The 60,948-nt window shown below is 48.3% G+C and overlaps 3 protein-coding genes across 4 annotated transcripts; all 3 read right to left on the minus strand.

The window, feature by feature from the left end:
- Positions 1 to 5,707: 5,707 nt before the first annotated feature.
- On the minus strand, positions 5,708 to 13,948 carry KRT2 (keratin 2). 2 transcript variants are annotated; one of them, XM_032348307.1, is made up of 10 exons: positions 13,536 to 13,948; positions 13,234 to 13,484; positions 12,059 to 12,273; positions 11,654 to 11,714; positions 10,314 to 10,409; positions 9,512 to 9,676; positions 9,084 to 9,209; positions 8,044 to 8,264; positions 6,715 to 6,749; positions 5,708 to 6,617 (listed from the first exon to the last, which is right to left on the minus strand). In XM_032348307.1, the coding sequence occupies exons 1-10, from the start codon at positions 13,861 to 13,863 to the stop codon at positions 6,151 to 6,153; spliced, it is 1,965 nt and encodes a 654-aa protein (XP_032204198.1). In that variant the 5' UTR covers positions 13,864 to 13,948; the 3' UTR covers positions 5,708 to 6,150. The 2 variants fall into 2 exon arrangements, with proteins under 2 accessions (XP_032204198.1, XP_032204196.1); XM_032348305.1 differs by having other exon boundaries at positions 13,234 to 13,948.
- A 19,194-nt stretch (positions 13,949 to 33,142) lies between these two features.
- Positions 33,143 to 38,738, minus strand: KRT1 (keratin 1). Its single transcript, XM_032348310.1, has 9 exons — positions 38,091 to 38,738; positions 36,853 to 37,067; positions 36,488 to 36,548; positions 35,978 to 36,073; positions 35,643 to 35,807; positions 35,385 to 35,510; positions 34,623 to 34,843; positions 34,090 to 34,124; positions 33,143 to 33,998 (listed from the first exon to the last, which is right to left on the minus strand). The coding sequence occupies exons 1-9, from the start codon at positions 38,670 to 38,672 to the stop codon at positions 33,640 to 33,642; spliced, it is 1,860 nt and encodes a 619-aa protein (XP_032204201.1). The 5' UTR covers positions 38,673 to 38,738; the 3' UTR covers positions 33,143 to 33,639.
- Positions 38,739 to 46,708: 7,970 nt separating this feature from the next.
- Positions 46,709 to 59,448, minus strand: KRT77 (keratin 77). The gene is made up of 9 exons (XM_032348312.1): positions 58,778 to 59,448; positions 54,110 to 54,324; positions 52,947 to 53,007; positions 52,340 to 52,435; positions 51,238 to 51,402; positions 49,693 to 49,818; positions 49,353 to 49,573; positions 48,903 to 48,937; positions 46,709 to 48,311 (listed from the first exon to the last, which is right to left on the minus strand). The coding sequence occupies exons 1-9, from the start codon at positions 59,348 to 59,350 to the stop codon at positions 47,998 to 48,000; spliced, it is 1,806 nt and encodes a 601-aa protein (XP_032204203.1). The 5' UTR covers positions 59,351 to 59,448; the 3' UTR covers positions 46,709 to 47,997.
- Positions 59,449 to 60,948: the final 1,500 nt, after the last annotated feature.

Here is a 60,948-nt window from a genome sequence, read left to right on the forward strand (position 1 = left end):
GGCAACACAAAGTGTGTGCGATTATAATACCAAAGCTCTCAGATAGTTTTCTGAAACCATTGGTATTCCAACATTTTTGGTTTCTACCAGAGTGGTACCGAAACTAAAAGCACCTCTTCTAGAGGCTTAAGACAGTGACACTGATGAATTAGAAACTGATCTGGAAAGAATGGTGATTCAGAGAGACCCATTCAATGGAGTTTTTTATATTGGTGGGAGTTGCTTCTGCTTCTCTACTACCCACCTCAAACCCTCCAAATATGTGTGTGAGTATATGTGTGTGTTCCCAAAATATATGTCCAAAAAAGAATAGAAAATAGTAAAATAAACTGTACCCATAAATGGAATATTATATAGGTAATTTAAATGATGGGTACAACTTTTATGCAAAAGAATTTTTTTCTGTTTTGTTGTTAACTGATAAAAGGAGAAATCAAAACTGAATAATCAGTACAACCACGAAGTCCAAGGCACAGAAAAAGAAGACCTAAAATAAGATTGGAGAGAGAGTCTGAGTGTAGCTATATATTTTTTAAAAGTGAGTAAAGCTAAAAACCTTAGAAAAATATGCTCAAAATATTATACATCTATATCAAAGTGTCAACAATAGCTATTTCATATAATGGTTGATTTTAAATTTTTTTACCTTTCTGTATTTCCAAACCTGAAATAATGAGTAGGGGTTGTTGTTGTTGTTTTTAAAGATTTTATTTATTTACTTGACAGATATCACAAGTAGGCAGAGAAGCAGGCAGAGAGAGAGGAAGGGAAGCAGGATCCCCACGGAGCAGAGAGACCGATGTGGCACTCGATCCCAGGACCCTGGGACCATGACCTGAAGGCAGAGGCTTTAACCCACTGAGCCACCCAGACACCCCAGGTGTAGTTTTTATAATACTATATAATAGGGCAATCAAATATAATAGGGCAATCAAACCCTACAATTCTCCAAACCTCTGCAGGGAAATGAAACCGCCCTTTCTTTAGAAAATGCTCAGGGAGACAAAGAACACTGGTCCCTTCTTTTAGTCACCCCATAATTGTGAGGGCAGCTCCCCAAGGGAATATTCTGGACTCAGTCTCCTCTCACCACCTGTCATCCAGGCCAGAAAAATGCAGGTTGCCACACTGACCCATGGCCCCAGCTCAGATGCTTCATGCTTCTCTGCACCCTGACCCCACAGGCCTGCCAGAAGTCACCTGGTACGCCTGAGCATTCACACATGCATTGGCAGGGCTCAGCGATCTTTCCTAGTTGGGCTCCTTCTTCAGACCCAGGCTGAGAAGCTGAGATGTTTCCCTCATTCTATAATCTTGTACCTACCTGCCTGCTCCTCCAGGCTTTATTAGCAGGCCCCACCCATTGTACAAACACCCCTAATCCAATCTAGGCAAAGAAGGAAAACAGAAGGGGGCATAGTGGAAATGATGTACACCCTTCATTCTTTGTTATGGCTCCATTACTTCCCAGTTTCTTGACCGTGGGATCTTCAGCCTCAGTTTTGTCATCTGTCAAATGGGGACATCTGTCCTTGCTACTTAACTTCAGTGTTATATAAACCACTCAAAAGAATGGAAGTAACTACTAATTTTCACCACTGGCATTTTAGTAAGTCCATGTCTTTCTGCAGCAGCAATAATAGTATCTGCAGCCCTAACATTCACTGTCTGATCACTGTATTCCAGAATGTGTGCCGTGCTTCACAAAGATAATCTCATTTAATCCTCATGGCAGCACTGTGAGGTAGATATCACCATTATTTTCAGTTTCTAGAAGTAGAGACTAAGGTTCAAAGGATTAAAGGCTTTGCCAAATACTTCAACTAGTGGAGAGGTAGAGGCCGGCTTTGACCAAGGCAGACTGATTCCAGAACTCAATACATAGATGTCTAATTGAATCAGATATTGAATGCATTAAACCTGCGGCGGCATGGATTCGGAGCCCTGCTTGGAGGTGGTGTACTTTGGCTACTAGACCAGCCTGGGCCCCCTGGGAGAGAGGCGGTCTGAGGTGGTGGGACTGGGCTTCCCGGATAGAGGCAAAATGTAACAGTCCTTTCTGTTTTGTCCTCTTCGAGGAAAGGCTGGGATTCTCATGAAAGTCATCACTATTTTGAAAATCATTTTCTTGAGCACCCCAGGCTCATTCAACCCTGGACCAATCTCTGTGGAAGGTCATGAGCTGGAGAAAGCATTCTCCCAGCCCTCAGGAAGTTTCCAGTCAAAATGGGCATAGAAAGAGCCAGCTGCAGTGGGTCCCAAAACTTTTTTTGCTCTGGCCTCTCCCTATGCACTTTGGAATATACCCTTCTCTGGACCTCCCTGACTGAAATCCCATCCCCCCTCCACCCTCACCAACTCGACAGCACACACAGGGCTCCTTCCACCTGAGCAGAAGAGATAGGTAGAGATAATCTCATTCTGTCTCCTTGGGAAGAGGAATGGCTAGTCTGATGTTGCACAGCAATTACCTCCAAGGTGAAGGTCAGCATTTTTTTTTAATTCTGATTGTTTTTATTAAATTTAAAGTAACAGTCTGTTTATCTTATCAGTGAAGATGTTCCAAAAGTAACTGAAGATAAACACTTTTAGCTTGTAAGATGAAAGCACATATATTGCTGAATGGGGACACCATGCAACAGTTGTATTATATAAGATCTGTTCTTTTGCTACTGTTTTTTTTTATTTTTTTATATAAATTATTTTTTAATTTATTTATTTTCAGCATAACAGTATCATTATTTTTTCACCACACCCAGTGCTCCATGCAATCCGTGCCCTCTATAAAACCCACTACCTGGTACCCCAACCTCCCACCCCCCTGCCACTTCAAACCCCTCAGATTGTTTTTCAGAGTCCATAGTCTCTCATGATTCACCTCCCCTTCCAATTTACCCCAACCCTCTTCTCTCTAACTCCCCATGTCCTCCATGCTTTTTGTTATGCTCCACAAATAAGTGAAACCATATGATAATTGACTCTCTCTGTTTGACTTATTTCACTCAGCATAATCTCTTCCAGTCCCGTCCATGTTGCTACAAAAGTTGGGTATTCGTCCTTTCTGATGGAGGTATAATACTCCATAGTGTATATGGACCACATCGTCCTTATCCATTCATCCGTTGAAGGGCATCTTGGTTCTTTCCACAGTTTGGCGACCGTGGCCATTGCTGCTATAAACATTGGGGTACAGATGGCCCTTCTTTTCACTACATCTGTATCTTTGGGGTAAATACCCAGGAGTGCAATGGCAGGGTCATAGGGAAGTTCTATTTTTAATTTCTTGAGGAATCTCCACACTGTTCTCCAAAGAGGCTGCACTAACTTGCATTCCCACCAACAGTGGAAGAGGGTTCCCCTTTCTCCACATCCTCTCCAACACATGAAGGTCAGCATTTAAATCTCCCAACTCCTGATGAAAGGTCTTCCCCTTGTCATAGCAAAGAAGAGCTTGAGTGTCCCCTTCAAGCAGACTTTCTGGAGGTGGGAAGCTGTCCAAGGACTCTCATCTGAGTTGAGAGAAAGAAACAGTGTGGTAAAGGGGTCAAGAGGAAAGAAGCTAATTTGAATTCATACAAGAACTCACAAGTAGAGAAAGGAGGGAACCACGGTACAGGGCTTCCCAAGTACTCTGCCACATCATCAGAATGTAAATATTTAGCCCAGTTCCTTATGGAAATAGAGCTCGTAAACCATTTTGCCTGTGCCCATCTCCCTTCTGAAGCCCAAAACCTGGCAAGTCAGTTACCAGATTTGGTGGAAGACGAGCAGAGGTAGGAGGTGTGTGACCCAGATTCTGGACTAGTTTCCCATGACACTTAGAGGGAAAGGAAAATCCAACTCCCAAAGCTGGTGCCTCACTCCACTACCTGCTTACAGCTATATTTCTTTCAGACTTCAGGCCTATGTCCCTCTGAGCTCATCTACAGTCTTGTTTTGCTGTTTTGGAGCCCAACATAAAAGTAACACAAGTCTGAGTAGATCCGAAGAGAAGGACTTCATCCCAGGTAGGGTAGAAGTGAGGAGTACAAACCATAGAAGGGGTCAAAGGCTCATACCACCAATAGTCTCCACAATTAAGATCGTTGAGAATAAAAGCTGCCACCTTACATGCCTCACCTTCTTTCCCCTCAGAATGTTATCAGTACAGATTACTGTTCCCAAAGGTTTAAGCAGTGTGTGATCTGGGGAGTGGAAGCCCGGTTTCTATGCCCACCCTGGACTTCATCTGTTTCCTTACCTATACTGGCAGCTCAGAATCACTGATGCCAAAGCTCCCTTCCAGCCCTAAATGTCTGGGAAATTAGCCCTGTTTAAGGCCATGTTCATGCCTGCATAGTAAATACACTGTAAAACAGCCAGACCCCTTGTCCTTTCCCTTCCCAGCTGACACCCTCACCTCCACAGACCTCCCCCACCTAACCAAGGCTGCGGCAGGCACAGCACCCTGGACTGATCAGCCTTAGGTACTGTCTGTCACCCTGTGGCCCGTAGCCTTCAGAGCTCTTTCTGTCCCACACCCTCAGACCTGGGGACAACTGGTCTGGGATCAGGTGAAACTATCTATTCCTTATTAATGTCTCCCTGATTTTCTTGAAGTCATCTCAATAGCCTCTAGTGATGCAGAGGGGTCTCACAGACTCAACTAAGGCCTCACCAAGATTTTGAAACTAAAGTAAGATGAAAGAGAAGAAAATCCCCTAGGATTTTTTTTTCTGGTTTTAAGCCACATCTGCTGCATTGAATACCACATACATATAGCTTGACCTGACCCAACCAAAGCTACCAACTCCCATTTGGGCAACTCTGGCCAGTTTAATCCCAACCTCAAGAGCCTAGCCCTTCCTCAGCTCCAGGAAGCTCCAGTGAGGTGACAGTCCTTTGTGGGAAAGAGGCTGAAATCATCCCAACCACAGGGGAAGTCTGCCCTGATTGGGATGTCCAGGGCTAGGGGGTCTTAGAGGGCAGTTGGATGTGAGACAAGAAAATGGTCCAGTATCTGTTGGATATGTTGGGGGATTTCTCTGATGGAAGTGGAGAAATGTTCTGTGAAAATAGTGGTTATTTTGGAGATTACTTTATAGTCCTTCCCCAGAGACTTCCCCAGATCCTCTTGTTCAGCCTTCATCGAGAACTCCTGCCAAGGACTTAGGGCTTTAAGGGTGTAGAGTGTTCATGACCTAGGTTGAGCTAAGGGAATTTTACATTGGAAGCTCAGAGCTGCAGACAGCCTAGATGGAACTCCAGGGGCTCAGCTGATTTGCCCTGAGAAGAAGGGACCTCAGGTCAGAGCTCTTGTCAGAAGACAGTTAGGTGGGGGGGGTTGATGGGTGGGGGTAGTTGTGGAAAAAGCTTGTTAAGAGTGGCTTTTTCAGGGAAAGAGAATTTTCCACAAATCCCATCCTCATCCTCCTGGCAATATCACAGTTCCCAGATCTGGAGAATACTTTATAAGAACATCACCCTCACACCCTGACTCCAGGGCTAGCCCCTCCTGTCTCTGTTCTTAAAGACTTCCAGAAAAAAATACCCTTGGCTTCTCCCAGCCACACTGCCTCAGGGCAACATGTCCCCACTCCAGGAAGCTTGTCTTTTATCATTTCCCAATCTCTCCATTTTCTGGTATCTTCAATCAGACAACAATGAGTAATAGCTCTTGGATACCCACTCCTGCCAAGGCTTGACATTAAACACACACCACATGTTATCCATTGCAAATGAGGTTTATTGTGCAGACACCAAGACCACAGAACTTCAGATGCAGAGCCAGCAAGGTGGGCTATATACACAGAAACATGTTTCTCTGGGGGCAGGGTCATGAGACAGGTACAGGCTTTGAGATGGGGCCCTCCACAGAATAGTCATCAGGAGAAGGACCACCAAGTGGGCAATGCAAGGAGGGGCCAGAAAAGGGGCCATGGCAGGAAGTCCAAGCCCAGGCAGTGCAGAGCCTTCCCTAGGGTTCAGACACTGTCACTGGCTCCAACTAATTGGTGTGGAGAGAAGATATTTCAAACATGGTATGTGGGCATCCCTTTCTTCCAGAATGCCCTCAGAGGTGGATCACAAGGTTTGACTTGCTGTCAATTGGATGTACAGAGACAGGCTTCTACATTCTAAAGAAGAAGAGTCAAGAGGGGAACTCCATCCTTATCTAAAAGAGAAGGTCACGCTGGAACCATAACCTTCACCTGAGCCAGAACCCCCCTTTTCAGAGCTGGAACCCCCTCTAGAGCCACCTCCAGAGCTGTATCCCCCTCCAGATCCAGAGCCTCCCCCAGAGCCGGCACCTCCTCTAGAGCTGCCTCCAGAGCCATATCCTCCTCCAGAGCTGTATTTTCCTCCACTGCCACCTCCAGAGCCAGAGCCTCCTCTGGAGCTGCCTCCAGAGCTGTATCCTCCTCCAGAGCCAGAGCCTCCTCTGGAGCCCCCACCAGAGCCATAGCCCACTCCACCGCCACCTCTGGAGCTTGAGCCTCTGCCTCCAGAGCTGTAACTTGAACTTCCAGAGCTGTAGCCTCCGCCTCCTCCAGAACCGGATCCTCTACCTCCAGAACCATAGCCTCCAAAGCCAGTCTTGGAGGCCACACTCGAAGATATGCTGCTGCTGGTCACAGCTGCAGAGAAAGATGGCGTCCCCATGGAAATTGTGACTGCCAACGCCTGTGTCCTCCCGACACACCCCACACAGGACAGGAAAACCCCACTACTTACACACAGTGACGTTGCTACTGAGGTCTCCAGACATCCTGTCAGGGAAAGAGAAAATTGCTCATGGCAGGGCCCTTAGGTTCCATGTACTTATTGTTCTAGAGCTTCTACCTGCAAGCAGGCACCTCGACCATTAGCCACCAGGACCTTCCAGAGCTGCTCTCTTTCGTGCTGCCAGACCACAGAGATGGGCAGGCCCCATGTTTGTCCACATGGCATAGCAGCCCAATGCATCTCAATTTTTTTCTTTTTTTTTTTTTAAGATTTTATTTATTTATTTGACAGAGAGAGAGAGATCACAAATAGCCAGAGGCAGGCAGAGAGAGATGGGAAAGCAGGCTCCCTGCTGAGCAGAGAGCCCGATGCGGGGCTTGATCCCAGGACCCTGAGATCATGACCTGAGCTGAAGGCAGAGGCTTAACCCACTGAGCCACCCAGGCGCCCCCGCATCTCAATTTTTGGCTCAGATGAATATGATCAAAAAGCAAATTCACTTCTGATGAACAACCCGTTTTTGTATTTAAATCCTTCAGAGGGATTCTGCTATTCCAAATCCAGGCCACACTAGAAATTTTGAAACAAGTCTGCACTGTGAGCATCTAATTCAGAAAGAACTGCAACCCTGTACAACCTCCCCTATTCTATCCTCCTGCCCCACCTCCTTGGCTGCATCCGAAATCTTTCCCACTTCTTCCTGCTGGCTGAGGGTAGGGGGCATGCCCTTGCTCCTTCCCTGTCATGCTGGCTTGCTGGTGGCCTGGGCTACCTTGTCCCCTTCTGGTTGCTTCAGCCAGATAAAATCACTGGGGATATTGCTAACACAGACAAAGGGCTCAGACAAGGTCTTCAGACAGGGGAAGGAAAGGTTCCCTTTTGGGAGTTTGTCACCCTGGAAATCTGCACAGAACCAGGCCTGGCACCGCTGCCAGGGAACAGCCAGCCAGTCATGCCTCAGCCAGTCAGAGCCTTCCAACGTGGTCTCCTGGCTCTGGGTCACGGGTGAAGGGAAAAGACACCATGAACCCTGCTTACCCATAAGCCAGTGTTTCCGGCTGTCTAGGACTGACCTGTTAACACCAAATTTTATTTTCTCTTTCAGGAGAGACCAAGATTAACTTATTGCTTAGTTTAATATGCTTGGACAGTCATTCCTGTACTGATAAATCTACAACTGTACACTAAATGCTTTGGGTCATGAATGGCTGTTTGAGGAACATAGTGAGGTTAGCTCTCAGCTGTCAGAAGGCCCTGCTCCACCCCCAGCTGTCCCTGCCTTAGTCTTCCTTCCTGGTTCTAGGTTCTAGGAGCTTCGGCCTTCCCAGCGCCCCTCACCTGCACTCCTCGCCCTCCAGCAGCTTGCGGTAGGTGGCGATCTCCACGTCCAAGGCCAGCTTGACGTTCATGAGCTCCTGGTAGTCGCGCAGCAGTCGGGCCAGGTCCTCCCGGGCCTGCTGCAGGGCGTCCTCCAGGTCAGAGAGCTTGCTCTGAGCGTCTTTGAGGGCGTGTTCTCCCTTCTGCTCAGCATCTGCGATGGCTTCTTGCACACTCTTACACTGGGAGAGAGGGAGAAAAGATTTCTGTTGGTTATGGAGAGTGGAATCTGCCTGGCAGGTGGGGAAGGGAAATGAACGTGTTCAGGACAAATGAATGTGTGGGAAGCCAGACTCACTGGCCCTGGAAGGGTTGGGTCCCCCTGGAGTTAATGCGAGTCACAAACAGTGATGCCAAGACCTGCTGTCATCTCCAGGGCATCATCTTCCAGTCACCTCTGACTAGACCCTTATGCTTTCCCCATAATGACTTTTGTCCTCATAACACAGGACATTATCCTAGTTTACAGCTGCAAATGGAAACCTCGGATATGGACCACTTCATAGAACTTCCGCTGTCCCTGGAGTCAACTCTCCATCCCACGTGATTTCTTCCAAGCTAAAGTCCATCCCCTGGCCATCTCCCTGCCACAGCCATTGCCCTCCCACCACGCCACTGCTGGTGCTTAGGGTTGGCACCCAGTGCGGAGACTCCAACCCTCTCCCTGTCCAGCCAGATGACCTTGTGCTTTATTTGTTATCACTCCCTTTCATTTGTGGAAGCGATCTGAAAGGTAACACTGTACTTTCCCTGCACCGATCCTTACTTTGGAATCTCTTAGCCCACCATAAAAATTGTTACAAGCCTTAAATTATGTTACACTCAAGATGTTTGGGATCCACATATGCTAGATTAGAATTTCTCAGGTTCTCCTCTCTCTTATTCTCTCTCACACACATACTCACACACTCCCACTCCCTACACACACACACACACAACCTCCCATCCACATGAGCCCGGCTCGACCCCCGGAGCCGCACAGCCCTGAGGGCTGTGCCTACCTGCTTCTTCACGTGAGCGATCTCCCCTTGCAACCTCTGGATCATGCGGTTCAGCTCACTGATCTCCATCTTAACCTCCTTCAGGCTGTCTCCGTGTTTCCCTGCGGTCACCTGGAGTTCTTCATACTGTATGGGAAGAGGAGGACAGTGGCAGCTTAGAGGAAGCCTAGCTTGAGCCCAGGAAAGTCTAATACAGGGTGGGTCAACCAAGCTGCCTTTGAGAGAGGTGGGGAGCTATCTCTTATCCCCAAAAGGACTCGGTGCCATTCTCAGTTGAGGGCAGTTGTGGTCCTGTGTTCACTCTTGCTTGGGAATGATGCCCAACTGCCGTTAGACAAAGGCACCCATCATCTCACGGATGCTCTCCAGCCAAGGTGAAACCCAGCATGTCAGACAGCTGTGGCTCTCTCTTCTCTCTGCATACTTACCTTGCTGTGGTACAGTGCCTCGGCCTCGGCCTTGCTCTTCTGGGCAATCTCCTCATACTGGCTCCGGACCTCAGAGATGATGCTGTCTAGGTCCAGGCTGCGGTTGTTGTCCATGGACAGAATGACATTGGTGTCGGTGATAGTCTGCTGCATCTGGGACAGCTCCTGCAACACAACAGGAGGTCTGGCCATGGCTTCCCTACCCACAGACAAAGGCTGTGAGGAGGCATCCACCTCCCTGGTATTAGGGAAATATAGATGCTCAGACTAAGTTGAGTGGGGTTCGATGGGTGGAATAAAAGTGAGACAGCCACCAATCCCAGGCCTCTGCCAAGGATGTCCAGAGAATTATGGGAGAGGAGCCTATTTCTGAGCCTCCTGCTGGATAACCTTCACCATTTAGACAGTTTTGTTAAGTTTGATGCCCCCAGAAAGAAACCTGTGAATGACAAATGTTTCAGAAGATATGTGTACACATGGGCATGGAGGAGTGGTCTGAAGTACATTAGACATAGGGATGGGAAAAAGATAGCGCTCTACCTAAGGGCAGCTGGACATTTGAGGAATGGAGTGGAGGGATGTTGTCCTGTGTTTCCTGAGCCTGCCTTCCTGTGACATCAGAGGAGATAATACCTCTCCTCCAAGAACTACACCCCAGAAACCCCATAGTGGCCTGGAATGGTGGCAAGTGGGAGTCAACCAGTCCATAAACCCCACCCATCCCACCTTTTCACTCATTGGGAAGGACTGCTTTGGTGGGAAGGGTGGGAAGCAAGGGTCTCTCCAGGAGCAGGCTCCTTACCGCATCAAAAAGGAATTTAATGAACTCGATCTCCTGGGTCAGCACGTCTGTCTTGGCCTGCAGCTCCACCTTGGTCATGTAGGTATTGTCCACATCCTACAAAAAACGTGAAGGGCCCTCTGGCGAAACTCACGCAAGGCTCAAGGTCTGAGCCCCACCCTCTCTTTGTCTCTCTCTTCCACCCAGTCCCTGTCAGCTGCTCTCCAACACCCCAGGCACACCAGGTGAGCCAGGTATCCACAATGTCATTTGGCACAGAGCCTACAATGCATCTCGACTAGGGGCCCCCATGCCCTCGTTCACTGCTCACACACTCCCATCGGAGCTCTGGCAGGACAAGCTTTGTCAACCATTCTCTCCCTCCTGCTTGAGACACTGTGCGTTCCCACTACGGGACCTCTGTGGCTTTTTTTTTTTTTTCCTAATTTTTTTAACTTTTTATAAACATATATTTTTATCCCCAGGGGTACAGGTCTGTGAATCACCAGGTTTACACACTTCACAGCACTCACCATAGCACATACCCTCCCCAATGTCCATAATCCCACCCCCTTCTCCCAAACCCCCTCCCCCCAGCAACCCTCAGTTTGTTTTGTGAGATTAAGAGTCACTTATGGTTTGTCTCCCTCCCAATCCCATCTTGTTTCATTTATTCTTCTCCTACCCACTTAAGCCCCCATGTTGCATCACCACTTTGGATCAAGAAGATGTGGTATATATACACAATGGAATACTATGCAGCCATCAAAAGAAATGAAATCTTGCCATTTGCGACAACATGGATGGAACTAGAGCGTATCATGCTTAGCGAAATAAGTCAAGCAGAGAAAGACAACTATCATATGATCTCCCTGATATGAGGAAGTGGTGATGCAACATGGGGGCCTCTGTGGCTTTTAACAGTCCTCAACTCTCCCATCCTGTCTGTCCATCCCACCTCTCCTGATCTTCTCTGGATTTTACACCAAAGCTTCTGCCTTCTAGCCTGAACTCGTCAGCACAACAGACAATATCTTTAGGCATTCTAAGGGAGGTCCATCCCTTCCTCAGCACTTTAGAAGAAAATTGAAGTGTTCTCTGTGTTTGCATCGTGCACAGCCCAATATAGGCTTGAAGGAGGTTATTGGTGGAAATGCTCTGGCAAATGTGCAGAACAGCTCCAGAAGCTTGAACTGTAGAGACACTTCTGTTTTCAAGAGAACGAGCGGTGGACATGTTTCACCTCTTTCCCCTGGTTACTGCTGTTTCCACTCAGAGATATTCCCCAGCCTGTCTGCCTGGACCTGGTGGGCCTCTGAAGCCCCCTCAGTCCCACCCAGCCATGACATTCTCTTGCTCACCTTTTTGAGGGTCACAAAATCATTCTCAGCAGCTGTGCGCTTGTTGATTTCATCCTCATACCTGTAGGGACCCGGGGACAAAGCTGTTAGATTAGTTCTACTTTATTTACTTTTTTCTTTTCCTTTTCCTACTGGACTCATCCCAAATCCTCCACTCCCTGAGTATGAAACACTCCTTCACTCTCCAAATGGTAACTGTGATGTCCCAAATAACGATGCATTTCTATAAATTAACTCCAAAACGTGTGAAGAAAACATGATCTCTAAAGTCCTCAATGTCTTCCTCACAAAGAATTGGCACACACAAATTATCACCGCAAACACAAGGGGGATATGAGTGGCCTCCTAGAGGAAAGAGCGGATGGCTACAATCGCTATTTACTCAGCATTTACTCGGCCACCTACTTCTTCTTAAAATCCTCAACAAGATCCTGCATGTTGTTCAGCTCTGAATCTTGGGATGTTCGTTCTGCAGAGAGCGTATCCACGTATTTCTTCAGCTTGGCAATGTATGCTTGAAAGATGGGCTCCAGGTTGGTGGTGCGGGTGCCCACATCCAGCTGCTGCAGCAGCTCCCACTTGGTCTGCAGCACCTGGTTCTGCTGCTCCAGGAACCGCACCTGCAGGGACCAGAGGAAGAGTGCAGGAGCTCTGGAATGCCCCTCCCACCAGCAGGCCTCATTTGCCGGAGACAGCCCTGACCCTGCTTCAGGACATAAGGAAGTTTACGTGACTTGGTGCTCACAAGATGGATGCTGGATCCAGCCCGAACTCCCTATCTCCGCAGACTCCTAATGTTACATCTGGTACTTTCCAATGCAGAGAACTCCTTTTCCTAGTACACCGCCCACTATCTTATTTGCAGCTGCTCCCAAGACTCCAGGCCATTTCCCTCTCCCATTCTGGTTGAATTCCCGGCAAGTCCCAGAAAGTCTTGGGCAAACCAAAAATAGGCGTCCACTGGCACTGCTCCTGAAGGTGCTAAGTGTGAGAGCACCACAGGGCAGGGCTCCTCGGGCTGAATTTTAAGAGCCTCATAAATTTCTTAGGCAAGTTCATCTGCCTTGAAACAGGATAAGATCCTGGAATGCTCAAAAGTGACACCCATAAAGATGTTACAGGTCACAAAACTGAGAATGCTTCTCTTGAAGGCAGGAATTTCATTCGTCCCCAAGCAGGTTCAGCTTTCCAGAACTTAAGAGAGTGATAACTTCCAGGGAAGGAAAGACTATCTCAGAAGATGTCTTGCCAACTTCTTCCAACACCTGCTGCCACTTGGCCTGACTCCTCAGTCCATTACTTGTCTAGATCAGTTTTCCCATGATTTTCAGAATTTTCCAACAATCTTACTTATTTAGGCTGAAACAATAAAGCCAAAGGCATCCATAATTCCTAACTGCAGACTATTTCAGAAGACGCAGCTCAGGAAGACAACATCTTTCCCATTTGGGAGATAAGCCATGCTAGCTGGACTACACCGAGGGCTCCTAAAAGAAATGAATCTCTGCTGTTTACTTTCCAGTGAGCAGTGGAAGTAGGGCATCCTGAGCATCAGACCGAGCCAGCTTCTCATGACTCACCTTGTCAATGAAAGAAGCAAATTTGTTGTTGAGCGTTTTGATCTGTTCCCGCTCCTGAGACTTGACATTCTGGATCTCTGGGTCAATTTTCACATTGAGAGGCTGCAGGAGGCTCTGGTTGATGGAGACTTCGTGGATGCCTCCACCAGGGAATCCTCCAGGCCCAACACCACCAGGACCCCCAAAACCTCCAAAGCCACCACCACCTCCAAAGCGTCCTCCGCCAAAGCCGCCTCCACCGAAGCCACTGCCTCCGCCAAAGCCGCCTCCACCGAAGCCGCTGCCACCACCAAAGCCGCTGCCGCCTCCGAAGCCGCCTCCACCGAAGCCAATGCCGCCTCCAAAGCCACCTCCTCTGCCACCAAATCCACCACCGGAGCCAAAGCTTCCACCTCCTCCAGCCACACTAATGGAGATGCTCTTGGTGCCTCCAAGACCAACAAGACTCCGACTGCCAAAGCCGCCGCCATAGCCCCCTCCGCCACCACCATGGCGGCTCAAGCAGGAGAAGCTAGAGGCCGATCTCCGGCTCCCACCGGAGACCACAGCTGAACCGCTGCTAAAACCCCGGAATCCTCCACCTCCTCCTCCTCCTCCTCTTCGAGATTTGCACGAGATCTGACAGCTCATGATGCCTCTGCCCAGCGAGGAAAATTGAGGTTTCCGAGATGAGTTAAGGCTGGAGACTATGCTCTGCTGTCGGGAGACTGTCAGGGTCCCCTTTTATACCTGCCGACTAGGTGTTGGTGTGCATGGGTGTGGACACACTTTATGCATGGGTTTGGTCTGCCTGGAAGCTACGCCTGGTTAGTGATTATCAAGCTAATAGCCATTAAAAATCTACTAATCAGCTCCATCCCAAAACTTGCTTTGACTGCAAACTTCTCCTGTTTATCTGGGCATCTGTCATGCAATTCGATTTTTGTGAAATCATCAAAAGAGGAGATCAGGACGTGGGTTTCTCAATCTGAAAAATAGACCTTCTGCAGAATGCTGTTCCCTCCTCTGGACCAACCCAAAGGAGGGCAACTACCACCGGGCCTGTGCCGGCTTGCCACCCGATGAGGCTGATGAAAGAGGTGACAGGTTTATTAACTTCATGGGGCCCCTCAGTAGCAGCTTCAGAGTCCTTGCTTCTCTCCCTCTACTCCAGGAAGAATGTCTACAAGTGCTTTCGTGGAGTACAAATGTCACGTGGGCAAGTATTCATACTCTTACAGAAAGAAGTTGGCTAGGATGCTTCAGAAGGGTTATCATTTTTCAAAGTATCTTAACTCCTTCCCCCCCTACTGCACCAGGAGAGCCCAAGAGCCAGTCACTAAAAAGAGGAGAATTTTCTTTCTTGCAACAAAAGTCTTTCCAGCTATCAACTCTCATTTTTCGACTTGAAAACCCAGAGGATGAGGGACTTAGGAAAAACTTCTCTATTCCCGGGTCTGTCTGACGCTGGGTACTCAAAAGAGGTTGCCATCAAAGGCTTTCCATAACTCTGAGGTCCAAGGGTATATTGATGTAACTAGTCACTAATCGTGGATTATCGGGTGATTCTGCTGAACATCCAGGAAGTCTGACTTCTCAAGATTACCAAGGATGGATGAGTATCAGAAAACACATTGGGTCACCAAATGCAGAGAGCTTCCACACCTAAACTCAATCACAGTCCTTCCTTTGCCTGTGTAGCCAGGCACATGCGTCCTGGACTGGAACTTAAGGTCAGATGGTCTAACTGTGAATTGCAGTTAGTGATTTCCTGGCTCTGTGACTTTAAATTCAATGTTGAGGCTCTGTACTCTTAGCTATAAAATGGGAAACTCACACTAAGTTGTCTGAAAACCATGACATGATACAAATGTTAGGTATCACTATTATTTTGGGTGAAACAAACTATCTCCTCCTTTCTGGTGCTAAGGGCATGCATTCCATGTAGGCCCGTGAGTTACAAAACCAGAATTTCTCAGGGCCCAGGAGAAAGAGAGCATAACATAACATAACATAAAAAACTTAAGTTTTGGGGGTGGGAGGTTGGGTGAGCCTGATGATGGGTATTATGGAGGGCACGTATTGCATAGAACACTGGGTGTAGTTCATAAACAATGCATTCTGGAACACTGAAAAGAAATTTTTTAAAAAATAAATTTTTTTTAAAAAGAGCATACAGCATGATACTTTATTAAAGATACATACATCACAAGACCAAAAAAACCATAAATTTTGAGTTTAAGTCTCAATTTCACTGTATTTTAGTTAAATGACCCTGGATCATTCAAAATGCTCTTTGAGCCTGAATTTCCTCATTTCCAAAAGCGAATGAGAAGAAGAATATGGCTAGTGCAAAAACAGAACAGAGCATATATGCATGTGCTAAATGCAGTTCCTAGTTAGTAGCAGAAACTCAGAAAGTGTCATTTTCCTTCTCATATCCCCTCCCCTCAATCTCCAATCCTGTGTCTTAACAACAAGGCCAGAGCAGGAATGAGGGTGAAGAACAGGGAGCTACCGGTTCATGTTACTTGCTTTGCAGTAAGAGAACGCTGAACGAAGCAAGCCCATATGCCACTTTGGTTTTTTTACCCTAATCTGGCTTATATAATCATAATCATGCCAATAAATCCTGAGGCTGAAAGATTTGGAGAGAACCTCAATCCAAAGTCAAATGTGTCCTTATCTGTGGCTATCTGAACAACGCCCTAATTGTCCATTACTCCACCATGACTGTGCCCAGGCCATGCCAGCCTCAGGAGTGTCTTAGTCCCTCTGTGAAGGAAAGGAATGGACATTTATCGAGCATCTATTATGCCCCAGGCTTGTGCCAGGCAGACAATCTGCATGTGTTCCTGCTCTGTGATTCTGCTTTTACTCCGAGTCTCCCTTCCCATTCTCTCTACTGGATACCTTCCCTTTCTAGACCTATTTCCAGTTTTTGAAAGTCAAGTTGAGAAAGGAGAGTCCTCCTCTTCCCTTGACTTTGATGTCATATACCATTTTACTTCCATACTTTTCATACCTTTTACATAATGTCCATGTGCGTAAATATTAGACAGCATTTTATTTCCATTATTTCTAAACTTCACCTTTTATATCACCTCAGTGTGCTCATCCAAATAACATGTCCCACATTCTCTCTAAGGCAGTGCAATGGGAGTGAAGACTCCGTTCTGGCTGTGACTTAGCAGCTGACTTCAACTGTGATCCTCAACGCCTTCACCTATAAAATGGGAACATTTGCTCTGGATCCTGACTATAACACAAGGATGTTGACCTGTTGGTATAATGAGCTTTAAGCTTTGCTATCTCTGATAACAGAAGAGGGATCATCCTGCAGGACAAAATCCTTCTTTCAACATGCTGCTGGCAAGCATAGACCCCTAAATGCTTTCCCTCATAAGTTTTCAAAAGCCTCTAACCTGGCCAGTGGAACAGAAAGGCAAGCCGCCAGTGTGAAGGGAACCATTCAGCCAGTAAGAAATACACATGGATGCTGAGGGCAGACTCTCCTAGCAGGACTGAATGCCCCTCCCGCCCCTGCCACCTCCACCCTCCACACACTCCCTTGGACCTCTCTCACAGCCTGCCATGTCCTCCTTATGCGGCAAGGAGCCACATCCCTGGACGTGAGCTAAGGTCACATTCATCTTTATCCCAAACCTCCAACCCCTCAGCACTGAGCAGGTGCTCAGAGAATAAGTCTAGGATCCAATAATCATGCTTAGGGTTTGGGATTGGGAATTAGCAGCCTTCCCTGACACGGGAATGTGATGCGACCAATGCTTGAGTCTTCACAGGCTGCCCTGCACCTGTTCCTCAAGGATTCTACCTGGACCTTGTCTCAGGCTTCTGACTCAGCCCGGTCAGGGAGGGGCTCCCCTCCACAGACCAGCAAGGTGAGTCTCTCCTTCCAAGGACTCAAGTATCACTGAACCAAGCTGCTGAAACCAAGCGGTTAGATTTCAAACACAAAACATAAAAAACAAACCCTCCTCTTCCAGCCCCAGGTGCTGATTTCAGGGTGCTCTAAGGACTAACAGCCAGGCAGAACCCAGTAGTGTCAAAATGTTTAGAAAGCACACAAGCTGGAAATAAGGCATCCACAGGCCAGCTTACAGCAGAGACCTGTAAAGGCAGCAGATGTCCTATCCCATCCTCGCACTGGTTGCTAAGTGGGGAGTACTCCACCAGAGGGTCTAGATGGTGTTCCAAAGCCTGGTGGCTCTGGGACCAAAGGAATTTAGGACAGGAGGCTTAGAGGCTCCTAGCAGGAGCCACCCACTCAATATCTCCTCGGGGACAAATCATTGTCAATGATTATCTTAACTCTGCTCGCTCATTTCCCTAGTCCCAGGGTCATCCATTCAGCCTTAACTGCTCCTTTCCTATCTGATGTGTCCTTTTTGGTTGTTGTTGTTTTTTAATTTGACTCTTTTTTTTTTTTTTTTTTTTGGGCCATGAACCCCATGACTGTTGATTTGAAGGTTTGAAGGTGTCCCAGTCAAACTGATTGTAAGAAGCCAGGCTTGTGGACGGCCAGGCTCCCACACCATGAAATGCCCAACACTCTACATTGTGGACCCATTTTGGAAAGCAACAGAAACAGAAAGGATAAGGGCAGGGACACTGCCCAGGACACAGCAGGGCCTCACAGCATGCTGCTTGAACTCCAGCACTCCAACAATCACGAAATGAAACTTCCAGCCTAGTGCCTGGCACACAGTGGACACTCAACAATGTCACTTCCTTTCCCACTGCTGTGGCCATAGAGGTCACATGTAATTCTCATTTTCTATTTGGGAACTTCCTAATTCCCAGGAGACCTGCACCAGACAGTGGGAAGTTACCCCCTCCCTGCTCCATTTTCCACGGGGTCAGAGCCTGGGGCAGGGCACATGGTCAGTGCCCAGGGCAGTGCACGGGGGTCGGTGCCTAGCTGCATGAACTCAGTGCTGTTGTGGCCACCTACACCTCATGGGGGCCAGTGTCTGGATGCTTCCAAGCTGTCTGGTTAGTGATACCACTCTGGCACTTCTGCCTGTGTGTTCTCACCTGCAACACGTCTTCAATCACAACACAGAGAGCGGGAAAATGGGTCTTCATGGAAAGTTCTTGCTGTTCCCAGCCCCACCTCCCGTTCGGGACTGTTTCCCAGGCCACGTTTTCCTCCCACGCTGGCACCAATGTTCTTACTCTTGCCGGTTAACCATATAGCCACCCCAGTATGGAAGGACAGACAGCCATCAGATAGTCCATCCCGCCCTGGTTGTGATTTCGGGAATGTGGGGGCATCACAGATACACCACTCAAGCCTTCCTCACAGTCCAGAGTCCTCCAGGCTTCCCCAGACTTAATGCTGTCTCCCTCTTCCCTACCCTTCACTCTCTGGGTGCCTTCCCGCTAATCTGGTATTACCCTGCTGCCATCCGCCCTCAGTGCCTCTACCTAGACATCTGCCAGTTCTTCAGCAGTGCCCTGCACGGAGCTGTCAGCCCACACCTGTCCTCCCACCTCCAGCCCCCGCCTCACCCCTCCCCATTATTAAAGCTGCCCCCTCCCGCATGTGACCCCTTTTATTTCTTTCAAGGCTTCCCATGTTGGCCTGTCTGGGGATAATGGCAGGAGGAGGCAGGTGAAGAAATCCTCCTCCTCAAAAAATGAGAGAGAGAAATGTATGAAAACAAATGGAATTGTGGAAGACCAAACAAATCACCTCTTATTTCAAGAGATTCCTGCTCTTGAACAAAAGAGTTCAACAAAACTCTTCAAGACGCCTCAAACCTATGGCTCTGGGATGCCTCATTTGGAAGGAATGGCCAAAGGGCTTGCTTCTGGATGACCTTCTTGACACAGGAATTTTTATTAAGGAAAAAAAAAAAGATAACTGTTCAAAATTCTTAGGCCACCTTTTTTTTTCCACAGCAGAAACCATGGGTCTTCCAAACTCTTCTTTAAGAAACTTTTGGGTTAAAGCTCAGGTCATGATCTCAGGGTCCTGGGATCAAGCCCCACATTGGGCTCTCTGCTCAGTGGGGAGCCTGCCTCCTCCTCTCTCTCTATGCCTGCCTCTCTGCCTACTTGTGATCTCTGTCTGTCAAATAAATAAATAAAAATCTTTTTAAAAAAAAAAAAAGAACCTTTTAAAACTTAAGAAAAGCAAGTGAAATCATTGCTAATTCAACTGTAAATGTCTAATAGGATGAATAAAGCCATTCTTTTATTTTAAGACTTTTACTTATTTATTTTTTTGAGAGAGAGAGCGAGCATGAAGGGGGTGGCAGAGGGTAAGATAGGAAAGAGAGAAGCAGACTCTGCTGATCAGGGAGCCCGATACGGGGCTTGGACCCAGGATCCCAGGATCACGACCTGAACTGAAGGCAGATGCTTAACCAACCGAGCCACCCAGGCGCTCTAATATAACCATTCTTTCTAGATGCGTTACACTCGTGACGCGAGCTATAGTTGTATGAGCCATGGGTGCTCTTCAAAGCCGGTCAGGTAGTCAAAGCAGTATATTTGTTTCTATTTAGCAGTACTTTTATGAGGGAAGCTTTGTGACAAACTGGAAAGAGCCTGTTGGGTTGTACATGTTAAGTTCCTCTGCCTAAAAGTGACTGTGACCATGGCATCTGACCCCTCTTGCCAGGCTTCCCCTTCCTCACCTGCAGACTGAGTGGTGGAAACCAAGAGGACTGGAAGGAACGTTGGAAGTGGAGCCAGAGGATCTGCATTCTCTTTGCAGTCCTGTGACCGACTGACTCTAGAACCTAGAGGCAGCCCTTGACTCTCTGAGCCTTGATCTTCTCATCTGCAAAATAGAGACATTGAAAAACAGACCTGGAAGGATCCTTTCAGTTCAGAAGTCAGCCCGTGCTTCAAATGGACATGGAGAGGTAAAGCCCTGTGAGTTGAGGCAAAACTCTGGGAGAACCTGGAGAACAAAATGTGCAGACCCAGACCTTTCATTGATCTTCTCACTGAAAATAGAGCGATGGCAGGAGGGGAGGAGGAGAGGGAAGCTGGAGAGGAAGGAGAAGGTCAAACAGGTATGGCTTCAGCTGGTGAAGGAGAGCTTTGTCAGCAGGCAGGAGCAGAGCTGCCCCTGTAGGCTTGGGGAGTTGGGATCTGAGAGATGCGATTGCGTTCTGTCTTGAGCATCACCCCTTCCCAGAAGCTCCTCCAGAGTTTATATCTCTGTTTTTCAAAGATGCCTAGAAATAGAGTTGCTAACAAATAGTTGTGTCTTTGAAGTAGCATTTCACCACCTCCATATGCCGAGCACAGCAGCTAAAGCCTAGGTCTGCTGCTTCTCCTTCCATTCCCTGTCCTGGGCATCAGAGTTCACCAGCAGCCGCGGGAGCAGCAGAGAATTTAGCCTCTCCTTCCAGGACCCCACATTAGCTAGTCACAAATGAGAGAAGTCCATCGGTCTGAGATTTGGAGCCCTTGGAATGTGAAAGCTCCAGGGTCTCTCTCCTCCCTTGGGTGGAAATACCTTTGCCGTTTCCAGCGTTTGTCTAACTGCCGACTGGGTTTGCAGGCTTCAGTGTTGTATCTCTTCCACACACAGCAAGAGCCAGAAATGGGAATGTCACAGGACCTGTCAACAAAGATGCCAGGGGGCAGAGGTGGCAGTGGAGAATCTATATGGACCCCACCTTCCCCACCAAGCCCCCAAATCAGCATTTCAGCTGCCCCCTAGACACCAGAGGGTAATACACTGACTGTTTCCCAGGCCCCGTCTTGCAGGGAAGCTCTCAGACAGCCATGCCCTCTGGTCAAGTCCTGTCCTCCAACGACCCATTACTCTGTTCATGGGTTTGGCTCACTGTCTATACAACTGAAGTCCCCATGGGGCCAGGATAATGCCCATATTTCTCTACGTGGGCTTAGCTCCATGCTGTTCACTATTAAGCAGAAGCAATGCTCTGGCAAGAATGAAAGATGAAAATGACATTGTGGTAGGGCTGTCTAGGTGAGCCTATGACACTTCCCGTTGCCCTATGCCATGTGGTGCTCACCAAGCACACATCCTCCCATCCGTAGACAGCAGAAAGGAGGGTAGGAGCCACCAGGTGAGGCTTCCTTGGGAGCAGGAGACACAGTAGCTGGAGGCACTGACCCTCGGAGGGGAAGGGGGTGGGGTGTCTGCCTGGTTTGGCCTCTTGGCAGGACCTCAATGTCTCCCATCTGCACTTTGTTTGGGAGATGCTTTCTCATTCCTCACTCTATTCCCCAGGGTATAGTACCAGACAAGGAAACTGAGGCATGGAAGGGTTTGCTGTAAGGACACAGGCTTTGTGCCCAGAACACATGCTGTTGTTCATCACAGGGATTCCCAATGTCACTCCAGACACCAGAGGGCCAATAGTCTGGAATGAACATCCTCCTGGCTCCTCTCCACCCATCCCACTTCCCCCAAGGAAAGGCTGCTCTGAATCCCTCTTTGCTGGAAAGCTTTTCAGATTGACCCCAGGGGTGCCCCCCACCCCACAGCACTGCACTCCCATGCCCTGTTGCACCTGTGCCTTGTTCCCCTCACTTATTTATGGCACCCTTTCTCAAGTGGTAGCCTCTCTCAGTGCAGACTCCCAAGCTGGGTTCTTAAGCATGGGTCTGTGGTGCTATCCATACAGAGACCATGACGGGGCTCTGGGCAGTTCTTACAAAGCTGTGTTCTTACAAGATGCTTGTATGGGGCTGTGCCGTTTCACTGAGGAGACAGGGTAAAGCTCTTCCTGAGTCTCTGCAGGGCCCATGACCCAAATATGTTGACACACCACTGTCCTCAATTGATCTAACCTCCTGTGTCTCTGTGCCAGGCCTTGACTCCCAGAACTGGACTCGGCACCATGTTGTCTCAAATGTGCTGACTAACTCGTCTCTCTCAGGCCGCTGCTTCACAGTGGCACAGGGGAGGCGAGAGAAGAGGACTTTTCCAGGCTTTCTGTCCACACTCAAGGGGGTTGAGACAGTGGGCAGGCAGCAAGGAGGAGGATCGGATGTGCATGTGGGCCCAGGAGTTGGGGGGGGAGAGAAGACGTATGATAGATCATCAGACAGAGTGAGAGAGAGAGGAGTGGTCTCCTCCCTCCTCCCAGAGAATGGGCGAGTCACCAGCTAGAAGGGACAGGACAAATATTAGCCTCCTTCTCCTCCCTTCTCAAGAGTGTGAATTCAGCTCACAGCCCCTGTGGTGTGTCACTGCAGGGGGCAGCAGGGAAGGGCCAAGGGTCTCGCTGAGAACAAGTTTCAGAGGCCCCTCGAGCTGCTGTCTTTGGGCACAGAGGTGCTGACAGAGCAGTGCTCCGGGGGCAGTGCTCCGGGGCGAGTGGGAAATAGGAGTAAATGAAGCACACAGGTGGGGAAGTTGCCACCTGTGCTGTATCGGGGCCACCAAACCCCCCCAGAAGAATGGGTCTCAGCACTTGTGGGGAGGCTGGGAATTAGAGAGTGTCCTGAGGGCTGGAGGGCCATCCGGGGGCAGACAGTGGGGTGGCCGTGACTTCATGGGTGAGTCCCCCTGGGAGGAGTGGCAGGGCAGCAAAAAAACAGGCAGTGAGGAGCCTGTCCTGCTGCTAATCTCAGTGCTGTTGAAAGAAGTGCCTGGCTGTCTACACAGTATTTTAATAGCTCCCACACCCTTGGGGTTTGATGTCTTACTCACCAGCTGTCCTCCTCCCGTATTTTCCACTTCTCTGCTTCCCTAGAGCAGCAGCTGGGAGATTGAGTTTAGCATGACCCCCAGGATACCCTGAACCTTCCTAACCCTTGCTCCTGAAGAAAGTTCCCTCAGCCCCAGTCCCCAAACAGACCCCAGCTTGGGTCCGGTGTCCTGGCTCTCCTAGGAGCAAACTGCTTCCCAGACTGCAACCTGGAGAACCTCACAGTCCAGCACTCGGGCTACTTAGATGGCCCTGGAAAAGCAGGCTTTCCCTTTGCCTTAAAGTTCAGACAACCACCTGCCAGTGGGGAGCAGTCTCCATCAGCTTCTCCCAAGAGCCAGGGACAGGAGTAATGCTAGGCAGTGAAGGGGAGGGATTTAAGTTATACTACTGCTGAGGCTGGGAGGTGTCCTCACTGGGGTTTTAGCAACAGCACTTGGCTCTCTGCTTGACACTGGGGAAAGCAGCCTCCTCTGTGCCCAGGCAGACCAGGGGCCCCTCAAAGAGCGTAGGGAACAATGCTCCTTTCCAACCATTGTGAGGCTCCTGGTAGGGAAACAGCATGAGAGGGAACTTCTGAGACTGGGTCCAAGGTCAAGCTGCCCTGTTCTAACTGGGTCGTAGAAACTTGGGCTTCCAAAATGGGGCCTTTGGGAGCCCCTCCTATCCCTTCGGTCTTCTCCTCTCTCTCTGACTCCATGGAAAAAGTGACCACGGTCTCCGAACAAAAAAGATTCTGAGCAGGGTGCCTGGGTGGCTCAGTAAGTTAAGCGTCTGTCTTCAGCTTGGATCATGATCCTGGGTTCCTGGGATGGAGCCCCATGTTGGGCTCCCTGCTCAGTGGGGAGTCTGCTTTTCTCCCTCCCCGTCTCCCCCTGCTTGTGCTCTCTGTCAAAGAAATAAAAACCCTAAAAAAAAAAAAAAAGGAAGGAAGGAAGAAAGAGAGAGAGGAAGGAAGGAAGGAAGGAAGGAAGGAAAGAGGGAGGGAAAAGAAAGGATTCTGAGGGACTCTGTGTTCAGGGGGAGAAAAGCCATGGTGATAAGTGACCCCCATGGAGTGCTGTGTAACACACAAAGGCTACATCACATGCTGGTTATGGACATGGATGTGTGTCACACACCTTCAGTGAATCCCAGCCCCACCACTTATCAGCTCTGTGACTTTAAGAGGGTTACCTTCCCTTTAGTGGCCCCTATTTCCTCATCTGTAAAGAGGGCAAGATGGTGGTCTTTACTTCAGAGAGTTGACATGAAAATAAATGGAATAATGTATGTGGCACTTAGCACAATTTCCAACAAGAAGCACATGTTTCTGCTTTCCCATTGCCCACAGCAGTTCACAGATGTCTAGAAATGTCAACACTGTGGTGAAATAAAATAAATAAAATAAAAGTAACATCACCACCCAACCCTGCTCTCAAGACCACCACCCAGTCCCCTGCTCCTTATGCTCCTGTCCCTTCTCCAGCCGGATCCCCACTGGCAGTCAGCTCAGCCCCACTCAGGTATTAACCAGCCACTCATTGCAGAGCTAGAGGTATCAGTTCTAGGAAATGAAACCACCCCGTGAATGAGTACTTCTTTTAAAGGAAGATTCTTGAACGCTCCAAGACCCATAAGAACAAAGCCATAGGGAAGAATGAGAGACGGGACTACACCGTGGTCCCCAAGGAAGCAGCCTTCTCCAGGCACTCCAGGCTGCCCACTGGCCCCACTTCTCACTCAAGAGCTTTCTCCAGGACGAAGGACGGTAGTAGTGATGCGCCCTCCCTGTAGCAGATCAGATTGCCCTCACAGATGTCACTTCACTTTCATAATCTCCTGAAGTAAGCAGGGCAGGTACTGTTATGCCCACTTCACACGTAAGCAAACTGGGCCTCTAAGGTAGTAAGAGAGTTGCCTGCGGTCACCAGGTGAGTAATGTGGCAGACTTGGGCAGACCAAGTCCAAGCAGGCTCCACATCCCTCTGTGAGCCCCACGTCTGCTCACTGCACCCTCTTCTGCCTAATGCCTGCTCCCCACACAGAGACTGGAGGAGAGTTCTCTGCCCCTCTGAAAGGCTCTCCACTCTGCTCCAGTATCTGGATTAACAGCTCAGAAACAGGTTAAAAACCTCCCCAACTGATACCTTCATTTGTGAGAAGAAGCAAGCTCAGTGACTTGTCAAGGTCCCGTGACAGAGGAAGAACCCACCCCACAAGCCCTGCCTCAGACCCACCTACCCCTGACAGCACGGAATTTCCAGCCAGAAAACGCCTCAGGTAAACCAGCTGTGAGGGCTCAATAGATACCACAATCAATGCTCAATTACCCACAATGAAGGAAAATAGGAAGTAAGTAGGAGTTTCATCCTTTCCAGGATGTTAAATCTTTCATGGTAACACTTCCCCCAGGCTGTTAAGGCATCAAACCACCTCCTCCTTCCTATCCACACCTCTATGGATGGCCCAGGAAGAGGCTAATCGGTTGGGTCCAGGGACAAGATCGTCCAACCCTCACTCCATCAGACATTCAATAACCACAAGCTGGTGATCGTCCTGCCACAGGATGCACTGCATTTCTTGCCCTGGTCCTGCCAGGGATAGTCCTCCCTGTGGTAGCACGTGGTAGGTCACAAGTACCAATGAGGAGGCATGAGGCTCCTACTACAGAGCCTTGCCTCAAAGGCTGATGTCCTCACCATGGAAACCTTGTTTATGCATTATCAAGCCAAGAGAGAGGATTACAGAGGAGAAGGCAACCAAAACTTGGCACTTCCCCTGGAGCCCAGAGGAGTTTCTCCAATCCCAAGCACACCCCAGCAGTGAGCACACTGTGAGTGAAGACACTCCAATGTTAACCTGCTGGTGTTGATCAGGAATGCTTTCAACAGCAGGAATGTCTCGAGCTTTCTTCAGGGACACTGAGGTAGCACACTGTCTTCTGCTCGCCTAGAATGTTCTTCCAGTTCCACCAGGTATAGAACAAAAGGGAATCAACTGTGCTGACAACAGGAAAAATGTTAAGGTTGGTAATAAAAGGGACTAATCAACTACCCTGTTGCATACAGAGCAGGAACGAGGAGAGTAGAAATGCATAGGTTGTTGGTCCAGAAAGCTAAGCCAGAGACCCGCCCATCCCCACACCCCTTCTCATCTTCCAAATAACTGAGGTTAATTAAGGACACCTGGATGTACCTAGAGGAGGGGCAAGATGGCCTCACTGCAGTCCTTGCCTATGCACACCCCACCATGAACAACCCATGCCCAAGGATGGAATTCTGGCATTTTCTCAACTAAACAAACAAAAATATTCACCAAATCACCTAACTGATCAGTTCAAACCAAGATCTCACTTTTATACTTTCTTAAATAACGAGTCGAAATATTCTGGAAGTTGAATCTGAGACTTGGGGAAAAGAAGAGAGGAAGAAGAATATGGAGGATTTGGGGAAATTATGGGGGAAGGAAGAAGGAGGTCTCAAGGTTAGAAGTGGTTCCATTCATAGCTGACTCTCTCTTGAAGTACCCCTGCCTCAGGAAAGGCCAGTCTACTCATGTATCTCTAGCAGAAATTATCATCTTTCACAGGGTGTCACTGCCAAGTGAGAGCAGGCCTCAATCTCTCCCTTCAACAATGGCTTGGTCCATCTTCAGTGAAAGTGACCGTCATGCCCACCCTCGGTCATCTTTGATCTCCTTTCAAGTCCTTCCTTTGCCTCAGTTCTTGCCCCTGAGTTCACACTAGCTTTTCAGGGAGTCCCTCAAACTTTTCCAAATGCTCAGGATTGAATGCCACACTGTGGCGGCGGGGCGGTGCGGGGGGGAGGGGTTGGAGTTCGCTCAAATTACATGATCTTCACCTTCACTACCCCTTGAGAACGACTACCTTGCCATAACTGATCTAGGTCCCATCAATGTGTGTAAAGGAGCCTTTACACCAGCAGAGGACACTCTATACTGCTTAGACAGAACTAACAGAGCCTATTGACAGATCGGAAACTGGGCGTGGTGATGAGGGAAGGGTGGGAATAACCCAAGGTGAACCTGGGAAGGTCATAAGTTGACTAAGCTGGCTCCATTTTTCTGATAATGGGTGACAGGGAGTGCCACCTTCCCTCCAGCAGATATGGGAGGAGCAACACAGTGACACAGAGCATCCCAGAGCAGCTTGGGCATCCATCCTTCCAACAAACACCAAAACTTGCTGGTGCCACCCAAATGTCTTGTGGGCATCTTTACCCTCCCTTTCATCTGGCACAAGATGCCTGCAAACTACGACTCCAGCAACTAAATAGACCATTTCTCTGGCCTCCTGCTCTAGCCAGCCTATTAGCCATGTCCTCTTCCCAAGGGAAGGGGCCAGTAGTGTCCACTTCAACCCTTTCACCTGCCTGAGTCCTGCTCATGTCTAGGCTCTTCTCAATGTGTCGCTCCTCCAGGAAACTTCTGCTCACACTTGACCTCTCTTCCTGGCTGTTTCTTGGACTGCGCTCCTTCCCTCTTGGTTTCTATGACATCACACTCTCATTTCTACTATCCTCCACAACTGCTCTTGTACACTTTACTGATTTCTCTTTCTTTTCTGTCCTTAGGAAAGTGGTCTCAGGAATTTGTTCTTGATTCTTCTCGTTCTCTTCCTTTTTCTTTTAAGGGAGTAAGTTTCTTTGATTGTAAATGAAACAAACTAATGGAAATAGTCACACAAATCAGGGTCTATCTCTGAGATGGAGATATAGCTTTTCCACAATGTCTCCCACTCCATGGGTGCATCACACACACACACACACACACACACACACAGAACAACTGAAAATATATACCTCATATTCTCCAATGGGTGTTCTAAAAATGTCCCAGTTTCCAAGTGTCCTAAAGCAACAGTAATGGCAGCAGCTCTTTCTTCCCACTGGTTCTGTCCTTGTGCTTTAATAAAACTACCTTTTAGCACCAAAAAAAAGAAAGAAAGAAAGCAACAGTATTGCCCTAGAAATCTTTCGGAAATCTGCTGAGTCATTTTTATGCTGATCGCTGTGATTGGGGGTGGGGTGCAGCTATTGACACTTAGTGAGCATGACCCGGATTATGCTAGACTTCCTGAACAACTTTTGAATGCCCCACCATTTATAATGGCCCAGCCCAGAACCCAACTCCATGTCACATACACACACAAAGTGGTTTTACTCAGTTTTCTATTCTCAACAACAGAGTTGTTGGAAAATGCAACAGCTGTGTAAATCAAAAGAAGACTGTATTTCCTTTTTATGAGAAAGCTTACAGGAATTTTCACCTTTTAGGAAAATTGTGTTGGTCAATGACAAAGTTGCTCACAGTATTTAGATTGCCAGCACAGCAGACCTGCACCATCCTGCGTTTATAGCTGACTGCACAAATAGAGATTCCATCTGTCGGTGCAAACATCTAATGCTTCATTATGTGTTCTAACACAGTCCTGTCTGAGAAGTTATGGAGTGAAATATAGATGATATGATTACCAGTATTTTCCCTTTTGTGTCTCCTTTATATTGCAGTTAAGGCACTGTGTTGATTTGTTTTAATTATATGTGATTGCAAGATTTAACATCCATTCTTTTCTTTTCCTGACAGTAAAAGCATATTGTTTTAATCTTTGTTATAAAACAGAGACTGATACCTTTAGAATAACTGACCTAAAGAAAGAATTTTCCTTTGCAAAGTAAACTCTTATCAATGTCCATAAAGCCCCTGTTAAAATATCCACACACGTGTTTGATAGAGCCGAGTAGTTGAATGAGACTTCCTCATAGTCCCTCCTAAGGACCAACATTCTAATGAAGACTGTCCTGGGAGGTTATGGTTCCTAAAATTCCATGCAAAGCCATAAGCTCTGGCTCAAGATCATCTTTAGAATTTTCTCTGCCAAGGGCTAAGGCTAGTGAAGACCTTCCCCCAAGGGAGGGAGTGAAGATGGCAGAACTGAGCTAAGCTAAACTAGGAGCTGAGAGGTTGCAGGCAGAGATGCTGGGTTCTGCTTTTTCTCCCCCACAGGCACTAGATGATTGTCTGAGGCCTGGAATTATAGGAGAAGAGGCACTCAGTGTGGGAGAAAGGGAAAAGGTGGGATGGTCATTCTTCTTCAGAGTTGGATGAATCTCAGAATTCTATTAGAGATATGGCTATATTAAAACCAAACAGTTATAAAAAGAAACTTTGGCAAGTTTAGAACTTTGGAAGAGTGACCTCTCACAGTGAACTGATGTCTGTGACACTGTGACCATTCAAGGAAGAAGAATGACCCAAAAGGAATTCCAAGGGTCGATGGAATGATTCTGTCCCTCCAGCTGAAATATTAGGAGTGAGACACATGGATCCAGACCCAGGGAAAGGAGCTGGGTGCAGGCAACTTAAGGTAAGGGCAAAAGGCTAAAACTGGCTCATAGACTGTGGCATGTGGGCGGAAGCCACAGCCAAATTCCAAAAGGTTCATCTGTTGAAGAATGTGCGGTTCTGGTGAGGGTTGGGGGAAGGCCGGGGTGGTAGTACCTCTGAGAAAAGAGAATAAATATTTAAGTATATTTTTACTCGCATGTGCATATGCACATACCTTTGGAAGGATTTACAAGAAACTACAGTAGCTCCAGATAAAGGGAACTCGGTGGTAGGGGATAGAAGAATTTTTATCATATGGTTTTACTTATAGATTTCCATCCTTCTGAATACTTCAATAAGTACCTAGCATCAAATTTGCACTGGACTTACCCAAGGATGAAATATGGGGGTCTAAGGGAAGCCTGGGTGGCTCAGTAGGTTAAGTGTCTGCCTTTGGCTCAGGTCACGATCTCAGGGTCCTGGGATCCAGTCCTGCCTTGATACTGCTTCTCCCTTTGCCTGATGCTTCCCCTCTTTGTGTACCTCTTTGTGTACTCTCTCTCTGAGAAGGAAGGGAGGAAGGAAGGAAGGAAAAGAAGGAAGGAAGGAGAAATATAGGAGTCTAAGATTTTGAGAGGTCATCACTAGATCTGGGGGAACTCCACTGTCTTGGCTGGAGAGCTCCTGAAGAATTACATCTAGCCTCATGGAATTTAAATTTTCTCCTTTTTAGCAAGTTCCTCCCATATCTGTTTTTCTTTCCCACTGTGTTTTCTTGGCAATTCTCCCTGTACCCCTTCTTCCTGAATTATCTCATAGTTTAACTTTCAGATTTTGATGAAGTTCAGTTTATACTGCTAGCCCCAACAATTACATGGAAAGAGTAGAGGCACCTCAAAAAACCTAACTCATCATTTCTCCACACTAGCCCTCTTGCTACATTATGTTATTGCCCAAACCAGAAACACGGAGAATTCCTCAACTCTACTCTTTGTGTCACCCATTCCCAACCCACATACCAATCCATCACCAAGTCCTAATAATTTGAATCCTAACTACCTGTGAAATGCATATCCACACGCTCATTTCAGGCCACCCACCCACCTCTAAGGACCTGAACTTAAGGTGTGAGATTTTGCTGTCTTTTGCCTATACCTTTGCGATCATTCCCTATCAAGTCTTCCTACTCCATTATGGTCCCTTCCAATCTGGTCTGAGTGATTCCTTTAAAACACCCATCTGACCATGCCAGTCTCCTATTAAATTCCTTCACTGGCTCCTTCTCACCTATAATAGCTGTTTCAGCCCCTAAACACTTGGGGGAAAAAAGTGTTTCCATAAGCAGATCTCTCATAAGCAGACCAGATTTCTTATAGGATATTCAGGTACAAGACAAACTGTGGTTCATGCTCAACTTTTACTCCACCAGCAAAACAACACTTTTGTCCTCTACTATCCCAGTATATAGTAGGTTGCAATAAACCTATAGATCCAAAACCCCACCTGAGAACTTCTGACCCACAAACTAGAGTCCAGAATCCTTTGATGCCTACAAGGAAGGTCCTTTCTGAGTGGATCTAATGAATTCTTCACCCGTATTTCTTGTCACTAACTTCATGCTCCTTCAGATGATCAAACACTTCATGTAATTTCATTCTTCCATGTCATTACCCATATTATTTCTTCTGTCTGGAGTGTCCTTCTCTGCCTTGTCTGCCCAACAAACTCCTGTTTATCTTCTAAAACCCTGTTGTGCATCCCTTCAGTATGTACCATTTCTAGATCTTCTATGTGTTTTTATCATCGCATGTTTTGGGTGCATTGTAACAGCACATTTGCATACAACCCATCACCCAAGCCCTCTGAGCTCTTTGACAGCAAGAGCCATGTCTTGCTCATCATAGTATCCCTGAACTTATGAACTTGTCCCTGATGCATAGTGTGAGTGCAGAACTGTTTGTTGCACAGAATGGAAGCCCAGATCTTTCCTCTGCTATCTCTCTAGTACTAATGCATTTTCACACATATTATTCAATTTAGTTCTTCATTATATACTGACCTACACATGGTTTTCATTTAGTCCTGTGACCTGACAGGTTTTATTAAGTCTTGCTGTAAATTGTAGGATCTGTGTTTCATGTCTGAACTTACTAAGAAAATCCAAGTCCAAACAAGGTCAACAAGGGTTTCTCTGATGTGAAATGTAACTGAGGAAAGTTATAATGTAAGAAAGAAGTTAGAAAATGTGTGCCCGAGTACTAGAACATTCTCATTGGTTCGTTCACACAGTAGTATTCTAAGCAGCAGTATTCTAGTATCTAGTGCCCCAGAATTCTTCTCTCCCATGGAGGAAAGTAAACCATCTACTTCAAGGCCACTCAAATCCCATTGTTCTAAATCAACAAGCACCAAGCCACCTATTCTGACTAACTCAGTTTCCTAAGTGTCTTGTTAACAAGATGGGGAGCTCTGATATTTCAGTCACTGAATATATCACTAACTAGTACATGGACATTATGGTTTACACATCCATTGCTTATGTGTTTGGTTCACAAATATTAGTCCACTAGGAGGAAACTCAAATTGGGTGCATTAACAAAATCAATTCAACATCCCTACCAAGCTGTCGCTGGGTCACAGTGACCCTGCCAAGGCACTTATTTCCTTAGTGCCCTCAGCAGCCAGCTGTCCTCTACTTCTCTGTCACTCTCTTTTCATTCCATTTAACCACTTCTATATAACATATTCACAATTCACAAAACATTTCACATTATGTATCCTATCCTCTTGATGTCCAGAAACAAATTGTCTCATCCTCATTTAACCTACAAGACAAGGGAAGTTCAGAATGGCCAACTGATTTGTCCAAGGAGCCACACATCCAGTGAGCTGTGGATTATTTTCTTTAGCCCACCCTTTAAATACCACAGTAGCTTAAACACAGTTTCTCTGAATTGAAGACTGTTCTTTTTCACATCAGTTCAGACAGGACTGGAGACGAGAGATATAGCTCACCAGGTTGTATTTACATTATACTCTTGTTGACATATACTCTCTTTATTCCCCTCAATTCTGCTTGACACTGGAGCTAGGAAGACTTTTGTTAACTGGAAGTTAATAGAATTGATCTCCAGGAAAGTTGACTTTTTCATGATCATAGAACCCCTTAGAAGCTGATGTTCATTGGTCTTTAGAGCAAGCATCTACTGAGCTATCTAGAGAGCAACAAGATATGTTATGGTAGCCAGATCAGCAGCAGCAACATTACAATCAAAATGGCACTCACTGCGTGCTTATAGCTTGTAAATGGGGTAGTAAGATCCAAACCCAAGCAAATCTGAGTCCAAATGCCCATGCTTCTGATCACTATGCCTTCCTGTTGAACTACTTCACAAGTACGAGCTATATGTGTACAACTGAACTTCTTAAATTGAACAGATCTTTAGGTAGGTATCTGAAAGAGAGGAAATTGATATCTAGCTATTCATTACCACTTTTGGTTCTTGAACTCCCTAGCCAAAGTCTGCATTCTGGCTGTAGCAGCTGTTGATCCTGTGTTATCCACACCCCTCTCATCACCAACTATTCCACATAACAATTACTCTTCCACACTATACTTTCCTTTCTTCTCAATACCAAACTCCTCCTTCCCAAACTGCCTGTTCACTGTCCTTTCCAAGAAACACTTCTCAGATTAATACCTTGGTCTCCCCATTTCTCTATGACATCTGCACACTCTGGGAAAGAGTGTGTTGTATTTAACTATCAAATGCTTAAAGATGAATGGTATCTGACCAGCATCCCCATCTTGCCCATCATTTTCATATGTCTCAACTCCCCCATATGCCATATGGCTCTAAGGTCTTCTTTCCCTCCCACAAAGCACCACGCAGGACAGAGAGTGCCATCAACAAAGGAGATTGAGACTCGTAGAGAATTTCAAAATGCAGTTTATTGCAGCAATACAAGGAAGGGGGGAGTTTAAGACCTCTCCACAAAAGACAATCAACTTGCTCACACCTTATATACAAAACCAAAGCAGCACAGAGCTTGCTCCAAGAACTAGGATACTAAGGAGTGTCCAGGGCATGTGCTCCATGTACAACAAAGAAGCCATGGTTCTAACCAGCCCTCATCTGGCTGACTTAAGGAGATGCTTTGAAATGTAATGTGTGTAGTGGTCATTGCTAGACTGTTTCTTGGGTAAAGCACAAAGCAGGGTCACAGCCAGAGGGACTGAGATTGCCACTGATCTAAAAACTTATTTGGGAAGCAGAGAAGAAAGGAAAGAGCTGGGGAACTAGGGTGAACTAGAGTGTAACTAATGATAGCTCTTTTCTCCAGTGAGTTTGGGGCAACTGCCCTTGGTCTTGCCAAGCATATTTGGTAGTGATGGAGAGGGAGAGCTAACATGATAGAGGACACCTCTTTATCTGACAGCTCTGGAATAGCTGGTGGAAACAAACTTCACGCTGGAACTGCCACTAGAGGTCTTGGTACCCCCAGAGCTGGATCCCCGGCCTCCGGAGCTCCCGCCGCCAGAACCCCAGCTGCCGCCTCTGTGGCCTCCACTGCTGCTACCGGAGCCGTAGCCTCCGCCGCCGCCGCCTCCAGAACCATAGCTGCCGCCGCCACCACCTCCAGAGCCATAACTGCTACCTCCGGAGCCGTAACTGCCACCTCCAGAACCATAGCCGCCGCCGCTGCCGCCGCCGCCGCCGCCGGAGCCAAAGCCACCGCCTCCTCGGCTGCTACCTCCACTGATGGTGGTGTGGCTGGTGTTCACAGCTGCAAGGGGACAGTCAGTTATCGTCAGCCCCACTCCCTCTCCAGCCCAGCAAAACCTTCACATGCCCCTGAGAAAGCAGCTGGTACTTACACACGCTCACGTTCGGGGTACACTCTCCGGACATCCTGTAGGAGGAAAAAGAGCAAGTCTCCCATGATTCCCTAGCCGCACAAACCCTCTCAGCAGGGGCAGAGACTCTCCCCATTTGGGACTCCTCCTACCCACTTGATCTAAACCCAATCCAGTGCCCTCAGGATCCCAAACTGCTGCCATTTTCTCAGCGTGAACACAAACAGGAAGAAATCACCATAGAAAATAGACAAGAGTCTTGCAGAGAGTGCAAATTAACAGTGCCATTGACCTTCAGGCCAGATGACGTCTGAACCCTCCTAGATGGAGAATAAATTATTCCTTCGCAAAGCACTTCATACAGATGCTCTAGCCCTCCAAACAAGGTTGGGGTCCCAAAATGAGGCCTCATCTTTCCTCCAGAACCCAGTATCTTTCCTCTCCCCACACCCAAGACAAGCTGCAGTCCCTTGGCTGCATGCTGGATGGCAGTCAGCCTACACGGGAAGAAGCACCATAAGAAATGGCCAAAGTGCCCAGGGTTCTGCCCTCACCTGCTTTCCTCTCCTTCCAGAAGGGTTCTGTAGGTGGCGATCTCCATATCCAAGGCCAGTTTGGTGTTCATCAGCTCTTGGTAGTCACGCAGCAGGCGGGCCATGTCCTCCTTGGCCTTCTGCAGGGCGTCCTCCAGCTCGGCCAGCTTACCCTGGGCATCTTTAAGGGCATTCTCACCACGCTGCTCGGCATCGCTGATGGACTGCTGCAGCGCAGAGATCTGAGAGAGGAGAAGCTCACATGTCACTCACTCTCTTATCACCTAATCCCACCCTGGGCACCTCAGTGAGGCTGGTACTCTCAGTCCAACAGAATCACAACAGTTTTAAGTCCACTTATGGCTCTGGATAACACATCACTGCCTCTGGATAGCTAGTCACTGAGTTGACTTCCATAAAAGTCCTTAAAGGGAATACAGAGCAGCCTCTCCTGGCCCTGACTTGAGGCTTCTCCACCCTTTCTCCCTTTTTCTAAATGTCTACCCCGAAACCTCCTGACCACCTTTCCTCTCATTCACCAAGTCTTTGCCTCATGGGCTAGATCACTCATGACCATCACATCCATTTCTCTGCTAGGTCATTTTCACAAGCTTCCCTAAAGAGAACCCAGCATGAAGCCTGAATTGTGAAGACCAGAATAATCACCAAAGGCTTGGAACAGACTATAAGATTCAACACTAGAAAAGTGTCCTCCAGTTACCTGAGCCTCCCTCCCCAATGCCATATAGATATAGCTGAGCAGCAGAAGGAGGGAACAAATACCTGCTTCTTGACACTATCAATTTCAGATCGCAGTCTCTGGGCCACCCGATTCAGCTCTGAAATCTCCATCTTTGTACTCTTCAGATTGTCCCCATGTTTGCCAGCAGTTATCTGGAGCTCTTCATACTAAAGATGGTAGATCAAGTCAATTAGATGTGGCAGCGTATACCATGGCTCACACAGAGAAATATAAGAGAAGACACAGGACAGCAAGACAAGACATTTCAGGAAAACTGGCTAGACATTCGACTCATTCACCTTGGTCTGGTACAGGGCCTCAGCCTCAGCCTTGCTCTTCTGGGCAATCTCCTCATACTGCGCTTTGACCTCAGCGATGATACTATCCAGGTCCAGGCTGCGGTTGTTGTCCATGGACAGGATGACATTTGTTTCACTGATTTGAGTCTGCATCTGGGACAACTCCTGCAAGACACAACAGCTCAATGACTTAGAATGTTAAAACAAAACACAGCTTAGACAGAGGGAGGAGGAGTCAGGAAATGGAAAATATATCTTTGTTCTACTGGATAGTGATGGGCACAGGTTCAGAGGCTCTACATTTGGGTAAATGTGGTCAAAAACAAAGGACTTACTGCCTGGTAGAGTGCAGTGAGGAAATCAATTTCCTGCTGCAAGTTGTCAACTTTGGCCTGAAGGTCCACCTTAGTCATATAAGCAGCATCCACATCCTAGAGGAACAATGGACATCACAAAATCATGTTTTTCCCAGGATGAGTCCCTCTCACCAACTGTGAGGGGCTTTTCCAGTAGAACAAACATTTGGAGTCTCCTCCACATCTTTCTACACTAGACAGATCACAATCCGTAGACTGCCCCACCCCTTGGAATCACAATCACAGGACAGCTCACCTGAGCTGCTAAGAACTTGCCTCCCCACCTTCTCTCTGAAGGGCTGAGAGAGCTGGAGAAGCAAAGGGCCTGGAAAAGCCTAGGTCCATGATAATGTTGGGGGGAACCTCTATTCATCTATTCATCAGGCCCCCACCAGGTTTTCCACATCATGACCTCCTTCTGCTTAGTAATTGGAGACCCTTTTCTATTCTTTATTTCAGATGTGAGGTCCATCCCACAGATTTGCTCACCTTCTTGATGGTCACAAATTCATTTTCTGCATTTGTCCGCTTGTTGATCTCATCCTCATACCTGCAAGGAAATTAGAGGGATTTGGATATTTGGAGAAGGTGAGATCTGAAGTTCAGCCTCCCCAACTGAGATTGGCATCACCTGTCATTGCCTCCTGTAGCCTAGGACAGCTTGGTCACCCTGTCCTTTGGAGCAACCAAACTTCTAAGCTATTTCCAACTTCTGAGAAGAGGAAAAAATCTAAAAATGCTAAATTAATTGGCCTCTAACCTAAGGAAATATATCACTACATACTCTCTTAGCTTAAGACTCGTAGTCTTAACTTGCCACTTTCTGGAAGGATTGCTTGGTCAGTCTTCCTTACTTGTTCCGGTAATCTTCCACCAGGTCTTGCATGTTCTTCAATTCTGAATCCATCCGAGATTGGTCACTCTTCAGTTGGTCCACTCTCCTTCTAAGATTGTTGATATAGGACTCAAAGTAGGGCTCTAAGTTGTGGGTCCGAGTGGAGGTGTCTACCTGCTGCAGCAGCTCCCATTTTGTTTGCAGCACCTGGTTCTGCTGCTCCAGGAACCGCACCTGAGAACACGAGCCCCCGTTACCAACTGGTGTAGAAATGGAGTCCGCCGGCCACTGAGAGCCATAGGCAACCACAGTGAGACCCATGCCTCGTTTGAAAAGAACTTGTTTTTTCAAGTTCTGTTTTCCTGGCCATGGCAGTGAAATAGGAAGAAAATCAAGTTCGCATCATTTTTTGGTACAACATCTAACTCGCTGTGAATTCACAGAAGCTTTAATTTCCCTGAGAAGGGTAATTACTATACTGTCACAGCTGGAACTTTTGAAAGGAGTAACTAGACAGATACCAGACAGCAAACCCCTGTATAAAATTACTGCAATTATACTTGAAATAGATACATGATATTTAAGAGATTTGCCTTTCCACTTTTTTTAGGTAGATTGCCACAAACATTGGTATGCATTCCATAAACATTCACACTTTCAGAGGGATGTTGGGGAAATCCAAAATGGAATTTGAAATCTATTGTGGATAACTTTGAGTTGACATGATTGATGATTAAGCAAAAAGTAAGAAATGGTTTACATATTTTTCCAGAGGTATACTCAGAATATCAGTATTTCGAGAAACTGCTACCAATGTAACATTTTTAGAGGGCAGAGCTCCCTGCCTAAAAGCAAAAGATGTTTGGTGCTACTTACTACATCCTTTCTGCTACAATATCACAGTGCACTCTATTCACCCTCAACTCCCTTTAGGAAGACTTTTCCAGAGCTCCCATTTGCCCCCTAGAAAGCTGAGTTAGCCCCATTTCTATTTCCTTCATTCACCATATGTTAAGTAAGCCCCAATTCAGCTCAAGAACTGAATGAGAAGACACTTCAAGGTGATGTCATATTGACCCACAGACTTCTTTGTTCAAGAGAGAGTTTAGTCATTAGAATCATTCACAAGAATACTTCTAATGTATCTCCTAGAAGACAATTCTACGAAATCCCCAAACAGAAACTTGAGGCTAAACCCCAAGGGATCTGAAATGGACCAAGAGCAGTCCTCCCCGTGCACTGAGGAGATAAACTCACCTTGTCAATGAAGGAGGCAAACTGGTTGTTGAGCGACTTGATTTGCTCCCTTTCTTGAGTCTTTACTTTTTGGATCTCGGGGTCAATCTCCACATTAAGGGGTTGCAGAAGGCTCTGGTTGATGGTGACTTCCTGTATGCCACCAGGGGGGCAGACAGGCCCAAAACTACCTCCACCAAAACCACCTCCACCAAAACCACCACCCCCAAAGCCACTACCCCCAAAGCCACCACCCCCAAAGCCACCACCCCCAAAGCCACCACCACCATAACCACCACCAAAGCCACCACCTCCAAAGCCACCACCACCATAACCACTCCCAAAGCCACCACGTCCACCTCCTCTGGCCACGCTTATGGAGATACTTTTACTGCCACCAAGGTTGACAAGGCTGCGACTTCCAAAACCACCACCGCCACCACCACCTCCACATCTTCCCCCTGCAAATCTCCCGCCACCTCCTCCACTGTGGCGCACAGAGCTGCTAGTGCTCCTGCGTTGGAAGCTGACCACTCCGGCAGAGCCAGAGCTAAAACCCCCTCCGCTCCGGAACCCGGACCTAGAACTGAAGTGTCGACTCATGCTGCCTTGGAGAGAGTTGGAGCAAAGTCGGGAAAGGAAAGGAGCTCACACTCCTCTACCCCAAGCACAGAGACTGTCCCTTATATACCGGGAGCACATCTGGGCTTGGTCCTCGAGTCAGCGGGACGCAGAGCCTGTCAAGGGTTTGGCTTGCCTGCAGCCATACAAGATTTTTACGAGCCTCAACAATACGATAAACACTACACACCTAGCTCCCAGGATAGCTCTCAAAATTGCTGTGCGTGCAAGATCAATCGTGTGGTAATCATTTTATCAGACAAAATCTCCCTTCAAGTGCTGTGACCTTGGGAAAACAGGACCCTGCATCTGCCACCTGGTGCTTCTTGGTAGGATTTCATAACCTCCTGTCACAGAGATATGTATATTCCCTTTCTTGCCTTTGCCCTTGTAAGCTGCGAAGTGCACTGTCCCCTCAAGCTTGGCAGGTGCAACTCTTCACGCTCAAATCGGCAGAGGAACTCTCTGGCCCATATCTGTGATGACTCTCTAGAGCCCAGAGCTCACCAAGTCATATGTCTGGACCCCAAATAAGAGCTTTAATAAGTGAAAAACTCAAACAACTTATTTCTATTACATGGACTTTAGTATTATAGGAAGAGACACTAGCAGAGAACAGGATGGATGGGCAGGTGTTCTAGAAGGGCCAGATGGAAAGACATGCTCTTTCTGAGTTTGCCAGTTGTTCTTTTTCCTCAGACACAAGCGGGGGCAGGAGACAGAGACACCAGCAAAGGAAACTGGTGCAAACAGAGGGCACAAAGATGCCCGTGGAAAAGCTTAGAGAGCTGGGAGGTAACCGGTAGAACCTATTCCATACATTTTGTAAAGCCAAGGGGTAGAGGTGAGGTTTTACAGGGGCTTAGGGACCGACACTGGGTGATGTGGAGAGATGACTGTAGACTTGGAAGAGAGGACAACAATGTGCGTCTGGAAAGCCTGATCCGAGAAGTGAACGCTGTTTCTGGACAATAGTAATGACCATAGTAAAAGGCACGATACTAGCTAAGATGTGTGAAAAAACAAGCACAGTACCAGACCCTGTTCTACAGCTTTTACATGTATTCACCTATTTCATTTTTACAACTCTGAGACAGATGCTATTATGCTGCCCGCTTTTAACATGGGGAAACTGAGGCACTGAAGCTCAAATTTACAAAGGCAGTAAAGGGCATGGAGGGGACTTGAACTGAGGATGCTGAGTGACAGTGTGCGGAATCCTAACCAGCAGTGTTGTATGACACCATGGCGATGATTTTGGGGTGTGCTGGCTGCTGCATGTAAAGCCAGATGACACAGCCAGCTCCCCGCCTCAGAGAGCTTCAAAGGCAAGAGGCCTGTTCCATCCCTTCAAATCCTTAGTCCCAGGCATATGCAAGCACTTGCAAAGCACCTCAACTCACTCACAGAAGGGGAGATCACAGGCACAGAGTTCAGTGGGGAGGTTTCACTTCTATCCAAGTGCAAGAGTGTCCAACTGCATAGCGACCAACCAGGAAGCCACTGGGTCCCTCCCGGAGGAGTACCCCTTAATCAATCTTAATGAACAGAAGTGAGTGGGGTTGAGACGGGGAACGACCTGAACCCCACATAGACTTCCATTCTGCGAGTCTTTAGAAGTCCAGCCTACTGCCCACCCTTGCACATGAACACAGAACTGAAGAGTCGGTGAGAAGCCAGCGCTAAGTCCAGCCCGCTCTTCACAGCTCTGAGTGGTAAATCACAGGCCTGTGCAGAAGGTCCTCACTGTGGAATATAAGATATGGGTAGAAGGGGGGGGGGTCCTGCGAAGACCCTCCAGCCAGGGCCCTGTGTTCCTAAAGCAACACAGCTACATGTCAGTCCTCCCCAGCCCGTACCTCACTGCTGAGTCTTGTCCCTCCTCTTTTCCCAGTTTTTGCGCACACCGGCCTCCAGAAGGTGCCCTTCACTTCTCCACTGATCCCCCTCTTGCCCCCCATCTTTGTGACTCTGTAGTCTGGGACTCGGTCCTAACACTAACATCCGTGGGCTGCTAAACCAGCCATGTGTCTGAAGAATGAGTAATTCAGATCCTGTTCCCAACTAGGAGTAATGGGACCTGGGACGGTCTTGGCATGGTAATGACTGTTGCCTAACCATCTCCTGACAGGCAATCAAAATTCTTTTTGTTAAGCATACTCCCCTGGGAGACACGTCGCCCTGCACATTGATTCCTTCCAGCAGTTTGGAGGGGTGTGCGCCTGGGTATGCAAGCATGTGTGTGTGTGTGTGTGTGTGTGTGTGTACATGTGTGAGTTTATTCTCTCAACTTTGCCAGCCAACAACAGATCTCTCAGGGGCCCGTGCTCCCATCCCCAAACTGAGAAACTGACACTGGAAGAAAAGAGGTGGACAGGTTTGCTAGACAATTGACAGAGCTGCAAAACTGACTATAGGGGGTACCGTGAGGAGGGAAAGTTGGAGGGAAAAGAAGAAATGAGAAGGCATAAACATCACCATCAGCGGACACTTGTGCACTTCACCTGACCAAGGACATACACCAACACCACCCCACGGGAGCGGCGAGAATGAAGCAGTCAAACTATTTGGACCCATTTTACAAAGTGGAGAACCGAGGTGCAGGGAGGTGAGGGGACTTGCTTAGACACTCCAGCCCAGAAAACACACATCTGGGACTAGAACCCTGGTTCCCTGGTTTCAGTTCAAGTGCTCTTCTAAACCTGAGAAGGGGCTCAAGGACGGGCAAGTGGAACGGTGTCCAGCAATCACAGCATGTTCCCATCTTCAGGGACTCAAAAGACCACACCATCTAAGCCACCAATCAAACAAGGTCCCTTGCCCTCCCTTTGCCCTGAGAAGGCAGACTCAAAGAGGTCAAAAAATGTGTCTAAGTCGTGTAGTTCATTCCTGGGAATTGTCCAGTTTCTGAATTAAACTTCTATTCTGTTCCCACCGCTCACTTTTTTGGGACCCCAGCAGGACTGGAAGCTGCCATGTCACCAGCCGTTCCAGCTCGTCCTTCCCTGCCATGTCCCCAGGACTGTGGTGAACATGTGGCGATATTAAAAAGTAGACATGGGAGAAAGGTGTGAGCCACTCACCCTTCTTCTGGCTTTCTTGCAGGCCCTGCACTTAAAGAGAGCATGAAAAAGGAGAGAGGCACCCATACCCACAGACACCGACTACATGCTAGGAGCCATATCTCATCTAAAGATCACCCAAGGTCCTCACCGTGGTCACTAAGATTAGCTTCATTTTAAAGAAAAGGCAGCGTAGGTCCATGGAGGTTTAAAGCCCAAGCTGACAAGCCAAGCCTGTCAAAGTTGTGAGAACATGCCTGCCGCCATCCCAAAGACCTCCTCATGTCATGCCCCCCCCTACAGCCTACAGCTTTCTTGCCACCCCCTCGCAGAGCCTCACACCTTGACCTTTCCACTCCTGTGCTTTGTCCAAACCAATCAACTCTCTTCCCTCTTCCTTTGCTCCTCTCCATCTGCCAAACCCACTCACACTCTTCTCTCCTCAATGGGCCATGCAGCCTGTCAGTGACCCACTTCAAACTTCTACTTGTAGGCAAGCTCTGGGGCACCTACAATCTCAATTCCTGAGAATCAGAATTTGTCCATCAGGCCTTGAGAGCAAATGTCTCTATCTCCCCTGCTCTGCCAGGCAGTGGACAAAGCCCACTGTTCCAGGAGTTTTCCTTGATTAAAAGCACTTGGCTTCTCCATTGGTTTCTTTTTCTCAGCTCAGTTGCTGCCAGATTCAAGTGCATATTCACATATGTATGTATGTGTGTTTGCTAGTCCCTCCATTGTTCTGGAAGGCTTTGAAAGCAAAACTAAATCCTCTGGGTTTTTGGGTGCCTTCCTCACACCCCCACTTGCTCCAGCCTCCCACGCAATCCCCTCACTTGGAGGGTACCCCATCCATGCTGGATATCAGAGTGCCAGAGCACCTCCAGTCTCAAGGACACACACACACACACCCTGGAACTGATCACTGGGATGAAGCTGCCACAGGTAGGCTGTGGCCATGGGCAGGGTCAGGGGTGGTGATGTTTTGATAGCTTTTTGCAGGGACTAAGAAAAAAGTTGAAGAAAGACATGCAATGACAAGTCACCCAGCCCCACGGGACTCCACCAGGGACGTAAGAGAAGGAAATTTCAGGGGAGTGGGGAAAGCTGAAGGCTGGGGGGCATGAAGGAGAGTCACAGACAATGGGGAGGCGGGGTGAGATGTGGAAAGCTGGCAGCCAGCAGAGGAGGGGCCGAGGCTTTTTAGGCAGGAAGGAGAGGTGCTCAACTGGGGCAGCCTGCTCAGGACAGACAGCAGGGAAGGAGGCCCCCAGTGGCTTGCTAGCAGTGCTGGAGCAGAATAAAGACCAGGAAGGAGGAAGCCAAGATGGGCACATAGGAGAGGAGAGGTGGAGGTTGTCTGAGCCAAGGAGTTAGCCAGAGACCTGCTCCTGACTGCACATCTCTAGCTGTGTGACTCTGGGTAGGTCCCTTGCCCTCTCTGAGCCTGAGTTTCCTCATCTAAAAGAGGGACTGCATCTACCTTAGAGGGAAACCGAAGTGTAGGAGATGCTAGATAGAGAGAGCAGGAAGGATTCTCTCTCACTATTGCATTTGGAAGGCTCCAGAGATGATATAACTATCAGGAAAAGCTTTGAAACAAGCCCCTGTTTCACTGGAAACTAAAAAGACCCGGAAAGGCAGCTTAAGTTCTTGCGATGAAGTCATCTTGTGGGTGAAAGCCTTGGGGGAGGAGGCTGTTAAGTCTATAACAGGGAAGCTAGGGGCCCATCACACACAGGAGGGAATGCTGAGTGCACCTGCACCCGAAGGGGGCTAGGCAGCTGGGAATTACTGTCACTGTGGAATACTTGCTCTGCAGGGTGGGGACAAATCCCCATGGCTGAGCATGCCCGGACAGGTGTGGAAGCCAGAACACACCCTGGGAGCCCCCAGAAGTCTTTCCGGCCCGGCACTGGGACATTCAGAACCAGTCTTCCATGCTCAAGTACCTCCCAGCATCCCAAGTTCCCAGCTCAGTCTTCAACAGAGTGTTGACCAACCTGAAGACACAGTTTCCTGGACTGATCGGAAAGCTGATAAAACCAGGGCAGCAGGTCCAACCAAATGATGGGAGTTACACCGAGCTTGAAGAGGGCCTATCGGAGCACATGGCTCATAATTGGAAGATGCATTCTGGGCCAAAGGTCCAGCAATGGAGGGAGAAGCAACGTTCTTCACAGGCTTCCTGATATCGAGGACTCTCTCAGCCCAGAAACGTGCACCTTGTCCAAGGTCAGACAGAGTTAGAATTTTATTGAGCCAATGCTTGTTCCTCCTGTCATCGGTTCCTAGACTATAATCTATGTAGATGAGAAGCTGGTGGAATTAAATTTAGATTCTCAGAGTGCCCTGCCCTGTTACAGACTCTCAGCGTGAGAAGCAGCTGGCAAACTCTCCCTGGGAGTGGCCTCCTGCCCTCTTCTGTGTTCCCCCTGGCCCGCCCCTCTGTTGCTTAGTGGTTAGGCCTGCTTGACTCTCCCTCTGAGTATCAGCGCTGTGGGAATAGCACTACCCAGGAGCAGGGATGGAATGCTTCCTGGTCCCTGGAAGGACCACAGGTGTTCCCCCCAGGCCTCCCTCAGGGCCCATGAGAATCATAGAGATACCACATGTGGATGCATTTTGTACATGGTTAGAGGGCTATGGAATGGCTGCTTGTTGTCACTGGGGTGAGCTACAGTGAGAGGTATTTGCTCCTAATGGGATCTCAATGCCTCTAACAAGAGTATTGTTTATACCAGGAAGCCTCCTCTGGCATCTTTTAGTGCTAGCCCCCTTGCTCAGGCCCAGAACATGACACTGAGGCTCTCCTTGGAGTCTCCTTGGACTTCCTTGGCTAACTCCTCTCTCCTTGACCTACATTTCTCATGCCCCGACCCTATGGAATCTCTTTTCAAATATTCTAGGATTCAGGCACATGGTTCCCTCCATCTGTCCCATAGTTCTCCATCATTGAGAAGGTCAAGGTTTCTGAAGAGAAAGAACAGGGCCATGTGTTTTGGAACAATCCCAGTTACTGCCCAGAAGGAGAAAGGTGGGTGAGATGACCTCTGATCCACCTTGCTGTGTGTTTTTATCCAGAGCCAGCTTGGATTCCTTAAGCACATCATATGCACATGCATGTTCCCAGGGAGCATTGGTCCACACCCTGAACTAGGTCTGGTAGTGTCAGAAGACTTGGGTTCATTTCACAATCCTTGGCCCTGGGGCCTCTCCATGACTTGATCCTTCCTTGGCATCTGAGCTTAATTTCCCCCAATGTGAAATTCCTTTTTTTTTTTTTCAGGATCCATCACATGAACTCTTAGGGCAGCAGAGGGATGAATGGCCACTGCACACATCTTCCCACATGTCCTTCAGTCCCTCCCTCAACCTCCTGCCAGTTAGTTAGTCAACCTCTGCTGGAAATGTGCCAATTCCTCATGCCTCTCCCATCTCAGGATCAATAAAAGTTGCTTCTTATCCTGGGCCAAATCTGCTGCGGTTCCTACCTATCCATCTGGGTCATCAGCTGGGGTCAACCCCTCTTTGCAGGGAAGCTCATCAAATCTTTGCAATTAACTGTCACATCTCTTCCCAAAGACATCCAGGGCCTTCCACCATCCCCCTTTGGCCAGGGTTTTGGTCACCCACTGCCACCACAATGGCCACTGGCGTCTGAATGGACTCCTCTTAAGTAATGTCCTCAGAGTGATCAGACTACAGAAGAGCTAAAGTGGATTCGGAACACTACAATCTTCCTGATCCCCACACCCATCCCCAGTGGCCACCAACAGCTGTTTGTTCATGTGCTGTCACTGTTGGCGGCTGAACACTCTACATCAAATCATGTTTACGCCCACTGCTGTTTTCTCTCTTCCCATCCCTGTCCCATGGGGTTTTTTTTTTACTTCAAATGTGGCATGGCTTCTCTCTAAGTCCTCTCTCCTTCCCTTCAGACAGCTCCTCTGCCCATCTCTCCTTTCCCAGCCTATTCCCCCACAGGGCCATTGCCAAGGTGCCATGAGGAGAAACCTCTCAGAGAGCAGGTAGGGGTGTGCGTGGGAACACACTGTCTTATCAGTATGGGCTGCAGCCATATTTGAATGAATCCCATATCCAAACTGCCATCTGTACTCCTTCAGGGAAGAAGAAAGTAGGTCACGTCTTTTATGTGACTTCTTTACACAGACTCAAAATATCACGTAGGATAAAGTGGTAGCTTAATTTGCTCCATTCTTGAATATTGGCATCTGTGTTTTCCCCAGAGGCATGGATTCCAGAAACTCTGCCCAGGACCCCCACTGGGTGAATGGGCTCAGTCTCTTATCTTCTGAGCTCATGTCTCCTGGAAAGCCACCCTCTCTCATTCACACACATTCCCTCTCTCTTACCTTTGAGTCTCTAGAACACTAGTCCCCTGTCTGAAGGGCCCTTCCCTCAGTCCCTGCCCACACCTACTTCTGCTCTGTTCCCCAGTCCCATTCCACATTCTAGCCTAGGAGAGCCACGTTCGGGGGCCAACTTCTCTTCCCCAGCATTGGCACCTATGGCAGGTCCCACCGCTCCTGCAATGAAGGGTCTGCCTGTGACTACAGGACAGACCTTGCTTCCACCTTCAGACTAAAAGGTCCACAGGGACACATTGCTCTGATTTCTCCTCTTTCTGAACTCTCCCCTTTTCCATACCCTAACGTTTAGATTGTGAGTACCTGAAGATTCAGAAACATGTTTAGTCAATACTGCACTCCAGGGCTAAGGCCACTGCCTGGCACACAGCAGGAGCTGAATAAATGTGTAAGTGACTTTGGAATGAACAGCCACTTTCAGCACTAGTAAGATTATGTCTGCAAGGTCTTTTAAGATCATGTGTTACTCATTTAATAAAAATATAATAAAAATAATAATTTCCAGATATGAATAATTGCAGAGGCCTGCAGAAACTTAAGAAGAAATCACTTATCTCTGACTCAACAGTAGTTTGAGGTCACAGAAAATTTTATTGTAGAAACACCAAAAATGTCAAGCCCTTCAAGGTACAACCTTCAACCAGGAAATGATGAAGGGACCCCCACTGAGCCCGTCTGAGGTCCCAACAGAATCTCGGACTTGGAGGCTGCGTTAGGACTCAGCAAGGAAGCGAAGGTGACTCCAGATCTCAGAAGCAACACTGCCCTCCCCCTCCCCCTCTCCAGGCCCGCTCATTGGCTGATAGTTTCCCCTTCCTGTCCCCTCCAGCGCATTGCAAACACCTGTGAAGGCCTGAAAGGAAGGGTCAAATTCTCAGGAAGTGCCCAGTCACAGAGAAGAGGAAAACAGAGGGGCTTTGAGACCCCAGGAAAGGACACCAGGCCAGCAGCTTCCAGACTGGTCAGGATAGAACCCTCCTGAGACCCATGCTTGATCCTCCAACTCCTCAGGGCCTGGCACATGGACACAACAGTGCTAGGCTGCATGTGCCCAGCCTCCTGGACAATTCTCAGGAAGGCCATTATGGAGCAGAATTCAGGAAGGGCCAGACTGACAGAGAATGGAACTGGCAGGAGGGGTAGGACAGAGCAGAGCTCCACTGCTTGCCCACTGACTCCTCTATTCACCAGTAATTAGTCCTCCCAGGGGACAAGGACACATGTCCTCTGAAATGCTCCCACCTTGGGCTGTTAACCCAGAGAACAATGCTTAAGACAGAGATGCAGAATCAGGACCAGACATGACTTTGTGGTGTCTGATGAGGACAGCAAATCCATACTCTCCACCGACGTGAAAGCATGAGGTTAACAGACCAACGGACAGGAATGCGTCCGTGGCACAGAGGTTCGTCTTGCCAAGCTACTGGCCCAAAGTCCTCATTCTGCAGGTCCCCTAAGGGATGGATTACTGTTCACAGGGCATCTCAGGTGCAGGAAAGATGCAGGAAACCTGATATCCTTGACATTAACTCTCCATCATCCGCTTGGTGGAGAGTCTACAGGCTGTCTTTCTCCAGTGCTAAACTGGGGCCCTGGGTGTCCCCTGGGGCAGGAGCAGGGCCAGCTGAGTGGAGTCTGAGCCGAGAGCCGTCTGGCTGTGATTCTGGCCGCCAACCAGCGCCCTCCAAAGCCAGATCTGCAGTTTGGGGTTATCCACCTGCTTCCCCCTCTAGCGTGGAATGTGTTAGCAAAGCTGCTGAGACCCAGGAGAGAAAGGTAAGTGAGAAGGGTTCAGGAGGGGCGCGGGGGAGGGGACAGGATAGCGCCTTGCCGGCGGGGGTGTGTGTGAGCCTCCCTCTACTCCAGGATCCGCTTGTGGGAGGTGTTGGTGGAGGTCTGGATGATCTGCACGCGGGAGGAGCCGCCGCCGCCTCTGCCCGCGTACTTGCTGCTGCTCCGGCTGCTCGCTCCGTAGCTCCCGCCGCCGCCGCCGCCACCCGCGTAACCACCTCCGCTGCCCCCTCGGGAGCCCCCGCCGTAGCTGCCTCCGCTCCCACGGGAGCCGCCGCCGCCGGAGCCCCCATAGCCGCCGCCACCGTAGCCTCCAGAGCCACGGCTGCCACCGCCCCCGCCGCCCCCGCCGCTGACGGTCGTCTGGCTGCTCTGCACAGCTGTAGGGAGAGGGTATCCCCAGCGTGGGTCAGAAGGGCTGGCCAGGGCACCAGCCTGGACCTCCCCCCTGCACCTCTCTGCACCCTCCTTCGGGCAGCCTCCTGCATCCTTAGTGGCTGGCGGCATCTGACTTGCAAAAAGTTACCTCGGATGAAAGGCTTTCCCTTTTCAAAGTATTCTTCATAGGAGAAAGCACTGGGTATTTTAGGGAACTAATGAATGGTTGAATACTACATCAAAAATCAATGATGTACTATATGTTGGCTAATTGAACATGATCATAATAATAATAAAAAAAAAGACAAAGCACGTCAGGACCTGCTTTCATTATCCATACACCCCAACAAGTTCTAAGCTGCTACTGATTATTAGGTCTCGTGAACACTAAAATACATTAAGAACTAAAATCGTAAGAATTTAGTTCAGGGAATTTTTCCAGGCTTTGCAATTTGTTGGCTCACTGGTTTTTTTCACCGTGCAGGACTGGAAACTAGAACGCTGAGCGTGGTCCTTGGCTGGTCAGCCATCCGGAGCCCTCCCTTTGCCCTGCCCCGCCCCAAACAGCCCACCCCCTGGGCCCTGTGACTTACAGATGCTCACATGGCTCTGCAGCTCCCCAGACATCCTGAAAAACCAAAGCACACACATCAGCCAGACCAGCAAAGCCCAGGGGAAGGCAGGTGACAGCCTGGAAACATCCGGAGCAGAGACATTCCCCTGAAGTGAAAACTGTCCCCGAGCTTTAGGGAAAGGTGGGTGCACAGGCTAGGGAGTCAGGGAGTGAGGGGCTAGAGAGGGTTTTAAGCAGTTTCTGGAAGCCATTTAGCACTGGCTGCATGGCTTAGGCTGGGGTATAGGGGCATTCCGCTGGGAGGCAGGGGACTGAAGACAATGACATATCTTCTGCTTCTGATTTTAATGCTTCTACTCAGCCAGATCTACTCATCTTCCCAGAAAGCAAGGACTGTTTTCTCTCCAAATAGTCAGTTTCACCACCCCATGGGGGCAGCCTGCACGCTGGCCCCAGAAGCAGGACCCACCTGCTCTCCTCGCCCTCCAGTAGCTTGCGGTAGGTGGCGATCTCCACGTCCAGGGACAGCTTGGCCCCTAGTAGCGCCTGGTAGTCACGCAGTAGCCGCGCCAACTCCTCCTTGGACTGCTGCAGGGCGTCCTCCAGGTCCCCAAGCTTCTGCCGTGCATCCTGAAGGGCCTGTTCTCCTCTCTCCTCTGCATCCGAAATGGCCACATGCATCTGCTCAAGCTGCCCAGGGGACGGTCGCAGAGAAGAACCGAATGGGAGGTGAGCTTCAGGAGCCCCATCTGACAGGGCCCTGTGGGAGGTGGCGTGTCCGGACAGCCCACCCTGAGCATCTTTCTCACCTGCTTCTTGACATTGCCGATCTCTGCCTGTAGCCTCTGGATGGTGCGGTTGAGCTCAGCGATCTCCATCTTGCTGTTCTTCAGCTCGTCTCCGTGTCTTCCCGCCGAGATCTGGAGCTCCTGGTACTGAGAACAAAGACGGCATCATGGTCAGCCTGCTGCACTGCAGGAGGCACTCCTCGAGGGAGTGAGTCTACCTTCCCAGGCCCCGCCCGAATCTGCTCTCCTGGGACAGTTCCCAGCTATGCCCCATCCCCAGAGCCGTGATACCCTGATAACACACTCACTCCTGTGCCAAATGTCCCTCATCTGAGCCATGACACCCCCCCTACACACACACACACACACACATACAGTCTTGTTCAAGCCGCCCTCTTTCTCACCAGTCTCTGGCCAGACCCAAATCCTAGACAAAGCTGCTCCTAGATGCCCTTTTCCACTTACTTGTTCCCCCATCTAGGCCTTACTGCTGGCCTTTACCAACACCGGGACCTCTTCCCTTTTGCCAGCACACCACATTCCTTCCTACCCTTTTCCAGGATGGTTTCCCTAGAAGCCAAGACCTGATTTCCTCAGAGGCCTTCAGCATGCCCCTTGTTTATTCCCATTCTCCTCTCTATGTCATTTCTGTATCTATGTGGCCCCTTCGGTAAGCTCCCACAGGGCTCGGGAGGAGGTAAGGTGGCAGGGAGTGGGGAGAGTTGCTGGTTCAAGGGAAGCTCTGTATTCTGATGCTTTCCCTGTTGACCATCTACCTCCCTGGTCTGACACTGAAATCCACCCTGCTCGGAATGCCTGCCTATAGGGCAGGGGGACAGAGGCCCTCTAGGATTGGTGTTGAGAAAGTAGATCTCAAGTGCCAGGAGTTCAGAATGAAGGAACCAGCCTTTGATCCTTAACTACAGTTTTCACCCTCCAAAAAGGTCTGAGTCCACTGATAATAAATAAGTAATCATAAATGTGCCCAAAAACTTAGCCACAGAGATGTTTATGCCATAAATGAGTATATTCTTACCATGGACACCATGCTGCTATTAAAATGATGTATAATATTTAATGTCACAGAACAGCATTCACAAATAATAAGTGAAAGACAAAAGGACAAAACTACAGTTTAGAAGATATCATTATGAAAAAAGCAAGAATAAAAAACATCATAAGTGGTTTAGGGAATGGGTTTGTAGACAGGACACCTAAGTTTAAGTCCTGCTTCTGCCTGTTACCTGCCATAAGACCCTATGGAAACTAGGGAAGGTCATACTCCACTATCTTCAAAATAAGGGTAGCCAAATCTTTACCTTGCAGGCTTGTCATAAAGAGCAAATGAGATTAGATATTTTATATATACACATATATACATATACACATATATAAACACACATATATAAACACATATGTTTGTGTATATATATATAATGTATACAGATACATATATGTATGTGTGTGTATATATATAACTTCCAAAATAAGAGGAAGATGGTAGAAATTCTGAGGCTATGTCTGGTTTGGGGTACCAAGTCTGGGTAGAAAATCAGCAGTGCTCACCTTGGTCTGGTACAGCGCCTCAGCCTCATCCTTGCTCTTCTGTGCAATTAGCTCATACTGGGTCCTCACTGCATCGATGATGCTATCCAGGTCCAGGAAGCGGTTATTGTCCATAGACAAGATGACATTGGTGTCACTGATATGGGTTTGCATCTGGGACAGCTCCTGCAAGGCATGGAACCCAGGCTGACTCTTTCCACTTTCCTCCTGGGGCCTCAGTTTCCCTCTCCTGTCCCCTCAAGTCTCTTTGGGGAAAACAGAAGGCTGAGCCAGATGGGAGTCTTGGGGAAAGATCTTTGAATAGTTGTTCACCCCAAGAGGTACCTTAACTAAAGGTAAAGGCCCCCAGACCTAGCCTCTAGGGAGAAGAAAGGAGCATGAATCCAGAGCCCTTGTAGGCACCCCCTGTACACAATGCCTCTCCTGTACCCTCTCTCCCTGCCTTAGTTGGCTTGGCTGCCATTTTTGGTTGGGCTCTCTGACAGGAAGACTTGTTCGTTAAGAAATACATGCAGCCATTCCCTCACTTTTGAGCCTGGACTCTACTGCCAACTAGCTAGTGACTAGCTGAGGGACTGAGCTAGTGACTGAGTCTCTGAGTGCCTCAGCTCTCTTATCAGCAGAATGAAGACCAAGACATGGCAAAGCTCCTCGCACGACATCTGGCCCAAGGTAGACATGGCAACAGTAAGGTCAGGGGTAGGAGCATATTATCCCTCACCACTGCAGGCTTCATCCTCATTCCCTTTAGGATCCACATTGTCCTCTCCTACAGAATTCTCCAATAGCCCTATTGGCTTCCCAGCACTGATGATTTCTGGTCGGTTTTCTTCCTGTATGTGCTGGGTATTAACCTCATGTCTAGGTAGAAAAAAGGGCTGTTCCATCTTCTCCCTCAGGACCCTCCCTGTCTCCCATCTCCAGCACCTGCACCCAGGAATCTGAGCACTGGGGATTGGGAGATTGACTCCAGTCCCACAGAGCTGAGGCGACTAGGGAGAGAAGTCCCTAGTGGGTCATGTTGGGTTTCAGGCCTCCACCTCCAATAGCCCTTTGTGACATGTGAGGCAAGAGAAGAGTTTCTCATGAGGACTGAACTTACCATATCAAATAAATACTTCAGGAAACTGATCTCTCCAAAGAGGACATTCACCTTGGACTCCAGGTCTACCTTGCTCATGTAAGCAGCATCCACATCCTGATCAGCAAGCAGAAATAGTCTGACTTTATTGTCCAGGTGTTGCCTGGACGCTCACAGGGTGACCCAGGCAAGTGGCTAAACCTCTCTTGGTTTATTTCCTTGACTGCAAATTTCCTTACCTCACTCAGGTGAGGGACCTGCAAAATCTCTGGCTCTCCTGGCCAGAAGGAAATGTGACACTAAGCCCTTCATCCCAGTCATTCACACACAGCGCCTCAGGTCCCTCCCCAGGTCTCAAGGCTGCACACGACTGACAGGTGTCAGTTGATTGAACTTTACCTTCAGGACTGTAGAGAGATAAGTACTCCAGGAAGCCTCAAGATTGATATCAACATCACTTTCAGACTTAACCCCTTCAGTGCAGGGGCCTTCATTCAGGCCACACCCTCAACAAGCTGCCCCCAGTGGTCACCATTCCCCTCTCGGTCACATAGTATCCCACAGTAGTTCCTCACTCTGCTCAGCCCCCTGGGCCCACGGTCCCCCTGGGATCACCCCCATCCTTCACCTTCTTCAGGACGACAAAGTCATTTTCAGTGTTGGCCCTCCGGTTGATCTCTTCCTCGTATCTGTAGGGGGTAGTAAGAGACACAGATAGGCTGCTGAGGCTGACCTTGGCTCCTTGAGATTTTTCCTCACATCAGGCAGCTTGGAATATTCAAACTTTTAGTGCTAGACTTTCACTATCCCCTGCCACTCTCACAGACAAGCAGCTGAAACCAGTTCTGGGCCTTCCAGGTCAGTACAGAGGACAACAATCCAAAGTGGAAAATGCAGAGCCACACAGAACCACCCTGAAATGTCCCTCTTTCTTTTGATGTTTTACCTTTGTAAATTTGTTGCACTCACTCATTTTTTGCAGTTGAGAACATAAATAGCCACTTTTGCTGAATTGTTTTAAAGAGAAAAAAATGTCACCTACCATGTTGCCCCCCAACACCTTCAGTGTGAATTTCACTTGCCCTTTTGGAGCCACACCCTCTTGACTTTCTGATTGGCATGTCAGGGTGGCGTCAAGAGTAACACCCTGCACTGTCACGTGGGGAGGGAGAAGCTGTTCGGTTGCCTACAGGATGCAGGAGCAACTGATCTGGCATTAGACAAGTCCTGCCATCCCTACCATTCTGACTAATAAAAACTAGTGCTTAGTATGTGCGGACACAGTCTAGGAACTCATCAAGCATAATGTCATCTAAACAGGTGGTTCTCAAAGTGTGGTCCCCAATCCACCAGCATCACGTGGAAGCATACCAGAAATGCAAACCCTCTGGTGCTTTTCCAGGCCTACTCAACCAGCCTGCTGCACACCGAAGCCTGAGAACCCAGATCTGCCTGTCACAGCAACCCAAAAGGGAGGGTGCTTACCATCCCTACTTTACTAAGATAAAAACTAAAAGCTTAGAAAGACAGAGTTGCAAGCAGTCAGAAAGTGGCAAAACCCACTGGAACTTGGCTCATCTGGGTCCAGCACCCTGAGGATAGTCTGCCCTTCCCACCCAATGCAACTGAGAACTATCCTACCCGAGCTGCCATAGGCAAGATGGTGCCCTCTGTGGTTGTACAGTACAGAGCCAGGTAGGGACCCTGGTCCCCCCTGACATAGTAACACGAAAGCAGAACATCTTGCCCCTGAATCAGTTCTTGACCCATTTACCCTTCCTGGGGTCTCACTTGTTCTTGTAGTCCTCCACGACATCCTGCATGTTCCTAACTTCACTGTTCTGGCGCATCTGCTCGGTGTTGAGGAAATCCACCTGCCTCCGCAGCTCACTGATGTAGTTCTCCAAGATGGGCTCCAGGTTGTTGGTCCGAGTAGAGGTGTTTACCTGCTGCAGCAGCTCCCACTTCGTTTGCAGCACCTGATTCTGCTGCTCCAGGAATCGCACCTAAGAGCAAGAGACTTCCAAGTTCATCCTGGGCTGTGGGTCCAAGAAGCACCCCCACAGGTAGCAAGTCTGGCAACCAGACAGCATATCTGACCTCAGAGAATCAAGATGGTCCCCCTTGGGATCAGAGAGCTTCCCCTTCTGTGGGACCAGGACACACAGAACACAATGTGGTTTCTGATGGTTGATCAAGGGCTATAAGGTCAGCTTGCCTAAAATTAACTCTGAGTTACTAAGCTAACTCTGGGGGCACCTGGCACCTGGGTGGCTCAGTCATTAAGCATCTGCCTTCAGCTCAGGTCATGATCCCAGGGTCCTGGGATGGAGCCCCGCATGGGGCTCCCTGCTCGGCGGGAAGCCTGCTTCTCCCACTCCCACTCACCCCTGCTTGTGTTCCCTCTCTCGCTGTGTCTCTCCCTATCAGATAAATAAAATCTTAAAAAAAAAAAAAAACTAAGCTAACTCTGATTTTGATGGTCAGCCACCTCCAGTGGAATGCCTTCTTTTCTTCAGCTACAGCCACGTATACCACAGAGCTGTCACTCCACACACCACACCCCCTGCCAGCGTAAAGAAATGGTGATGCATGCAGAGCGTCTAAACATTAATATCCAAGGCTCATTTCTCTTTGTGGCTGAAATGCTGTCTGTGATTGAGAAGATGAGACAATAAGAGGGAGGAAACAATTTGACTAAGAATATGATACTGATTTCTGACCAGACCAGCCTGGGTGCCCCCATCCTGCAGGGTCCACCATGTCCATTTCCTGCCAGTGTGTTTCAGAAGGTCACCTCACATAAATGCTAACTCAGAATTTTAAAAACAAGTCGCCCCACTTTTTTTATAACGTTTTATCTACTCGTTTGGGAGACAGAGAGCATGACGGGGGCGGGGGAGACAAAGGGAGTGGGTAGGCAGACTCCCCACAGAGCAGGAAGCCTGAAGTGGGACTCAGTTCCATGCCCCTGAGATCATGACCTGAACCGAAGTCAGATGCTTAACCAACTGAGCCACCCAGGTGCCCCATTCCCATTTTTTAGAAATGTTATATAATGCATAAGCATGCCCTAAAGTAAGGACTTTGGGGTTATCTAGTGTTTGGGAAATACTCATGTTGCGATACCCTTCATTAACATTCACTGACATGGAAAATGGAGAGTGGACATCATCCTATATTCTCACTACCTCTTCTTCCAAAACTGGGCACAGAGGCCAGGTACAGGGTCCAGAGAGCTGACTGGCTGTGCAGACCAAGTGCATGGATTGTGCTCCGCAAGATTGTGATCAATCTTCACCTTACCCCCACAGGTGGCCCTTAGATGGAGCCTCCCTTCCCACGCCTTTGGTGAAGATAGGGGATGCCTCTATACTTCGCTCGGGTGCAGAAACACACACACACGTGTACACACACACAACACACACACACAAACATTCCAGAATCCTCCTGGGAGTTGTGTATGAGGACAAACTCACTGCTTTGTGTGGTCAGGACAGAACCCTGAAGACACTCCCCTACAATGCCACCCAGCCCTTAGGACTGCCCTTCCGAGGGGCCAGCCTTGTTAACTCCCTTTGAATTTTTACTCTAGGCTGGGAGACAGTGAACACTATTCCCCATGGCTCATTTTTTTAGCTTCATTAAAGCAAGAGTTAAGGCAAGCAGATCTCACAGGTTGTCTCAGCTTGAACCCCCCCCAACCCCCACCATGGGAAATTCCTGCCACCTGGCCTAGTTTTGTTCTAGCAGCATTGCGAGGAGGTAGACGAATCAAACAGACATGGGGTCTCAGCCCTGTGCTCAGTATTGCAGGAACTGAAGGAAAAAATTTCATGGACCCACAGGGACTCTCCACATCAAACAATGAGGGGCAGGTTAGCCAGAGCACCTTCTCCCCATGCACATACACAGTAACTCAGAGCACATCAGCAAAGGAACCCATGGTTTCGTCAGGCCACCCAAACTGCAAAGGCAGAGACTGGGTGCAAAGAGTGCCAAGCAATTTTAGTAAGATTTAATAGCTAGAAAAATCACTGAAAGCCACTGTGATTTTTTCCCAGGCCCCCCAAAACATACCTGGGCTATGTCCCATCTGTACAGATGAAACTAGCATCATGCTGAGCTCACCTTCATTCTGGAAAAAGCATATCCCTCTTGGCTTGTCATGCTCCTCTCCCTCCTGTTTATGACAGTCCAGCCCCAGGGACCTCCTGCTGCCTCCAGCAACTCTTTGCCTGGCTAAGCATTTACCCTCTTGATTTCAACTAAAGTGGCATTCTCCTGGTATCTCGCCTTTATAGCCCTCAGTCCCTTCCCCGGAGCATCTAGTGTGACTTGCTGTCGCTTAGTGCTGTTTGAACATAACCCTCCTTGGCTGGGGGAGCCTCAGGAAGGCAGGCCCATGTTGGCTTTGATCTCCTGTGGACACAAGGTGCTCAGACCCATAGACACACAGTGCCCAACACAGAGAAGACAGTTCATAAGTATCATGGACTAGTGAAATGCTAAGGGCTTTGGAATTGCCTCCGAGTGTAGACAACTGTCCCTCTGAATAGACTAGAAACTCCTAGAAAGCAGAGACTTTGTCTGTTTTGTTTATAATTGAATCTCCAACACCCAGAATAGGCTGGCATATGATAATTACTCAATAAATACATGTTGAATGACAAGTCTAGTCAGCCCTTCAGGTGTCAGGCTTGGACACTCAGAGAGTAGAAATAGACACAAAGGCTTTTGTAGAACCAAAGGCAAGGATAAAGGACCTCTGGAAGGAAAGGGGGGGTGTCCATCTATTCCCATGGAGATACCGGCCTGATCTTGTTCAGCTGAGCTTGAATCCTCTGTGCCAGGGTGGTAATTGCCCTGGATAGTCTACACCCAGAGGCATTTGAAATATGCAGTGTGTCAAATGGCCTTAGGGACAACGGAGAAAAGTAACACAGGGATAAGGATGGATAAGGATGCTGGTATGTGGGTGCTGCTTCGAAAGGGAAATCAGGAAAGGTTCCGCTAAGATAGTGGCATCTGAGAAAAGATCTGAAGGAGGTGAGGGAGCAAGCCAGACCACTCTCAGGAAGGAGCAGTTCAAAGCAGAGGGAATGGCAGGAGCAAAGGTCCTGAGGCAGGCATGGGGTACTAGAAGGTTCAGGAACACAATAGTGTCCTGGTAAGTAAGAAAGAAACAGGAAAGGAGCACAGAGGGAGTGAAGGGTCACTGCAAGCAATGAGTTTGTACCTTGGGGAGCTAACGTCCAGTCCTCACTCTGTTCACCAAAATTTGCAGCTTGAGAGATGTTCTACCCAGTGGTGGCAATGTTGCCTCATTCTCACAAATGCAATCTGGGAGTGAGCAGCAGCTGTGGGGCGGAGGCTAGATCACACAGGGCCTTATAGGATCTTGGCTTTTATTCCAAATGACACAAACAGCCAATGGAGTATTCAAAAAGAGAAGTGATACAATGATACAATGTTCTTAAATGGTGGCTCTTGTGTGACTCTGAGAATGGACTATATGAGGGTAAGGGTGAAAGAAGAAAGACCAGATGAGAAAGTAGAGTCAGAATCCACTGCGGTAGCCATGGGTAATCTGCAGTCAGACCACAGGTCAAGCGCTGGCCTCAACACTGAATTCCTATGGGACTGAGGGAAAGTCACTGAGCATCCAGGGGTCTTTGTGCCCCAGAGTGCTTCCCATTACATCACCAAGAACAAAGACATTTCTGGGGAGCCTACAGGGTCTACTGTGCCTCCAACTCTAGACAAAAGGAAATGCTGGAGGAAAGTCCTTATCATAGGCCTCTACTAGCCTCTACTTGCTGATCTGGGTCTGGACCAGCCCTAATATGAAGTTTAATTAAGGAACTAGAGAAAGGGGCTATGATGGCTCCATCTGGCCCGTTCTTGGAACAGTGATAGAATCCTATGAAGGATATCCTATCCAATGAAGGATAGTACGCTATTCACTTTAGCCCCTAGTAATACCCTCAGAGCATTCGTCTAGACTGTGCCATGGTTCCTTGAGGCCGGGACCTGTGTTCTTGTCACTCTGTAGCACCTGACACGGTATCTGACATATAATAGATGCTTAGTAAATGTTTGTGGGAGGGATGTGTGGATGGATGTGTGGATGGATGGATGGATGGATGGGTGAGTGGGTAGTTGGAAAGTAAATAATGATGAATGAGAATAAAGTCACTACACCATGTATTTTTTCTGTGGGACATTTTCACACTTCTTACCTCCTTTGAGGCCAAAAGGAAAAGACAAATCCCCTCAGCAAGTCAAATTGAGGCCTAATGAAATAAATGCTTTCTTAAGGTCTCAGAACATATACTTCTGGAAGTGATTGTCACCACCAAACTGAGATAATACAAGGTGGTAAGAGGTGGCAGGGCACAAGGCCCTCTCAATGATTTGATCAGGGGCCAGAGATCCCCCTGCCCTTGAGGTACTCACCTTGTCAATGAAGGAAGCAAACTTGTTGTTGAGGACCATAATCTGCTCCCTCTCCTGGGTCTTGACTCTCTGAATTTCAGGGTCCACCTCCAAGTGAAGTGGCTGAAGGAGGCTCTGGTTAATAGTCACCTCTTGGATGCCCCCTGGGGGACAGGAAGGACCAAAGCCCCCAAGCCCAAAATTGCTACCCCCAAAACCACCTCCTCCATAGCCACCACCTCCAAAGCCACCGCCCCCAAAGCCACCACCTCCAAAACCACCTCCCCCAAAACTTCTGCCCCCTCCTCCAAATCTCCCTCCTGCACCCCCACCCTGGCAGAAACCACTAGCACTTCTTCCCACTAAGCTAATAGAGATGCTTTTACTGCCTCCGAGGTTGTAGAGGCTCCTAGAGCCAAACCCCCTGGCATGGCTCCCATACCCGCCACCACCACCACCACCACACCTGCCTCGGACCTGACACACAGACCCCACAGCCCGACTCCCACCGCCAGAGCCTGCAGAAGAGCCTGTGCTATAGAACCGCCTGCTCCTAGAGCTAAATGCTGACTGAGAGCTGAATTGGCGGCTCATGGTTACTAGAACATCCAGAGAAGCAGCCAAAAGAAAAGTCCCGGCTGGAAGGAGGCAGAGACCCAGGAGGAAAAGAGCTATGACTCCTTTGACAAGACAGCTGGCTTAGTCCCTATATATACATGCATTCGCTGGGCTGGGCACCTTCCGAATCCTGGGAGGGGAATATTTATGTTTAGTTTGCCTGCCAGCAACATCTGTTTAAAACCTCACACCTATGAGTTGCAGAAATTGTACTGTAGATAAACTTCCCCAACTTGATCATTTATCATTCATCTCTTGCCATTTAGAGATCAGAATGCAATAATCTCTCAGGACCGAGTTGCTGGAAACTCCTATACAGTTTCCCCCAAATCATTAGCTGATACCTTCCTGAGAAACGCCACCGTTGAATTGTTTGTCTTGGGGTGTGACCAGGGAGATCTGGGGCAAAGCTAGGGGTTGTCTAGCTGCCTTTGATCACAGCTGGGACAGGGATAGAACAGGTAATACCATAGCATTACCCTGATCAGGTGAAAGTTTTGTTCTCCCCTCCCCTCCCCCTGCTTTTGCTCCCTATTGTGACTGATCGCCACCATGCACATCCCAAATTTTAATCACATGAGAACAGAGTATTGTGGTCATTGAGTGCAAGTGAAAGCCAGGAGACTCTGCCCAAGACTGTTCTCATTTTGCTGGGTGCATCATGTGCTGTTCTGTGTGCCTCAGGCTCCTCCTCTGCAAAGAAGATGAGCTCCTATAGCACTGAAGGTCTGTGGTTGCAGATGCATTGAGCATCTCTCACGACTGAACATGGTCTTCTAGACCAGAAGACAAACTACCATGAAATCTCTTTTTTTATGTCCAATGTATTTTAGACCAACGCTTTTGTAAAATAAAATTTTAAAAATTTCCCTTAAGAGGAGAATTTTTTAAAGATATACAATATATGGGCCCAATTTTTATATATGATCTCCCTGATATGAGGAAGTGGTGATGCAACATGGGGGCTTAAGTGGGTAGGAGAAGAATAAATGAAACAAGATGGGATTGGGAGGGAGACAAACCATATTTTTAAGTTCAATAGACATAAAATTGTTCTACTGTAAATGGGAAAAAATAATAAGTTTCTAAATGGTTATTCTCAAATTCTGTATTTATCTCTTCTCAAAGTAGTAACAAAGTGCCCCTGGACCAGCACTAGTGTATGGGCCCAAATTCTGGAAAGCACTGCCAGCAAGCCTGGAATGAAGCTCTTTTATTGAGCATCAGTGTCATCCAACAAAAATGTGTGTTTGCCCTCTGAACTCAAATGGATGGTGGCTTTCAGCCGAAACTTAATAAAAATAAAGTAATAATATTAATAATAATAATAAATGTGGGAGAAATAGCCTTAAATGTCCAGAGTCTAAAAAATGGCTAAACATTCGCTTGTCCATTTAGATACAACTATTTAAAATTATCTGCAAGGAGACTGAGTAGCAGCATTGTTGAAAACGCTTATGATACAAGGTTAAATGAAGAAAGCTAAATATACACCAGTGTGTCTGCACCATGAACTCATAAAAATTAAGAATGCACAGAAGGGAGGCTTAAAAAGTAACCAAAAAAGTACATCA

Source organism: Mustela erminea, chromosome 6 (assembly GCF_009829155.1).
Source record: "Mustela erminea isolate mMusErm1 chromosome 6, mMusErm1.Pri, whole genome shotgun sequence".
NCBI classification, from domain to species: Eukaryota; Metazoa; Chordata; class Mammalia; order Carnivora; family Mustelidae; genus Mustela; species Mustela erminea.

Bases quoted from the DNA above. Each gene is read 5' to 3' on its own strand.
- KRT2 (XM_032348305.1), bottom strand. From the start codon at position 13,863: ATGAGCTGTCAGATCTCGTGCAAATCTCGAAGAGGAGGAGGAGGAGGA. The intron at 10,410-11,653 runs GTGAGCAAGAGA...CGTTTTTTGTAG, and splicing joins ATTTTGTGACCCTCAAAAAG to GATGTGGACAATACCTACAT. The intron at 6,750-8,043 runs GTGAGGGGCGCT...TTTCCCTGACAG, and splicing joins CTGGAGGGCGAGGAGTGCAG to GATGTCTGGAGACCTCAGTA.
- KRT1 (XM_032348310.1), bottom strand. From the start codon at position 38,672: ATGAGTCGACACTTCAGTTCTAGGTCCGGGTTCCGGAGCGGAGGGGGT. The intron at 35,511-35,642 runs GTGAATGAGTCG...TACCATCTTTAG, and splicing joins AGGCCCTGTACCAGACCAAG to TATGAAGAGCTCCAGATAAC. The intron at 33,999-34,089 runs GTAAGTACCAGC...GTCCCCTTGCAG, and splicing joins TACCCCGAACGTGAGCGTGT to CTGTGAACACCAGCCACACC.
- KRT77 (XM_032348312.1), bottom strand. From the start codon at position 59,350: ATGAGCCGCCAATTCAGCTCTCAGTCAGCATTTAGCTCTAGGAGCAGG. The intron at 49,819-51,237 runs GTGAGCACTGCT...CTTTGTTCTCAG, and splicing joins AGGCGCTGTACCAGACCAAG to TACCAGGAGCTCCAGATCTC. The intron at 48,938-49,352 runs GTGGGTCCTGCT...TTGGTTTTTCAG, and splicing joins CTGGAGGGCGAGGAGAGCAG to GATGTCTGGGGAGCTGCAGA.